This window comes from Notamacropus eugenii, chromosome 4 (assembly GCF_028372415.1).
Source record: "Notamacropus eugenii isolate mMacEug1 chromosome 4, mMacEug1.pri_v2, whole genome shotgun sequence".
NCBI classification, from domain to species: Eukaryota; Metazoa; Chordata; class Mammalia; order Diprotodontia; family Macropodidae; genus Notamacropus; species Notamacropus eugenii.
Window position 1 is genome coordinate 318,614,842 of NC_092875.1, and position 65,752 is coordinate 318,680,593.

At 37.9% G+C, this 65,752-nt stretch overlaps 1 protein-coding gene and 1 pseudogene across 1 annotated transcript; both read right to left on the reverse strand.

The window, feature by feature from the left end:
* Positions 1–4,195: 4,195 nt before the first annotated feature.
* LOC140502541 (serpin B6-like) lies at positions 4,196–14,883 on the reverse strand (annotated as a pseudogene).
* A 3,806-nt stretch (positions 14,884–18,689) lies between these two features.
* Positions 18,690–53,333, reverse strand: LOC140501434 (serpin B10-like). The gene is made up of 8 exons (XM_072605026.1): positions 53,183–53,333; positions 49,675–49,851; positions 47,649–47,717; positions 47,015–47,152; positions 45,309–45,426; positions 40,733–40,875; positions 37,302–37,457; positions 18,690–20,360 (listed from the first exon to the last, which is right to left on the reverse strand). Exons 2-8 carry the CDS (start codon positions 49,840–49,842, stop codon positions 19,956–19,958), a joined length of 1,197 nt encoding a protein of 398 aa, XP_072461127.1. The 5' UTR covers positions 49,843–49,851; positions 53,183–53,333; the 3' UTR covers positions 18,690–19,955.
* Between the last annotated feature and the right edge of the window lie 12,419 nt (positions 53,334–65,752).

The window sequence follows — 65,752 nt, forward strand, 5'->3', positions numbered from 1 at the left end:
ATTCTAGAACCAGAGGGCAAAATAAGTATTCAAGGAATCCACAGATCACCGCCTGAAAGAGATCCAAAAAGAGAAACTCCTAGGAACATTGTGGCCAAATTCCAGAGTTCCCAGGTCAAGGAGAAACTATTGCAAGCAGCTAGAAAGAAACAATTCAAGTATTGTGGAAATACAATCAGGATAACACAAGATCTAGCAGCTTCTACATTATGGGATCGAAAGGCGTGGAATAGGATATTCCAGAAGTCAAAGGAACTAGGACTAAAACCAAGAATCACTTACCCAGCAAAACTGAGTATAATACTTCAGGGGAAAAATTGGTCTTTCAATGAAATAGAGGACTTTCAAGCATTCTTGATGAAAAGACCAGAGCTGAAAAGAAAATTTGACTTTCAAACACAAGAATAAAGAAAAGCATGAAAAGGTAAGCAGCAAAGAGAAGTCATAAGGGACTTACTAAAGTTGAACTGTTTACGTTCCTACATGGAAAGACAATATTTGTAACTCTTGAAACTATTCAGTATCTGGGTACTGGGTGGGATTACACACACACATGCACACGCACATGCACACACACATAGAGACAGAGTGCACAGAGTGAATTGAAGAGGATGGGATCATATCTTTAAAAAATTAAATCAAGCAGTGAGAGAGAAATATATTGGGAGGAGAAAGGGAGAAATGGAATGGGGCAAATTATCTCTCATAAAAGAGGCAAGCAAAAGACTTATTAGTGGAGGGAAAAAGAGGGGAGGTGAGAGAAAAACATGAACTTTACTCTCATCACATTCGACTAAAGGAAGGAATAAAATGCACACTCATTTTGGTATGAAAACCTATCTTACAATACAGGAAAGTGGGGGATAAGGGGATAAGAAGGGTGGGGGGGATGATGGAAGGGAGGGCATGGGGAGGAGGGAGCAATTTGAGGTCAACACTCATGGGGAGGGACAGGATCAAAAGAGAGAATAGAAGTAATGGGGGACAGGATAGGATGGAGGGAAATATAGTTAGTCTCATACAACATGACTATTATGGAAGTCATTTGCAAAACTACACAGATTTGGCCTATATTGAATTGCTTGCCTTCCAAAGGGAATGGGTGGGGAGGGAGGGATGAAGAGAAGTTGGAACTCAAAGTTTTAGGAACAACTGTCGAGTACTGTTCTTGCCACTAGGAAATAAGAAATACAGGTAAAGGGGTATAGAAAGTTATTTGGCCCTACAGGACAAAAGAGAAGATGGAGACAAGGGCAGAGAGGGATGATAGAAGAGAGAGCAGATTGGTGATAAGGGTAATTAGAATGCTCGGTGTTTTCGGTTGGGGGGAGGGAACAAAAGGGGAGAAAATTTGGAAACCAAAATTTTGTGAAAATGAATGTTAAAAGTTAAATAAATAAATAATAAATAAATAAACAAACAAAAAAAAGAACAAGCTGTCCCCAATGCCTGGAATCCTTTGCTTCCTCATTTCAATCTCTCATCAGTGAGTCAATCAATAAACATTTATTAAGTGCCTTCTATTTGCCAGGCACTGAGCTAAGTATTTGCAACCTCTCCTTCCCTTCAAGGTCCAGCTGAAGTGTCACCTCCTACAAGAGATCTTTCCTGATTTCCCCCATTGATTAGTGCACCCTCTTTGAATTTATTTTGCATGTATCTTATTATTTATCTGTGTACATGTCTCTTTTGAAAGCATGTTACCTCCTTGGAGAGAAGGATTGTCACATTTTGTCTTTTTTTCCCCCAGTGTCTAGCACAATGTCTTTTAAATATCCAAGAAATGCTGGTTGAGTTGAACTAGTGATGTTTAACAGCAGAGTATGCAAATGTTGTGAAGCTTCTAAAATCCTCCTACACCATCCACCCTACCTCAACATGTACAGTATTGTATGTGACTCAATGACACACAAGGAGCCATTTTTACACATATGGTGAGAGTGAAAATGAAGGAAACCACTCAACACACCAGTTAGTACTTATTTAGTTGGTGTCCTTGGATGTCAAAGTTCTTTTTTACTTTCTAGTGATCAGTGTGAAAATAATCATGAACTTTACCAATCAGTTTCACAAAATCACTCACTGTATCCTTACGGACAAGATAGATACATATGGATTGGGTGAGAATGCAGTTATGGAGATTTATAATCAGTTGATTAATGCCATTCTGAAGAGATGGATTGTGACTTCTATATTAGACTTTGTTCTGTTCAACATTTCTAGCAGTGACCTACATGAAGGTATAAGCAGTAAGATTATGAAATTTATAGAGTATATGGATCTGGTAGTGATAGTTAATATTTTGGAAGAAAGAATTAGAACACCAAAAATTTCCAACTGGTCAGAACAATGAGTTGAACCTAGCAAGCTGTGATGGAATAGGAGTGTATGTGCCATTACATATATGTACACTAGGGACTAACCCATTTTATTGGTATAGGAAACTTCCAGATAAGGAAATCCCCTCCTCTAATGCTTATTGTTGCCTTCTCTACAACTTAAGAGTTTGAGAGAGTTGCCTGGGTAGTAAGTGGTTGAATGACATTACTATCATTGCCAGTATATGTCAGAGGGAGGACTTGAATTCAGGTCCTCCTGGCTACAAGGATAGCTTCTAGTCCTTAGCCTACACTTCTCTAGGATAGAGATAAATCTAGGAATTTTTATCTTAGAGACAGTAATTGAATTAATGGGTGAAACCACTGAGAGAAGTATATAGAGAGGAGGGATTAAGCTTTAGAGAAATTCCTTTGTTTAGTGAGTGTTGATGATGATCCAGCAAAGAAGACTAAGAGCAACTGGAGAAGGGGAGAATAAGAACATAGTGATGGAAGGCAAGTATACAGAGTGACTGGAAGAAAGGGGAGAATTGAAGGTTGAAAATTATGGAAAAGTTAAGTTAGAAGACTTAAGACTGCAGACTGAGAGAAAGACATTGGACTAAGAAGTTAAAAGATCATTGGCAACCTTTGAGAGCAGACTTTTCATTTTTTAACATTCACTTAAAAATTTTTTGACTTCCAAATTCTCTCTCTCTCTCTTGCCCCTATCCTATCCCATCGAGAAGGCAAACTATATGATATCAATTATATGTGTAAGGTCATGCAAAATATATTTTCATATTAATGCTAGAAAAAAATCAAGAAAAGCAAGAATAGAAAAGATATGCTTCAATCTGTACTTTTGCCCTGTTTTCCCCTCTGTCCCCTTTGCTTTATCTTATTGCATTCCCATCTGTCTCTGTCTGTCTATCTGTCTGTCTTTCTCCCTGCCCTTCCCTCTCTCTCTAGTGTAGGATGAAAAAGAGAAAGATCATGGGATGGAGGTCTGGAGGGGGGAGGAAGGGGGGAGGGAGAGAGGGAGGGAGGAAGAGAGGGAGAGAGAGAGAGAGAGAGAGAGAGAGAGAGAGAGAGAGAGAGAGAGAGAGAGAGAGAGAGAGAGAGAGAGAAAGAGAGAGGTGGGGGCAATAAGATTAAATGGAGGGGAGAAAAGGGGAAACAGGGGCAGCTAGGTAGAACAGTGATTAGACCACTGGCCAGGGAGTTGCAAGGACCTGAGTTCAAATGTGACTTCTGACACTTACTAGCAATTTTACCTTGGTCAAGTCACAAAATCTCAATTGATGCCTGGAAAGAGAGGGAGTGAGTTAGAGAATGAGAGAGAGGATGGGAGGGAGAGGGAGGGAGACGGAAAGAGAGAAGCTCAATTATGAGACACTGAGTAGCAGGAGATGTGAAAAAAGGTGAGGATGTGGCATCAGAGGCAAGTTGAGGTGGAATATTGGAGCTAAGCACTAAACGGTGAAAAATGAATTGATAGATAATACTTTTTGAAACTAGGGTATGGGCTGAAGAATGAGGCATAATTATAGTGACAGGCAGAGGACTCCATTCACTAATGCTTTCATTAACAAAAACTGACCACGAAATACACTAGGGAACATTGATTTCTAGCCCTCTGAACCTTTGCTCTCCATGTCCTCAAACAGGCACACACTTTGAAAATTACAGCTTTCAAAGGGACCAAGATGCACAGAAACATACACAGGCAATCCCAGGTAGAGAATTTCCCAATCAAGAATTTTATTTTTGGATTATTATCACCATGTTAATGAGGATCAAAACACATCAGAGTCCAAATAAAACAGATGTGAATAGCATGAGAGTAAAGACTCCATCAAGAGCGAATGATCTCTTTATGGAGAGATTACTTTGCCAAAAAACAAAAATTTTTTTGAAGTGTTGTCTTGGAGAGTAAAAAGGAAAGGATGGTCAGCCATGAACTGTGGAACAATTCTTGCACCTTGCCTTTCCACTGCTGCTGCAGTGGCACAAGCTGTGCCTTCTTCATTAATTTCTACATAAGCTTTGTGTATAACCTTGGATAGATACAGGTCATTCATGGCTGACATCCCAGAAAAGTCAGACACGGATCGATTAAAGGCATCTGACATCCCCAATTTCTGAAGAATGAATTCCATGTCTAAATCCTTCTCCAGTTTAAATCTGGGAAGGAAAACTTCCACCTCAGTTTTCTTTATCGTCTCTGGATTTAACCAATGTACCAGTTTCTCAGAAGTAAGTCCTTTTTCCAACTAGAAATAAAAAGAGTTGCAAAAAAAAGTCCCAAAGGATTTAACAAATATTTCTTCATTACTTACTATATGCAAAGTTACTTGTGCTGGGCGTGAAGGATCTAAAGGGAGAAAAAAAAGTTTATGACCCCAAGGAGCTTCTGTTCTGCTTGAAAAGGCGATATAAGGATATAGAAGCAGTGATAAAAGCACAACCAAGCTAAACATATATTCTCTCCCTATCCCCACTCTTTCACACACACACACACACACACACACACACACACACACACACACACACACCAATGTAACATTCAGCTAGAGACTGATACCTCTCTTTTCTGTACTTGCCTTCAGAGGATCTTAGATTTAGAGCCGAAAGGGACCTTACAAACCATTTAGTACAACCCTCCATTTTTCAGATAAGAAAACTGAGGTTGTTTCAGTTCCCACAGGTGGTGAGAGGCTGAGCCAGAAGTCCAACCAAGGTCTTGAACCCCAACTCCAAATTCAGCCTTCCTTTCCCCTGCGTTTCTCACCCCAAAATCTTCTCACTTAAAAGAATCCATACCATTTTAATTTAGATCAGAAAACGGGTTTCATTCTCTTACTGCTCTCTTTCATTACTACCTTCTGATCTTAAACTTCTCTAGCATTTTGTAGCCTTCAAAACACTTTCACACATTATCTCATTCATTCTTCACAACAGCCCTTTGAAATATTTCAGGCAGAGATTATTCCCATTTTACAAATGGGGAAATTGGCTCAAAGAAGTTCCATGATTTCCTGGCAAAATGCTAACTTTTCAATTGGCAGGGCTCCATTCAACATAACTTCAGACTGGACTTTACCTTAAAAAAACAAAAACTGGGATGGCTCATAGTCATGAAAGGAGCACATCTTGACCAGACAGAATCAGTCATTGGACTCACTGGGATTCTAACATGGGAGTTTTCCTCCAATGAAACAATCAAAGGCAACCTGTTCTGTGTTTGCTGCTGACCTATTTATTTACCCAGACTTCCTTCCTCAAACATGTCTCTAGGTCATAGTGATTCCCAATCACATTTCCAGCTCTGCTTATCTGGTTCTCATTCTGCTCCATCTGCCCACATCAGCAGGATGCTGGAATCCAGCAGGGTCTGGAATCAAGACCCTGAAATGCTAATGGAGGCCCTCTGCTTACCTCTAACTCCAGATGGATCCTGCTGCTATAAGCTTCCATTGTCAGTCTCTATTCCTAGTGAATGGATCCCTTCAATACTAAGAATTCATCCCCTCTCCCACATCACTATCACACTCCATCTCCTTGTGATATAAAACATACAAAGAAATTGGTGTAACCACCAATCATTGATCTAGACATCTAGGACAAGATGATTAATTTTCAAGGACATGATGATTATAGCCAAAATTCAGATATAGTGCTATGGCAGCAAGCAGAGTGGGACTTGTTTGTTTGGAGTTGTCTTCCAGGTTCAGGCTAGATTGTGAGCACCTGAGGGTTCAGTCCCCTTTGAGCCCTGATGGTTCCAAAACCATCCAAAACCATCCAAAACCAAAACCAACAGCTGTGGGTTTTGTGCCTGCTGACTCTGAGCCAATCAGAAGCCAAGTCTTCATTATATATACTGGGAGGTTAGGATTTTACTTTGGGGACTCATTTATGAGAAGGATCTTGTGATTACCTGGTCGAGACTCTAAGTGGCTGTATGTTCAGACCCCCTGACTGCTCAGATGTAAAGGCTCTCTCGATTCAGGGATGTATGTAAATTATATGGCAATATTGCTTTGATTCAGGCAGTAAGAGCCCTGTCTGTTGGTTTTTATCTCTCTGCTTGTATTTTTCTATATGTTGAACTAATTAAAGGAGATTGTTAACCTCTCAAAAGTTGCCTTTCCTTTTATAAATGAAGATTTTGGAACTTGTGATAGCAGGCCCCCTGTGTATGTATGTCGGGGTGCTTGCTAATAGTCATCAGGATCTGCATAAATTAAAAGGAAAGTATGGGACTTTGTGGGACTGGAATAATTGTCTGTTGTTTCCCAGTTGTGGTGGCTATAATTCTGTGGAACCCCAGGATTTCTGTACATTGAACTAATTAAAGGAGATTATTAACCTCTCAAAAGTTGCCTTTCCTTTTATAAATGCAGATTTAGGAACCTGTGATAGCAGGCACCGTGTATGTCAGGGTGCTTACTGACACAAGTGTCTACAGCTTTGAATCAATTTTTAAAAAATTCTGGAAGTAGGTATCAACAATAATAGTTCTCTCACCATTTTTAGATCTGTGTTCTCATCTGGAAGCAAAATGACCATGTCCTCCAACATAAGGCAGAACTAGGATCTTGGTAAGCACTTCTCCTATGTAGGTCATGTGAAATGTAGACTTCTGCAACATCATTTGTACTGGTTTCTGTTTCTTCTAAAAGGAGATAAATGAACATGAAACTGAGTCCAAGGCAACTAAAGGGGGCAGATAAAATCAATACAATTTACTAAAAAAACAAAAAGGCATAGTTGTATACCTCTAACTTGTATAGACTGTAAACCCTCTGAGAGTATGAATCAAGTGTTTACAGAGTGATAACAATCCCCTTGGGCTTGTTTCTTCATTAGGAAATGTGATACATTTATCCAGAGAAAAAATATACCTCTTACCCCTTCATGTGAAATAGAGGTGCTATTGGCAGGCATATATGAATAAAAATATCTCTAATACCAAATAAGTTATTTCCAAGGGTCCCTAAGTTTCCTTTTTCTTTCTTTGGGACTTCTCTTAACTAAGGCACTTAGTGCTCTCCTATCTTCTTCATCACCTTTCTATAAGAACAAGGAAGGCTTAAAACTCAGCTAATTCCACAAATAAATATTCAGTTAACCATGAGTGTGAAGGAGTTTCATTTAAATTGAATTTATAGTTTAAGTCTTGTCTGATGGTCTAATGAAAATCTTTACTCTCCAGTTAAAGGAATTTCACGAGTCACCAAGTTTTGTGAACCACAATTAAAAAAACCAACGAACAAACTCCCAAACCTTTTAACCTACTCAAAATATATTATTCTTATTCATAAGACTTACCTAGCCAGTGCATCTTTTTAAGGTGATAACTATTAGGGAAAGTGGAGAGAACAGAAAAGTCTTTACCTTTTCTGTCCCCAAAACCTCATGTATGTACTCTATATATTCTGTTAGTGGGTATTTTTTATTATAGAATATGTCTTTTTTTCCTTCTAAACAGTATTTTATTTCTCCAATTTTATGTAAAGACAATTTTTAACATTTTTTTAAAATAAAATTTCGAGTTCCTAATTTTCTCCCTCTTTCCTTTCTCTCTCTTCTCTCTAAGAGAGTAATCAATTTGGTATAGGTTCTGCGGAAGTACCCCAGAGATTAATATGTCTGTCTGCTGTGAGTTAATCAGTGACCAGTGCACCTGCCTAGTAAGGTAAGTAATAGAAAACGGACATATTAATCTCATGGGTACTTCCATATTTCTAATATCTCATCTTCAACTGATGTCCTAAAACCCACTAACTCCTAAGATCACTTTTCACCATTAACAATGAAGTTTCTGACATAAGAGTGCATTGATAGAAAAGATTTTCTTTGTTCATAGAACTTTGTTTATTCCTTGCAACATGAGGTATTTAACAGGTGCTTGATAGTTAACAGCATAGCATTCAGATGAATAGTACCTTCTCTGTGTTTCTGTATATGTATGTATACATAGGGATATATGTGTGCATGTATATATACATTGTATACATACATAGATATATATGTATATAATCACTCACCTTCACATAAAACTCTCTAGCAGTGATATCTGTTCATTAAATGTTACCAGGAAAAATATACATTCTGAAGTCTTTTTTTGTTTCAGTGTAGTAGCAAAAATGCCTCTAAGTACCACAATCAGCTTGGAAGAAAGAGCCATTTCCAACTATACAGTATCTCTCTTTTCACTGAGGATCTTAAAGAAAACTTCTCTTTACAGTTCCAAAATGTGTTAACATCTAGAGTCTCATATAGACTCACAAAAACCCTATAAGATTTTTTGGTATATTATGATAATGCCCCATGCATAAGTAGAGAAACTGAGGCTTAGAAAAGTGAAGAGACTTGAATGAGGATATGGTACTACTGTTGGGATGGATGATAAACTGTAGGCAGCATCATAAAATGAGAAGCCTCAGACTCCTATGATAGGAATGTTTATTTGAGCTACTCAACCAAAGGAAAAATACATTGTGGTTGGAAATGATTCATTCTACAGGCTGATTACTACATTCAAAAGCATTATTGATACTGTGGACACTGAAAATCAGGAAAGACAAAGAAAATTTAACACCATTTGATGGACAGATTTTTGCATCCTCAGAAAATAGATCCTTTTTTATACTTTGCAAAAGAGCTATCAGTCATTAGTCATGATCTCACAAATAGCTAAAAAGAAATTCCATGATTTCTTACCTTCTGTCTTTTCTTCTACCCACTTATTTATATGCTTTCTTGCTTCCTCAGGAGCATTTGCAAAGCCAAGTTCTTCCATATTTGCATGGTAGAATCTCTGACAGGGTTCCTTAAAAGACTAAACAGTAAGATAAACACTATAACCAAGTGTCACGAGTCCAAAACTAAACGTCACCAAAGCACAGCCATCTAATTGTGGACCCCTTCTTCCTAATGGGCATAAACTTGTTACAGATCACCACATATTGACCCCACTCTTTGTTTCTGACTTGGATGAATTTAAGTCTTTAACCTAACAGAAGTTAGTGACTTAAAAATTAGACATCAGGACTTGTTACATCCCTTTGTTTTATTAGCACAAAAAGATAACTTAAAAGGTAATGGCTATGGTCCAAAAATCCAAGAGAAAATTAATATGGCAACTTCCTCTAATCAACAGTCAAAATGAGATCTCATTTTCTATAGCATTACAGGATCACAGATTTAGAACTAGGAGGACCTGGCATCTAGTCTAACCCTTCCAGTTTTATGGAGGAGAAAACTAAGGTCCAGTGAAATGACTTGTTCAGATAGCAAATAGCAGAGGTGAGATCTGAACTCTAGTAATGCTGTGTCCACTGAACCATAAGATTAGTCCTTAAACATTATGGGAAATGATATTGTATTGTGGGGGGTAAGCAACTTTTTCAAATAGTTCAAACTGGATTTTTAACAACATGAAAGCAGATGAGATTCGCCTGCCATACAAGGCCTTCTCTCTTTAATTTGGAATTTTCATTGATTTCCTTAAGTTGATACAAGGAGAAATAATAGACAAGACTTACCGAGATAAAATCAAAAGTCTTTTCTCCAAAGAGCCAGCTGGCAATTCTTAACAGGCCTTGACTACCAGATTTATTAGCTTCTGTAAGAAAAGACTGGAAACTTTGGTGGACATCTGTACCTTTGTTTAAAGAAAGAACCTGTTTAGGAAAAAAAAGTACAGCTTTAGTACTATCTTCATCTTTTTAAAAACAAAAAACAAAATCAAATCCTCCAAGGAAAAATCAACTGAAAATTCTATAAAGACTGAGGGCATTTAAAAATAAGAATTGAGGATGTCATTCACCTATTCACCTATTCTATAAGCTCCAACAGCCCCCTATTGCCTTGAGGAACAAATATAAATCTTCTGTATTCAGAATTTAAAGCCCTTCACAATGTGGTTCCAACCTACCTTTCTAGCCTTAGTATACGTAACAGGATTTTCCACCTCCCCTCTTCTTCCCCACTCCCTTGCTCTGCCTCACACACCCCTCCCTCCCACCTAAATGGATCTTCTTGTCGTTACTCATAGCAAGGAAGAAGGTATGATTATTCTGCATTAGTCACCTCAGGGACATTTCTACCCAGAATGCCCACTGTGCATAGCACAGGGCAGCCAGCCTATCCACAGGCTCTACTACATTTCCCCTTACTCTCTATTGCTGCACTATTGACAAAACTCTCCTTTTGTCATCAGCTCCACTTGAAGAGTGGTTTTAGGAAGGTATAGAAAGTTTTAAATGGTTTGTTTATTTTTCATTGTGTTTTACTTGTTTTCTCTTAGTACCAACAGGTATCTGTTGTATCTGTGCAGCAAGTATTTCCCTTGGCCCCATCTAAGACCATAGTCAGGGTACAGTAGAGGCTCAGGGGAGAATAAAACACATTCCGTGAGGCATTTTCTTCAGTAATTCTTCTAAAAACATTCAAGGTAAAGATGTTAGTTGCTTCAGAGAAAGCAGCCATCATTGTATGCCTAAAATAAGAAGACAAAGTGATATACCACATGAATGTGAGACAATTCTGTGTCCATTCATCTACTCTATTTTGAATCCATATTATCTCTAATGGTACCTCTTCTATTACAATTATAAATTGTATTTACATAGTGCTTATGATGTTGTTTTAGAGGTGCAAGGACCTGAGAACTATCAAGGGTGGAGGTATCTGTAAAGAATTCAAGGACTCAAGCAATCTTTAAGTGAAGTAACAAAAGTTTATTATAAATCTGATAAAGCAGGCAAAGCTTTTTAGGGAAACGTACTGGGGGTGATGTTAAACTTATGTAGAAAAAGTTCAGTGAGTGGTGTGCCAAGTATGCTAATTAGGCGTGTGTAGGGGGGATCAAGGAATGGTCAGCTCCTAAAGGAATGTACTGTTCCTGTATCTTGGGTGCAGACACCACTCACGACTGGAAACCTGAGGGGAGGGGTTGGGGTGGTGTCCCTTCCCTCATCTTTCTCTGAAGGGGTATGTTTTTGGTCTGCTATGACTATAACAAGATAGCCTCAGGAGTTGACTTCTATAGTTTGACCTCTGGATTGTATATGATAATGGTAGGAATCAGTATTAATTGTTCGGCTGGTATAAGATAGTCCTATTCATACAAGGGAAATTCTACAGAGGTCAGTTCTGGCAGAGTGATAGCCTGCCTCACTGGGGTCCACTCGTGAATTACTTCCAGAGATATGGTTTTGGGCTAGGGAGAGATATGGTTCTAGTGCTGGGGTCCAAGCACCCCATTACTTTCATGTATATAAAGCACTTCACATGTTAACTCATTTGATTCTCAAAACAGCCCGGCAAGGTTGGTGCTATTATTGTGTTCATTTTACAAAAGAGGAACTAAGGCAAACAGAGGTGAACTGACTTTCCTAAGGTCACGTAGCTTGTAAGGCTCTAAGGCTGGATTTGAACTCAGGTCTTCCAGACTCCAAGTCTAGCACTCTATCCACTGTACCACATAGCTGCCTCCCTAAATGAAAAAAATAATAAAAAAAATAAAAACTATAGCACAGGAGAAAAGCAAGTAAACTCAGCTTTGTTAATTATCATTATCATTATAAGTCATATTTAGAAAGTGCTTCAATGTTTACAACATACTTTCCTATCAATTTCTTGCTCCCCAAATGGAAATATAACTAATTAATAAGATTTCTTTCTGGTCTCCTAAATAAAGCTGTCTGCTTTCTTATGTCAATGCATATGTTCTGGATGTTTGGACCTGCTGCTTAGAATGTTCTTCATATTCATATCAACTTATCTTTCTTTCAAAGCTCATTTCAAATACCATCTCCATCACAAAGCTTACCCAGGCACCTTAGTCAATAATGATCTCTACATGAGCTCCTACAACAATTACCTGAAACAATTTCCTGGATCAGTCATCTGGCTCTTATCCCAGAATTCTTTGTTTAGTCCTTACTTGGGTATATATGGCTTATCTAAGATCTCTTCTTGAAAGATAAAGGCTATTTTTCATCTGGTAAGGGAGGCAATGGAATTATTTAATCAAGAGGGCTAAGGATCAAGAGTCCCATGGGAATTGGGCAGATATTTTAGCTTGGGTCAAAAAATGGGAGAGTAGCTAAAGGAACGACAATAGAAAGGATTCTGCTGATCTGGCAGAAAGAAAGCAAGCTCAGAAATTCGTAAGGAAGAGCAATCATGAAACACAAATCTAAGTAGGTATAGGGTGGAGACCAGGCAAAGCAGAGAGAAACAATAGACAGGGTCCAGATTACAAAACAATCTATATCTAGGAGTTTCACTAATCAAAAAAATTAGTAAATTCTGACCCTAGCAAAGAGGCTACTTGTTCCCTGTACTATTATATATTGAATGCTGGGCATGTGTGGCCCTGGGGTATATTATGTCTAGATAAGGAAGTCTAAGCCAAGAGGCATTCTGTCCCTCTTCAGAATCAGTGTAATTCCCAGGATAAGTCACACCTTCTACAACATCTATGTTAGCACTAAGCCAAGGTTCCCAATCAAAGAATCACAGCAAATAAAAGCTGAAAGAGACTTCAAAAACTGTCCGGTCACCTATTCCAATTTTAGATAGTTCCAATTGTTAGGAAGCTTTGGTTACATCATGCCTAAATCTACTTCTCTGTAAACTTTACCTTTTGCTCTGAAGCTAACAAGGTCTAATCATTCATTCACTCATTCACTCACTCATTCATTCATTCATTCATTTTTAGTTTTCAATATTCATTTCCATAAGATTTTGAGTTCCAAATTTCCTCCCCTTCTCTCCTCTCTGTTTACTCCAAGACAGCGTGCATTCTGATTACCCCTTCCCCCAATCTGCCCTCCCTTCTATCACAACTCTCCCTTCCCTTATTCTCATAGCCTCTATTTTCTTGCAGGGCAAGATAGAGAGAACTCTATACCCCATTGGCTGTATTTCTTATTTCCCAGTTGCATGTAAAAACAATTTTTAACGTTTGTTTCTAAAACTTTGAGCTCCAATTTCTCTCCCTTCCTCCCTTCCCACCCATCCCCACTGAGAAGGCAAGCAATTCAATATATGTTATACATGTGTAGTTATGCAAAAAAAAAGACTTCCATAAAAGTCATGTTGCGAAAGACTGGCTGTATTTCCTTCCATCCTATGCTGTCCCCCATTTATTCTGTTCTCGCTTTTGACCCTTTCCCTCCTCAAAAGTGTTTACTTCCAATTATCCCCTCCTCCCATTTGCCCTACTTTCTATCATCCCCTCTGCCCTTCTTCACTTCTCCGCTACTTTCCTGAAGTATAAGATAAGTTTTCATAGCAAATTGAGTGTGCATGTTATTCCCTCCTGAAGCCAAATGTGATGAGAATAAGGTTTCCTTCTTCCCTCTTACCTTACCCTCCTTCCCTTCCATTGAAAAAGTTTTTTTTCTTGCCTCTTTTATGTGAGAGATAATTTGCCCCATTCTATTTCATCCTTTCTCCTCCCAATATATTCCTCTCTTACTCCTTAATTTTATTTTTTTAGGTGTCATCTCTTCCTATTCAACTTATATCCTGTGCCCTCTGTCTAAATGTATATAATCCCTCCAACTACCTAAATACTGAGAAAAGTTTCATGAATTACAAATATTATCTTTTCATGTAGGAATGTAAACAGTTCAGTTTTAGTAAGTCCCTTATGATTTCTCTTTCCTGTTTACCTTTTCATGCTTCTCTTGATTCTTGTGTTTGAAAGTAAAATTTTCTATTCAGTTCTGGTCTTTTCATCAAGAATGCTTGAAAGTCCTCTATATCACTGAATGACCATATTTTCTCCTGAAGTATTATACTCAGTTTTTCTGGGTAGGTGATTCTTGGTTTTAATCTCAGTTTCTTTGACTTCTAAGCCCTTTGATCCCTTAATGTAGAAGCTGCAAGATGCTGTGTTATTCTGATTGTATTTCCACGATACTCAAATTGTTTCTTTCTAGCTGCTTGCAATATTTTCTCCTTCAACAGGGAACTCTGGAAATTGGCCACAATATTCCTAGGAGTTTCTCTTTTTGGATCTCTTTCAGGAGGTGATCTATGGATTCTTTCAATATTTATTTTGCCCTGTGGTTCTAGAATATCAGGGCTATCCTCTGCCTACTGACTTCTCTCTTCCAAACTAAATATCCCCAGCTCCTTCAACTATTTCTTATGGAGTACCTTCTTAGCTCTTTTTCCCATCCCGTTCACCTTCCTCTGGACATTATTGATATAGTTGACCTAGATGTTAGCAGTTTTTGTTAAAGTAACAACTCTTACTGTTTTTGTGGAGAAGATGGAGAGATATGGACTAGACAATAAGGCAATGACATGGATTCAGCAGTGGTTGGATGGCCTAAATCCAAGGATAATGTTTGATAATGGTTTAATGTCAATATGGCAGAAATAGAGTACATACAACAGCGCCCTAGGTATGGCTGTGATACTTCGCATTTTTGTCAATGACTTGGATAAATGTAGAAACGGTACACTCACCAAATCTACAGGTGAGGAGAGGGACAGAGATTGCTGTTGTTGTTGTTTGTTTCTCGTTCATCGTCCTGGAGGTGATGCCATGACATGCAGGTGAATTGGATTTAAGTGAGGGAGGATGTGTAAAGTCATTGGCCTCACTTTCTCCTCTGAAGTCATCTGGGTCCAGTGGCAAGATGTAGATCAAGGCAACTGGAGATGGCTCCTGATGTAGTGGGAGACCTTAGCCTTTTTAAGCTAAAGTTCACTTGAGGCTAATCAAGATAAAGACTAGGTAGGAAATGAGGAAGTCAGTCGCATAGATCTGCCTACAATAGGTCCCAGGCCAAGCCCCACTTGGTCATTGCTTGGACCTGATTGACTCAGAGCGAAGGTAAACAGCAATTGTTTCTATTTTGGCCAGGAACCTTGAGGGTCTTTTCCCTCCCAGATTGACTTTGTTGTTGTTGTTGACTAAGTAAAGAGGACATTCTCTGCTTCATTTCCTGTCTAGCCTAAATCACAGAATAGGCACTGCCTCCTTCAAATTGAGGTTTGATAAAGATCTTCACTCAAGAAGGCTAAGGTTTCCCACTGCATTAGGGGCTATCTCTAGTTGTCCTGGTCTAAATCTTGCTACTGGACCCAGATGGCTCTAGAGAAAGTGAAACCAGTTATTTTGCACAGCTTTCCCTCACTTAAATCCAAATCACTTGCATGTCATGACCTCACCTCCCTGATGTCATGGGCCTCTTCAAGAATGACTCACAACTACAGTCCTTATAACAATATTCAGTTAAGCAAAACCACAATATTCCATAACCATGGTCCCTAGCCTTTCCAGTGAAAGGAGGGAAATACATTTCATCACTTCTTCCCAAGGGCCAAACCTGATCGACAAATATCTCTCTGTCTCTCTGTCTCTTTCTCTCTTTCTCTCTCTCTGTCTCTCTGTCTCTCTGTCTCTGCTTCTCTCTCTCTCTCTCTCTCTCTCTCTCTCTCTCTCTCTCTCTCTTTCTCTCTCTCTCTCTCTTATCCTGTCTCTCCTCTAATATCGAATTTGCTTCTGATCACTTCCTTCCTTCATTTCCCTTCCCTTTTAGGGACCCCTCATTTTCTTTTATCCCTTTCCCCTCCTAAGTCCTGGTTGGGTAAGATATTTCCATACCTAATTGAGTATGTATATGTGAGTGTATTTAGGGTTTTGCGCGTGTGTATACACACACACACACACACACACTCTTTCTGAACCAATTTAGAAGAGAATGAGGTCCAAGTGTTGCCCATCTCCTCTCTTAACCACTTCACTGGTTTTGTTTTGTTTTTTTGGTTATATTTCACAGTTTTATAACAAATGACAAATTTTTAAAGTAGTCAGTAGAAGGACCTTGAAATATGAAGACAAGCCTGTTTGAACAGTCCAGAATTGCTTCATAGTCAGGAGAAAGTAAAGTGGAGAATAGAATATTATGTTCTAAAAAGAAAAAGGGCTTAAGCTCCAAAGCCAAATAGCATATCCTACAATGTTAAACCTAATCAAAAAAGAGAAAGGATGGACCATCAATAAAAGAGAAGCATTTGGGGGCACAAATAAAATATTTGACTTGCAAATACACCATACTATAGAAACACAAGAAAGTCCAAATAATTATTATTGGTTATTATTATCTAATTATTGAGAAAAGATTAAGTACTCAATTCAATTCTCTCATATTTCTAAGTTCTTTTTTTTTTTTTTTTTAACAAAAGCTGGTTAAGGAGTAAAAGAAAAGAAAAAGAAGGATCAATGGTCCAAAAGGACCTAAGAGACTAAAAATGTAAGAGTAATTTAAACAGTAGGAAAAAAGGAAGAAAGAAGAGCTAAATGAATATTTAATAAACTAAATCTTATGATTTCCCTTCGTGAGGAGACTAACAAAGTCAGAAATTATGGATAAAAAGAGAAGAGATATGAGCCCCCATCATTCCATAAAAAGGTAGGGGCTGTGAGAGTGTAGGAGAAAAAACATGGATGGGGAGGGACTTGGTCTGGGAAAGTTGAAGGGAGATTAGTTTTTCAAAAGGAAAAGGAAAGTGTGTCTGTAAGTTGATTGGTTGGTTCTCTGTCTTCGAAGAGGATCAAAATGACAACACCATTATAAAGTGAAATTTCAGTGTATCTGACTGTGGCTGATCAGACCAATATGAGCTCAGAATGCTTTACTACAGGTTGGGCACAGATAGTCTGTGTGAATATTTGGGGTGGCTATCCCAAATTTGCACATCCTGAGTTTACTTTGTACTGTCTCAATTCTGCTTTGCTCAAAGAGCATAGCTCTCTTTCTGATATGGGCATGCCATGTTGAGTGGTCCTGTGCCAGTGTCTCCCATGTTGCACCATCAAATCCAAAGTTCTTAAGAGAGACCTTGAGAATGTCCTTGTATTGCTTCCTCTGGCCACCATGTGATTGCCTGCCCCATGCGAGCTCTCCATAAAATACTCTTTTTGGCAAGTATACATTTTGCATTCGAACAAAGTGGCCAGCCACTTCTGCGCTATTAAAGCTCTTCCTTGAATGTCTCTTTTATGTGAGATATATTTGCCCATTCTTTCTCTCCTTTTCTTGTTCTCCCAGCGCATCCCTCTTTCTTGTCCATCCATTTTTTAATGTCATCCCAACATAATAAATTCACTCATATGGCCTCTCTCTAGGTAGAATTCTTCTAACTGTCCTAATAATAATTATAACGTTCTTAGAAGTTACATGTATCATCTTCCATTGGAGAAATGTAAACAGTTTGTATTGTCTCTTATGATATCTCTTTAATATTATTCATTTTATGCTTCTCTTAAATCTTATATTTGGAAGTGAAAATTTCTATTCAACTCATTTCTTCATCAGGAATACTTGAAAGGGGGTTTTGCTGGGTAGGTCCTATTCTTTTTAAGAATTAGCAATTTCATTTTGATGAATACATTTTGTGATGCTTTATAAAATATTTTCAGTATTCACAGATTTACAATTCAAAAAGACCTTACAGATAATTTAATTTAACCTTTCTTGATGATGGAACAGTAGACTAGTAAAGTGAAGTGATTTCCAAAAGATTTCCTCCCAGGTTATCTGACTTCAACTTCAAATCTTTCCAGAATGCAACAGTGATTCAATGTTTAAGAGACAGTGGGTTATGGTGGAGAAGATATTAACATAAATATCTAGAATTTTTTTAGCACTTAGAGTTTTGCAAAGTTCTTTATATGTGTTATCTCATTTGATCCTCACAACAACCCTGTGGAGCAGGTGCTATTATTACTACCATTTTACAGTTGAGGGAACTGAAGATGAAAGAAGTTAAGTAACTTGTCTAGTGTCACACAGTTAGGTAAATATCTGAAATGGGACTTTAACTTGGGTCTTCTAAGTTTCAAGTCCATCAGTAGTTTGGGATTTGAAATTCAGAGAATTAGATTCAAATCTCTGCTCTGTTAATTTCTAGTTGCATAATCCTGGACAGATCACTTGACATTTCTCAACCTGTTTCCTCAACTGTAAAATGGGGGTGATAATACTTTTCCACTCCCTTCCTCAAAAGATTGGGATAAAAAAAGTGCTTTGTGAACCTTAGAGCTATATAAATATGAGTCATTTCCCAAGATAAGATATAATTTCTAGGTTACAATTTCATTTCTGATAAAATACAATTGGATTCCTTTTCCTCTTTTGGAAATAGACTTGGTCCTTTTGAAATTGAGTCTGTTGAAATCAGTTTTCCCTAGGTGTTCTCTTTACTTTCGCCTGGCTGTTTTTTCTTTCAGTTGTTGCGTTACCTGTCTCTACTCCCATACCAAAATGATATAAAATCCATAAATGAATAAATTCATCCAAACACTGCCATAAAAGATAGAATCATTATCCCTTTTATTTGACTACCATTAATATAAGACACTGGGTATACAAATAAAGCTTGTTTAAAAGTTCATAAAATTGTAGCTGTGATGATCAAACAAGAAAATTTCATTTTAAAATACAGCACCAAGTCTTCTTCAGGAGTCATTTTCCTGTTGCAGCTTCCCACATATTTAAAAGAAAGAGTAGACATTTGACTAATATTTATATTTTACAAACAAGAAAGATTTAATCATTTCAATATTTCTAAAATTAATAGGAAAAAAGTCCATTTAGCGGACCCTGGTAGATCTTCAGAAATAGATTACCTGAAAAACACTAATAAATATTCTGAATTAGGGATTTTTCACAAAACCAATTAACAGTCAAGAGGAATTTTAATAATACTACTCAAGAATGTGAACAATAATACTCATACATCAGTATTTCAAGTGGTAAGTGATTTTGTCTGTCTTGTGAATGACAACAATTACAGAGCTTATACTACCTTCACACTTTAGGTAATATGGTTCAGGAAGTCCTTTGGCCAAAAGATTCATCATCTGAAGCCAATATCTGGCATATAATAGGTACTCAACAAATGCTTGCTTGATTATTTGATGTTAATTACATGTCAGAACATACATTTTGTTCACCACACTTTCTTTAAAAGTTCACTTGTCTAAAAAGGAAGGAATTTGTCCATGATATTCTTGAACATCGATGCTTTATCATCAGGCATCAGTCCTGAGAAATTACTTAATAAATTGATATACCTGAGTTTGTGTCACAAGACAAAGACTTTGATGATTCTTTTTTTTTAATTCTTTGGCCAAATGACAGATAGATAATTTTTTAACAGGCAGAACAGAGATAAATGATCCAGCAAATAGGGGCCACAATGGTCACACAGATAGATTAAGAATGTCTGAGTCATCCAGATGGCGTAACACCCAAATAGCATAACACAAAAATGCTAAAAGAAGATAATGGCAGACAATATAATTTGCTATAATAAAGCAAATTAACTGGGTTCAAAGGTGGCAGCTTTTACAACATGCCACATTTGAAAATTATTTATATCATATTTATATTTGATATATGATATTTATATCATATATGATATATCATATATGACATATGATATTTATATCATAATTTTCTTATTAACCAGGATACACGAAGGAGAGCCAAGTAGTCAAGGATTTTTCCAGGTTGAATGAATATTCCCATCTTTTGGTCCATTTTTAGACCTGGAAGTTGATATTGCTACATGAGTGAGAGGCAACATCTAGGGGGAGCAGAATCTTCCATAGAAGAGAATACTGTTAGTTTTATTGTGCTTAATGAAAAATAGGAATGGGTGATCCACATTGAATGTTATGGAAGGGAGTCTTATACGAACTGAAAAATCATCTGCGGTGCTTGCTGTTGCCTCAGTACCTTCCTCATTGACCTCTATAAAAGATTTATGGAAAACTTCTGACAAGAATAGATTTTTTCTGTCAGTCATGCCTGAAAAGTCAGCATGGCTTGTACTAAAAGCATCACTCATCCCCATGGTGATCAAGGTAGATTTGAGGTCATAGTTCTTCTCCAACTTGAATTTAGGGAGGTACAGCTGCACATCATACATCTCCATCATGTCTTCATGAGTCCAATCACTCAATTTCCCATAAGTGATTGTCTTTTCCAGCTAGAGTTATGGAACAAAAAATAGAGAGTCACTAAAAAAATTTAAAAGGAAAAGAAAAAAATTGTTCAGTAACACTAAAAAGAGAAATGATGAAGAGGACAGTTTTAGAGACACCTGGGAAGACTTGTATGGACTGATGCAAAGAGAAAGGAGCAGAACCAGGAGACCAATTTATACTATAATAATAATAATACTGTAAAAATTAACAACTTTCTTTCAACTTTAGGACTCTGATAGACACATTGATTTACTATGATTCCAGAGGACTGATGATAAAGGATGGTATCCACCTCATGACAAAGAAGTTATGGACTTAATTTGTAAAATGAGATACATTTTTAAACACGGCCAATATAGACTTGTACTTTTTTCATGACTATACAAATTTGTTACAAGATTTTTATTTTTCTTTTTGTGGGGGGGGGGAGATTAGGAGTGGAAGAAGAAGGGAGAGAAAAATAGTAAATACTTGTCAATTTAAAAAAAAGAAAAGAATGCATCCAACCATTCTGGAGAGCAATTTGGAACTATGCCCAAAGGGCTACAAAAATGTGCATACCCTTTGACCCAGCAATATCGCTACTAGGACTATATCCCCAAGAGATCATAAAAATGGGAAAGGGTCCCACATGTACAAAAATATTTATAGCAGCACTCTATGTAGTTGCCAAAAACTGGAAGTCAAGGGGATGTCCATCAATTGAGGAATGGCTGAATAAATTATGGTATATGAATGTAATGGAGTACTATTGTGCCATAAGAAATGATGAACAAGAAGACTTCAGAGAGGCCTGGAAGGACTTATATGACCTGATGCTGAGTGAAAGGAGCAGAACCAGGAGAACTTTGTGCACAGCAACGACCACAGTGTGTGAGAGTTTTTTCTGGTAGACTTGGAATTTTGTAATAACGCAAGAACTTCTTATAAAAAAAAAAAAATCCCAATGGTGGTTCTCAAGGCAAAATGCCTTCCACACTCAGAGAAAGAAATATGGAAGCCATTCACAAAATGTAGAAGATCATGTTTGTGTATGTGTATGTGTTTGTGTATCATGTTTTGATTTGTTATATGATTTCTTTCATTTATTCTAGTCTGACTACATAGCATGACTATAGTGAAAATATACTCAATAGGAAAGTATATGTAGAATCTATACAGAATTGTATGCAGTCGTGGGGAGGGAGGGGGGTAATGGGGGGTAGGTGGGGGGGGATAAAATCTCAATTGTATGGCAGTGATTGTTAAACATTAAAAAAGAAAAAAGAAAAAAAAAGAAAAGAATGTATTCAATTTGTGAACTATCAAAATCATAGTGGCACAGAGATAGTAGAATATAATTATTTATAAATTCCAAATTGATGAAGACAGGATTAATAGTGAATTTAAGTGATACAACATTTGCATAAATATCACAGATAAAAGTGTACTATCCAAGATATTATAAGAATTGACATGAATATATAATACTTAGCACCATTCCCCTAATAGATAACTGAGTATGAACAATTTCAAATTGAAAGTAGAGAGTGATTATTTGAAAACAATTACTGATGGAGAATTCAAAATACAAAACTCTGAGGTTTCACCTCACACCATGCAAATTGACAAAGATAACCAAAAATAAGAACAGCTAATAATGGAGAAACTGTGGAAATTAACATATCTTGATTCATTGTTGATAGAACTCTACACTGGTTCAACAGTTCTGGAGATCAATTTGGAATTGTGCAAGGAAAGTAACCATTTTGTCCTTACTCTTTGACCCAGTGATTCTTCTACTGTGCATATACCTCAGCAAAGCAAAAGAACAGAAACAAAGGCCCCATAAGGGCCAAAATATCCTTAGTAGCAGTATTTGTGGTAGCAAAGAAGAAGAAACAAAATGGGTTTGCATCAACTAAGGAATGTCTGAAAATCTTTGGTGTATGAATATTTTTGTGAAGAAAAAGAAAATAAAGAATTCAGAGAAACATGGAGAAATGGTCAAACTGAGGCAGAATGAAATAAGCAGAACCAAAAGTATGTAGGACTCCATCTTCATAAATCAAAAAAAATCGCTCATGGAGTTCAACTCTGAGTAATTGAAAAACGAGTGATGATCCAGAGAACATATAATGAAACATAGCTTCCTCCCACTGGTACTCCCACTTTCCTCATGGCAAAGAAGACCAGGATTTTAGGGAGTGTTAGGACATAATAGTACATGAAGAATGTCTGTTGTAGTTCCTGGAAGGGGTGCTTTATCTATATATATCTTCGTTTACAAAGAAGAGTTCAATCTGGGGGCAGGGGAAGAATTCTTTTCCCCAGAAATTAGTATGATATAAAAAAGGAAAAGTAGGAACAAAACATAGCTTTTTTTTTTTTTTAAATATTCAGGGGTTTTTTGAACACCAAGATGAATTTTTTCCCCTTGTTGGGACATACAATGACAACAATATAATATTGAGTCATAAATGCAAGTCTAAAATACACTTTTGGATCCTCTGATTCCATTTGCCCTTGGAATTCATCTTGAATTATGGATGACATTGAAAATTCAGCCTGAGAGTTTGCCTGATGGGGAATTGTGAAAAAGAGGTGTGCAGAGTGCTTCTGTGACTCTTAATCTTCTGCAGTGGTGTTTAGACATAACTTACGTAGCTACACACACCAGTATGCTGCATGAACCTGGCAATCTCACTTGACCTCTTTCTTCCCTTACAGAATCAGTGGGCTAGGCTAGGCTGGGTGATCTGAGATCCCTTCCAAAATTAACATTCTATGAGTTTACGGAAATATATGCTTAGACAATGTCTATGCAGTAATAGTAGCTATTAGTATTCAAGATATTATAAGAATTGACATTCATATGTAATACTTGGCACTATTCCCTTAATAGATACATGGATGACTGATATGAACAATTTCCAAAATTGGAAATAAGTGACTATTTGAAAACAATCACAGATGGAAAATTCACATTAAAACAGAGACAAGCAACGAAAGAATGCATTAGGAATGGCCTCTGGTTTCTTTTTATGAGAACCGGTTCCACCCTGTGGAATAGCATTTTGATCTTAGGTTTTATTTTAAAGCTGATAGTGTCCAGGACTAAGATCGGCCCTAGTCAGATCACATATAGAGGATGATACTGAATTCTAGTTGCCACAATGATAAGATGAAGAGTATCTATAGAAAGGTGAGCATTTATAAAGTGTCTCTATAGAAAGGTATCTATGGTATGGTGAAAGGTCTCAAAATAGTAGCATGTGAGAATCTATTGAGGGAAATGAGAATTCTAGACTAGAGAAGACAAAACTTAAAAATGACAGAATATCTGAATGGCTATCATATGGAAGTCTGGGATTGGATTTGTTCTATTTGGTTCCAGAGGGCAGAGCTAGGACTACAGGACAGATGTTACAGAGACCAGTATAGATTTGATGCGAAGAAAAACTATTTAATAATTAGAACTACTTCAAAGTTGCCCTATGAGGTAATGGTTTCTCTCTCCTGAGAAGTCTTCACAGACTACATGTGGAGAGCATATACTGTAGAGAGCCTTCTTTGTTAGGTATGTGTCAGCTTTATGAGGTCCCTTCTAGCTCTGACATTCAGGGATTACCTTTTGCCATGTAGAAGGCTGTTTCCAGAAGAAAGCAAATTGTGATTGGATAAAAACAAAAGTTCAGAATCAGTTGCCTGCATCTCTAGAAATACCCCTCTCCCACCCCACCAGGCAAGGATAATAAAGGTATATGTTTTAATACATAGCATGAACTCCCACACCTCTATAGTTTGATGAGTTTCCATTGAGTCTTAATATCAATGTTTGTTTCCCATAGATACAATTCTTTTTCAGGCTCACAGTAGAAGTTTAAAACCTTTGATACCACTGTTACATACAGGTAGGATCTACATACACACACACACACACACACACACACACACACACACACACACACACATATATATATATATATATATATATGTGTATATATATACATATATATATATATACATACTCACATATACGCATATATCTATATAATGTGTGGCTACTAACCTAGGTGGAAAATAAGCAGAAATAAGCATTATTCCTACTTTTTGACAAATTCATACATTGTCCTAGTGTGAAAATGTATTTCTCATTCAGCATATATTTTCAGACTAGGATTATGTGTACGTTTGCTTTTCTTTATTTTATTTACTTTTATAAGACAAAGTTTTTAATTTAGAAGGGGAAGCTAAAGAAGTGAAGCCAAGATGACAGAATAGTGGCAGGGACTCACATGAGCTCTCCCAAATTCCTCTCTAAACAACTTTAAAATAACATCTCAAATTGAATTCTGGAGCAGCAGAAGCCAGAAAACGCCAGGGTGAAACAATTTTCTAGCCCAAGACTACTTAGAATGTGAACAGGAAAGGTCAGTCTCGGCAGAATTAGACGTAGAATCAAGTACATACCCAAAGCACAACAGTGCCAGCAGCAGGCTGGAGGTAGTTCAATAGTAATAGTAATAGCAGTAGCTCCAAGAGCTCTTGATCCACAGATGGTAAGAGGGTTGGACAACTAGACAGAAAGAGATAGCAGGGAACCCTTTGCTGACACTGGGTGCAGGACTCTGTCACATTGTCTATACACAGTTCTCAGTCACAGTCTCACAGCTAAGTGGAGCACTAACTCGCTAGTGCATGTCGCTGTAGAGGTGCAGGAGCCCAGTTCCCTGTTCCAAGACTGAGTAGAGTGCTTGGAGTCATTCACAAACTAGCATAGACCAGATGATCATTGACCACATCTCTCCTGAAATCACACCACCTTGGAAGAACTGAAAATCTACAGACTCCTGCAGCTAGCTCCAAAAACAACAGCAAGAAAGGCCTGAAGCCTGAGTTAGTGCTTCCTCCACCTTGAGAATACAACCCAACTTTAGCATAGATCAAGAAATAGGCTAGAAAAATGAACAAACAACAAAAGAAGAACCTGACCATAGAAAGTTACCATGATAACAGGGAAGATTAAGACACAAACTCAGAAGACAAGAGAGTCAAAACAGCTACATGCAAAGTATCAAAGAAAAATATGAATTGCTCATGGGCCTAAAAAGAATTCCTGGAAGAGCTCAAAAAGGATTTTAAAAATTAAAAAAAAAACAGAGGTAGAAGAAAAATTGGGAAAAGAAAATAGGAATGATGCAAGAAAACCACAAAAAGAGAATCAAAAGCTTGGGTCACAGAAAATATAGAAGAAAAGAATGCCTTAAAAAAAGAATTGGCCACAGTAAATGATAAGTGGCAAAAGAGACACAAAAACGCACTGAAGAGAAGACTTCCTTAAAAAGCAGAATTGACAAAGTGGAAAAAGAGGTATAAAAATTCATTGAAGAAACGACTCCTTAAAAAGTAGAATTGGCCAAATGGAAAAGAAGGTACTCGCTGAAGGTAATTATTCCTTAAAAATTGGAATTCGGCAAGTGGAAGTTAATGACATCAGCAAACAACAAAAACAAAGTCAAAAGAATGAAAAAAATTGAAGAAAATGTGAATGATCTTATTAGAAAAGCAACTAACCTGAAAAAATAGATTGAGAGATAATTTAAGAATAAAAGTGATGATAAATAAAAAATTTTAAAGTGATGATTAATAAAAGAGCATAAACATCATATTTCAAAAAATTATCAAAGAAAACTGCCATGATATCCTTGAAAAAGAAAGTAAAATTGAAATTAAAAGAACCTACTGATTACTTCCTAAGAGAAATTCCAAAATGAAAACTCCCAGCAATATTTTATTATGTTATAGTCAAATTCCAAAGCTCTCAGGTCAAGGAGAAAATATTGCAAGAAGCCAGAAAAAAACAATTCAAATATCATGGAGCCCTCAGACAGGATAAAATAAGATTCAGAAGCTTCTACATTAAAGGATTGGGGGGTTGTGCTGTGATATTTCAGAGGGAATAGGATTTAGGATTATAATCAAGAATAACCTAACCAGCAAAACTGAGCATAATCCTTCAGGAGAAAACAATAGGTATTCAATGGATTAGAAGATTTTCAAACATTCCTGTTGAAAGAACCAGAGCTGAATAGAAAATTTAACTTTCAAATTCAAGACTCAAGAGAAGCATAACAAAGGTAAACCTGAACAAGAAATCATAAGGGATTCAATCAGGTTAGAATATTTCCATTCCTACATGGGAAGATGATACGTGTAACCCCTAAAAATTTCATTATTATTAGGACAGTAAGAAGGAACATATATAGACAGAGAGCACAGATGTGAGTTGACTATAATAGAATGATTTAAAAAAGAAAATTAAGAGGTGAGAAAGAAAAATGAACTGGGAGAAAGGGGAAGGAAGAGGTAGAATGGGTTAAATTATCTCATATAAACAAGATGCCTTTATTGTGGAGGCCATGATGGGGGAGGGACAATGTTTGAATCTTACTTTCATTAGAATTGTCTCAAAGAAAGTTTAACAAACACACTCAGTTGGCTAAAGAAATCTGTCTGGGCATATTGGAAGGTAGGAGAAGAGGGGAACAAAAGGAGGAGAGGGGCTGATAGAAGGGAGGATAAATTGGGGGAGTCAATGGTCAGAAGCCTAACAGACTTTTGCAGAGGAATAGGGTAAAAAGAGAGAGTAAAAGAGAGAATAAATGGGGGAGAGGCATGCATAGGATATGCACAGGATGAACTCACCCATAAAACAGAAATACATATCAGAGTGGATTAAAAGCCAGAATCTAACAATATATTATTTATAAGAAACACACTTGAAACAAAGATACATGCAGAATAAAACTAAAGGATTGGAGCAGAGTATATTATGCTTCATCCAAAGAAAAGGAGCAAGGATAGCAATCATGATCTCAGACAAAGGAAAAGCAAAAGTATATCTAATTGAAAGAGATAATGAGGGAAACTATATCTTCTAAAAGGCACCATAGACCATGAGGTAATATCAGTACTAAACATATATGTGCCAAATAATATAGAATCCAAATTCTTAAAGGAAAAGTTAAATGAATTTCTGGAGGAAATATACATTAAAACTATATCTGTGGGGGACCTCAACTTTCCCTCTCAGAACTAGATAAATCTAACCAAAAACTAAACAAGAAGTTAGATGAATAGAATTTTAGAAAAGTTAGATATGATTTACTTCAGGACAAAACTGAATGGGAATAGAAAGGAGTATACCTTTTTCTCCACTGTACATGGCACCTTCACAAAAATTGACCATGTATTAGGACATGAAAACCTCACAAGCAGAAATATTAAATGCATCTTTTTCAGATCATAATGCAATAAAAATTACATTCAACAAAAGACCATGGAAATATAGATTAAAAGTAATTGGAAACTAAATAATCTAATCCTAAAGAATAAATAGGTTAAAGAATAAACATAGAAACAATCAATAATTTCATTAAAGGGAATGATAACAATGAGGTAACATACCAAAATTTGTGAAATACAACCAAAGCAGTACTTAAGGGAAAATTTATATCTCTAAATGTTTATACCAGTAAAATAGAGGAAGTGCAGATTATTGTGTTGGGCAGGCAACTTAAAAAACAACTACAAAAAGCACAAATTAAAAATCTTTAATTAAATACCATTGGAAATCCTGAAAATCAAATGAGAGATTAATAAAAATGAAAGAAAGGTAAACATTGAACTAATTTATAAAAAAAACTAGGAGATCATTTGTGAAAAAAATAATAAAAATATAAATTTTTGCATAATTTAACTAAACAAAAAGAGGAAAATCAAGTTACTAATATCAAAACTGAAAAAGATGAATGCCCCACCAATGAAGATGAAATTAATGCTCTTAGGTACTATTTTGCCCAATTATATGCCAAAAGAATTGGCAATCTAAGTAAAATAAATAAACATGTCCAAAAATATAAATTACCCAGATTAACAAAAGAGGAAGTACAATACTTAAATAATCTTATCTTAGAGAAATAAATTGAACAAGCCATAAATGAGCTCTTAGAGAAAAGAATCACCAGTACTAGATGGATTCATAAGTAAATTCCACCAGACATTGAGTAATTACTCCCTGTGCTTAGGGTCTTCCCCTCCCAATTTGATTTTTTGGTTATTTTTTTCTTTTATTAAAAGGGGCCATCCCTTGAGTAACTACTTGAAGAGGCCTGTCCATTGAATGGGTGTATCTCACTCAGAGTGAGAATCTGATAAGACCTGAGCCTAAAAGGGTCAAAGTCCCACATTGCATTCTGGGCCATCTTCAGTCATCCTTATGAATATGAGGCCACTGGAGTCAGATGACTCTGAAGGAGAAAGTAAGGCTGATGACATTACACAGCCCTTCCTCACATCAAAGTCAAGTGCAAGTCATGTCATCATTTTGATGTGATGGTCCTCTTTGAGAATGAAGGACAAACACAACAACAACAACAACAACAACAACAACAACCAGACATTTAAAGAAAAATTATTTCCAACACTACGTGAACTCTTTGGAAAAAAACAGGCAACAGTGGAGTCCTGCCAACCTCCTTGTATGACATAAATATGGTGCTGATACATAAACCAGGAAAAAGCAAAACCAGAAAAATAAAAGTACAGACCAATTTTCCTAGTGAATATTGATCCCAAAATTTTTCAATATAATACTAGCAAGGAGGGGTGGAGCCAAGATGGTGGAGTAGAAAGACACACATATGCAGGGTCTCCCCACACAGCCCATAAAATACCTGTAGAGAGGGACTCTCAACAAATTTTGGAGCAACAGAAGTGGAAAACAACAGAGTGGAGGAGATTTCCAGCCCAGGGTGACCTGAAAGGCCCACAGAAAACATGTGTTGCACTGGTGCAGAGCAGAGCCCAGCCCAACCTTGGCCACGTGGCCCAGCTTGTGAACAGCCCTCGGGGCAGAATCTCCAGTCTTGGAATCCTCAGTCCCAGCAGCAGCAGGATCTCAGATCCCTCAACCCACAGGTGCCAAAGGTCAGTGACGGGGTTTTTTCAGCTGGCCAGGAAGGGAGAAGGGCCTTCCATAGCTCTGGCCTTAGGCAGCTGCTGCAGAGGCCACGTTGGCAGGCCCAGCAGCCAGCATACATTATTGGAGCATAAAAACCCCTGGGGGCATTGAGGAGCTGAGTCTTGCCTCAGCCCTGTGTGGAGGCCCTAGGGAAGCTGGTCTGTATCTCACACTGAATGGCAGCCCTGCCCATCCATCTTATCTGAAAATCAGCCCCCAGTGCTGACTTGGCAGAACTGGAGACCAGGTGGCTGTGGAGAGGTAACTGCTAAGATTCTGGGCACAAAAATCTCTCTTCGCTCCCAGACCAGTGTATGAGCTTGATTGTGTCACTTTGGAGGAACTGAGATCTTACAGATTTCCAGAGTATACCCTACTCTTGACAAAGGACCCAAAAGTCAAGTAACTGGAAAAATGCCCAAAAAGGGAAAAAAAAATTAGACTATAGAAGGCTACTTTCTTGGTGAACAGATATCTTCTCCCACCCTTTCAGATGAGGAAGAACAATGCTTACCATCAGGGAAAGACATAAAAATCAAGCTTCTGTATCCCAAATATCCAAAATAAATATTCAATGGGCTCAGGCCATGGAAGGGCTAAAAAGGATTTTCAAAATCAGGTAAGAGAGGTGGAGGAAAAATTGGGAAGAGAAATGGGAGAGATGCAAGAAAAGCATGAAAAGCAGGTCAACACCTTGCTAAAGGAGACCCAAAAAAATGCTGAAGAAAATAACACCTTGAAAAATAGGCTAACTCAATTGGCAAAAGAGGTTCAAAAAGCCAATGAAGAGAAGAATGCTTTAAAAAGCAGAATTAGCCAAATGGAAAAGGAGGTTCAAAAGCTCACTGAAGAAAACAGTTCTTTCAAAATTAGAATAGAACAAATGGAGGCTAATGACTTTATGAGAAACCAAGAAATCACAAAACAAAACCAAAAGAATGAAAAAAATGGAAGATAATGTGAAATATCTCATTGGAAAAACAACTGACCTGAAAAATAGATCCAGGAGAGACAATTTAAAAATTATGGGACTAGGGGCGGAGCCAAGATGGCGGAGTAGAAAGACGCACATACACATAGCTCTGAACCCACAACCCATAGAATGGCTACAGGGAAGTAACTCACGGCGAATTCCGCACCCAGAGGCCACGGAACATTGGAGCGAGGGAGATTTCTGTTCCAGAGAGACCTGCAAACCTCTCGCGGGGGGGTCCTTCGCGCTGCGGACTGGGCGCCGGGACTGGGAGCCAGGACTGGGAGCTGAGTGCAGCCCTGCCGCGGCCGCAGCACCGAGAGGAAAAGATCCGAGCAGGCTTCACAGACAGGATCTCCAGCGGCCACGCGGGTCCCTCCACCCACAGAGGGATCTGCAAACCTCTCGCAAAAGGTCCGTCGCGCTGCAGACACAAAGCCCAGCCCAGACCTGCTGCGGCCACGGCTGCGGCACCGAGAGAAACAGATCCGAGCAGGCTTCAGGGACGGGATCTCCAGCGGCCGCACAAGTCCCTCCACCCACAGGTGACAGGGGTGGGTGAGAGAGTCTCTTTGGCGGGTCGAGAGGGGAGTGGGGTGCCCCCATAATTCAGGCCCCCCCCGGGAGGTAGAAGCTGAGAGGCGGCTGCAGACAGGGGCTCCCCAAGCGGGCGGGAGCCTGAATCCATTGCGGAAGGTCTGTGCATAAACCCCCTGAGGGAACTGAGCCTGAGAGGCGGCCCTGCCCCGACCTCAGCAGTAGAACATAATCTCATACTGAATAGCAGCCCTGCCCCCGCCAAAAGCCCTGAGGCTGGAAGCAGCATTTGAATCTCAGACCACAAACGCTGACTGGGAGGACCAGGAGGCGAGGTGGGTGTGAGGAAAATATTCAGAGGTCAAGTCACTGGCTGGGAAAATGTCCAGAAAAGGGAAAAGAAATAAGACTATAGAAGGTTACTTTCTTGGCGAACAGGCATTTCCTCCCTTCCTTTCTGATGAGGAAGAACAATGCTTACCATCAGGCAAAGACACAGAAATCAAGGCTTCTGTGTCCCAGCCCACCCAATGGGCTCAGGCCATGGAAGAGCTCAAAAAGAATTTTGAAAATCAAGTTAGAGAGGTGGAGGAAAAGCTGGGAAGAGAAATGAGAGACATGAAGTCAAAGCATGAACAGCAGATCAGCTCCCTGCTAAGGGAGACCCAAAAAAATGTTGAAGAAATTAACACCTTGAAAACTAGCCTAACTCAATTGGCAAAAGAGGTTCAAAAAGCCAATGAGGAGAAGAATGCTTTCAAAAGCAGAATTAGCCAAATGGAAAAGGAGATTCAAAAGCTCACTGAAGAAAATAGTTCTTTCAAAATTAGAATGGCACAGATGGAGGCTAATGACTTTATGCAAAACCAAGAAATCACAGAACAAAGAGAGAAGAATGGAAAAATGGAAGATAATGTGAAATATCTCATTGGAAAAACAACAGACCTGGAAAATAGATCCAGGAGAGACAATTTAAAAATTATGGGACTACCTGAAAGCCATGATCAAAAGAAGAGCCTAGACATCATCTTTCATGAAATTATCAAGGAAAACTGCCCTGAGATTCTAGAACCAGAGGGCAAAATAAATATTCAAGGAATCCACAGAACACCGCCTGAAAGAGATCCAAAAAGAGAAACTCCTAGGAACATTGTGGTCAAATTCCAGAGTTCCCAGGTCAAGGAGAAAATACTGCAGGCAGCTAGAAAGAAACAATTCAAGTATTGTGGAAATACAATCAGGATAACACAAGCTCTAGCAGCCTCTACATTAAGGGATCGAAGGGCATGGAACAGTATATTCCAGAAGTCAAAGGAACTAGGACTAAAACCAAGAATCACCTACCCAGCAAAACTGACTATAATACTTCAGGGGAAAAAATGGTCTTTCAATGAAATAGAGGATTTTCAAGTATTCTTGATGAAAAGACCAGAGCTGAAAAGAAAATTTGACTTTCAAACACAAGAATGAAGAGAACCATGAAAAGGTGAACAGCAAAGTGAAGTCATAAGGGACTTACTAAAGCTGAACTGTTTACATTCCTACATGGAAAGACAATATTTGTAACTCTTGAAACATTTCAGTATCTGGGTACTGGGTGGGATTACACATGCACACACGCTCACATACATAGAGACAGAGTGCACAGAGTGAATTGAATAGGATGGGATCATATCTTTAAAACAAAATGAAATCAAGCAGTGAGAGAGAAATATATTGGGAAGAGAAAGGGAGAAATTGAATGGGGCAAATTATCTCTCATAAAAGAGGCAATCAAAAGACTCATTAGTGGAGGGATAAAGAGGGGAGGTGAGAGAAAAACATGAAGTCTACTCTCATCACATTCCACTAAAGAAAAGAATAAAGTGCACACTCATTTTGGTAGGAAAACCTATCTCACAATACAGGAAAGTGGGGGATAAGGGGACAAGCAGGGTGGGGGGGATGATAGAAGGGAGGGCATGAGGAGGAGAGTTCAATTCGAGGTCGACACTCATGGGGAGGGATAGGATCAAAAGAGAATAGAAGTAATGGGGGACAGGATAGGATGGAGGGAAATATAGTTAGTCCTATACAACACAACTATTATGGAAGTCATTTGCAAAACTACACAGATATGGCCTATATTGAATTGCTTGCCTTCCAAAGGGAAGGGGTGGGGAGGGAGGGAGGAAGAGAAGTTGGAACTCAAAGTGTTAGGATCAACTGTCGAGTAATGTTCTTGCCACTAGGAAATAAGAAAAACAGGTAAAGGGGTATAGAAAGCTATCTGCCCCTACAGGACAAAAGAGAAGATGGAGACAAGGGCAGAGAGGGATGATAGAAGAGAGAGCAGATTGGTCATAGGGGCAATTAGAATGCTTGGTGTTTGGGGGGGAGGGGAGAAAAGGGGAGAAAATTTGTAACCCAAAATTTTGTGAAAATGAATGTTAAAAGTTAAATAAATAAATTTAATAATAAAAATCAAAAAAAAAAAATTATGGGACTACCTGAAAGCCACGACCAAAAAAGAGCCTGGAAATCATCTTTCATGAAATTATCAAGGAAAATTGCCCTGATATTCTAGAACCTGGGGGCAAAATAAATATTGAAAGAATCCACTGATCACCTCCTGAAAGAGATCCAAAAAGAGAAACTCCTAGGAATATTGTGGCCAAATTCCAGAGTTCCCAGGTCAAGGAGAAACTATTGCAAGCAGCTAGAAAGAAACAATTCAAGTATTGTGGAAATACAATCAGGATAACACAAGATCTAGCAGCTTCTACATTAAGGGATCAAAGGGCATGGAATATGATATTCCAGAAGTCAAAAGAAACTAGGACTAAAACCAAGAATCACCTACCCAGCAAAACTGAGTATAATATTTCAAGGGAAAAAATGGTCTTTCAATGAAATAAAGGACTTTCAAGCATTCTTGATGAAAAGACCAGAGCTAAAAAGAAAATTTGACTTTCAAACATAAGAATCAAGAGGAGCATGAAAAGGTAAACAGCAAAGAGAAGTCATAAGGGACTTAGTAAAGTTGAACTATTTATATTCCTACAGGGAAAGACAATTATTTGTAACTCTTGAAACTTTTTTCAGTATCTGGGCAGTTGGTGGGATTACACACACACACACACACACACACACACACACACTGCACAGGGTGAATTGAATAGGATGGGATCATATCTTAAAATAATGAAATTAAGCAGTGAGAGAGAAATATATTGGGAGGAGAAAGGGAGAGATGGAATGGGGCAAATTATCTCTCATAAAAGAGGCAAGTAAAAGACTTTTCAGAGGAGGGAAAAAGGGGGGAGGTGAGAGAAAAATCATGAAGCTTACTCTCATCACATTCAACTAAAGGAAGGAATAAAATGCACACTCATTTTGGTATGAAAACCTATCTTACAATACAGGAAAGTGGGGGAGAAGGGGATAAGCAGGGTGGGGGGGACAATGGAAGGGAGGGCAGTGGGAGGAGGGAGCAATTTGAAGTCAACACTCATGGGGAGGGACAGGATCAAAAGAGAGAATGGAAGTAACGGGGGGCAGGATAGGATGGAGGGAAATATAGTTAGTCTTACATTACATGAGTATTATGGAAGGCATTTGCAAAACTACACAGATTTGGCCTATATTGAATTGCTTGCCTTCCCAAAGGTAATGGGTGGGGAGGGAGGGAGGAAGAGAAGTTAGAACTCAAAATTTTAGGAACAACTGTTGAGTATTGTTCTTGCATCTTAGGAAATAAGAAATACAGGTAATGGGGTATAGAAATTTATCTTGCCCTTCAGGACAAAAAAGAAGATGGGGATAAGGGAAGTAAGGGATGTTAGAAGGGAAGATAGATTGGTGATAGGGGTAATTAGAATGCTTGGAGTTTTGAGGTGGGGGGAGGGGAGAAATGGGGAGAAAATTTGCAACCGAAAAGTTTGTGGAAATGAATGTTGAAAACTTAAATAGATAAATTTAAATACAAAAAAATATAGTACTAGCAAGGAGATTGCAGCAATATATAGTGAAGGTCATAAACTATGACCATGTAGAATTGATTTATACCAGGAATGTGAGGCTAGTTCAATATTAGGAAAAATATCAACATAATTGACTGTATCAATAATAAAAATAACATGAGTAATATAAATATATCAATAGATACCGAAGCTTTTAAGAAAATACGACACTAATTCCTATTAAAAAAAACATTGGAAAGCGTAGGAATAAATGAAGCTTTCCTTAAAATGATAAGTAGTATCTATCTAAATCCATCAGCAAACATTATCCTCAATGGAGATGAGCTACAAGCCTTCCCAATAAGATCAGGGGTTATCACCACTACTATTCCGTGTTGTACTAAAAATACTAGCTATAGTAATAAGACAAGGAAAATAAATTGGAAGAATAAAAGTAGGCAATGACTATCACTTTGCAGATAATATGATAGTATATTTAAAGAACAATAAGAATCATTTAAAAAACTAGTTGAAATAACAATTTCAGCAGATCTGCAGGATATAAAATAAATCTATATAAATCTCAGCATTTCTATACATTAACAACAAAGTACGGCAGGAAGAGATTAAAAGAGAAATTTCATTTAAAATATGAAGACAATATAAAATACTTAGGTTCTACCTGCCACTAACCCAATAACTATATGAACAGAATTACAAGATACTTTTCACATAGAAATAAATCTAAATAACTGGAAAAATATTAATTACCCATGGTAGGCCTAGCTGATAAGTTGAAAACATACACACACACACACATAGAGTTCTACCTAAATTCTGTAGGATTCATGATTAAATATGCTAGCCACCTCTAGAGAAAGAAGTGATTATATCAGGATGCAGGTCAAAGCATACTTTAAATTTTTCTCTTTATTTTCCTTGGGTTTCTTTTTGTCTTTGTTTTCTTTTACAGCATGACTAATATGGAAATATGTTTTGCATGACTGTACATGTATAATCTGTATCAAATTGCTTGCCTTTTCAAGGAGAAGAAGGGAAAGAATTTGGAACTCAAAACTTTAAAAAACAAATGTTAAAAATAGTTTTTACATGTAATTGGAAAAATATTAGATAAAACTAAAAATGAATTGGGTGAATAGTGATAGTAATGAAAAGAAAATGTGTCAATGAAATATTTAAAATATACAGAAAAAAGCAGAAGAAAGTTCAGAAAAAAAGACAAGAAGGTACAGTTGGGGGCTATATTGATTTAAATTTAATATATACCTTAAAAAGCAAATACGTGATTTTAGTTCACAGTTCATGGGGAAAAAAATTAGACAGCAACTCAAAGGAATAGTCATTTTGGTAGCCTATTTGGTGCCTCAGTTTCCTCATGTGTAAAGTGGAGATAATAATAGCAACTACCTCATAAAACTGTTGTGAGTATTGAATAAGAAAATATTGTAAGTCACTTTGTAAAGCATTAAGTTTATAACTAGTGCAGTTTTAAACTATTGGGCCCTAAGGTATTAAGCTCAAATAGCTTAAAATTGTATTAAGATTTTGGCGATTTCCTATATGAATACTAGCTATTAAAATTTTGTTTGCTATCTTGGATATATAATTTGACCATGTAAACCAGACCTGCACAACATGTGAACTTCTTCAGGTGCAGATAAGTTAGACTAGGAACAGACTGACCAGGGCTGGTTGCCACAGGTCATGTGACAAACAAGTAGCAACCCCATAATTTTCGTAGGGTGCCTGAAATCCTTTGGCGGGTCATATGTTGTACAGGCTTGATGTAAATGATAATGAACCTATTTCCAGGGTGTCAAAGAAATTAGGTCTTAGATAACATCAAGTGTTAGAGATGGCTGGGAACTGAGATATTATTTTGTCCATTTTCGGTTTTTTGGTGAGGAAATAGGATGACACCGAAGACAGTACTAATTGCATTCTCCTTCTTTAAGATTCACAAATAATTTGTGGAAAAACCATTAAAGGTTTTCACGATCAATTGAAGTTTTTAAAAAAATCAGTTTCTGAGGCTATTTTAATGCACACATACATATGTAGACATTGAAGTGGACAGACAGATGGATGGATGGATGGATAGACGTAGATATGAATTGTTTATCTCACACTTAGTTTGGATCTACATGACACATTGAAGAATTGGACTTTGAACTGACAAAGTTGTATGGGGTCTCTACAGCCCTGTGAATGGTATTAAGGACCAAATCTCTACTGCTTATACTAATTCCTTCATGAGTCACAAGGCAGCTGGGAGCCTGCTGTCATGTGCATGGATCCAGCTTCAATGTTTCTTATAACATTCCAGAGATGCTACTTAGCACTGAAGTTGGGATTCCGGACTGGTGGAATTAATGAACAGAGATGTCTTAGTCCCTATGCTACTTCTGTTCAGATGAAATATTGAATTCTGCCTTATTATGTTATTGTGAATAATACATGACTTTACCTCTTTCAGGCCATTGACGTCATCTGGTAGAACTATAAACATACTTATTTCACCATTGCCGTAATAAAGTTGAATGCCTTTGGCGTCTGGCTTTTCAATGTGAAATATTTGAAGATTGCATTTCATTGACATCATTTTCACTGGTTTTGTTGTTGTCTATTTAAAAAAACACATAAAATTTTTACTTCTATCGAAAAGAGATGCTAAGATCATTGAAATGATTGTCCCCAAATTCTTTAGTTCTTTATCACTTTTGTTTCACAAATGCCACTGTGCCGCCTGCTACACAGAAGTGAACTAGACATAACTTTTTCCCTGAGCTGATGCTCTAAAAGGGGAAAAGCATAGAAAATAAATGTGGATATGCTAGTCTCTGTGTGGCAGCTTCAACAAGGTACTGTGATCTGAAAACAAGATTTTATAAGATCAAGAGCTCTTAGTCCTAAATACAAACTATAAAGTTCTGTTGTTCAGTCATTTCAGTGATGTCTGATTCTTCATGATCCCTTTTAGAGTTTTCTTGGCAAAGATACTGGAGTAGTTTGTCATTTTATGGATGAGGAAACTGAGGCAAATAGGGTTAAATGACTTGCTCAGCGTCACACAGCTAGTAAGTATCTGAGGCTGGGTTCTGACTCTAAGACTGGGACTCTATCCTTTGTGCCACCTAGTTGCCCCTACAATGAACAGAATGAAGTAATTTCTATGTTGCAGAAGATAGATAGTGTAGTGAAGCAACAGCTATCCTCAGAGCCACGAAAATCTCCATCTAAATTCTGTCATTAATATTGGCTTATGAACCTGAGCAAGTCAGTGTTCTGTGACCTCTCAATGGGACACATTCTAAGACTTTAAGTGGCAGAGCAGGCTCCAATCTGTATTGTTAGAGGGAATTTTCTTATCCAGGAGTCCTCTATATCTGTGAAAATTATTGATTTGTTCATTATCCCAATTAGTGGAAACAGTTTTAATATTCATGAATATTGAAACTCAAAATAAGTGGGAGGCAGCTACTTATTTGTAGCTAACTACGAGTTAACTAGGGAAAGCTTCACAAAGATGGGGGATTTCCAGCACCCTGTGCCTGATAGAAAGAGAACTCCAAAGCTTCACTAAAAGGGAGTGTTTCAGACATTCTCTGACCTGTGGAAAAAAGGCATAGAACTGTGACTTGAATAGATTTAGGAAGATCTGAGTTCAAATGTCTCCTCAGACCCCTATTATCTACTCATTTAACCGATCTCTGCCTTAGTTTCCTCTTCTGTAAAATGAGGATAATAATAGCACCAACCTCACAAAATTATTGTATCAAATGAGATAACACATATAAAACACTTTGCAAACAAAGCTGTTATTATGAAACTTGGCACAAACTGAGAAAAGAACTAAAGATGCTTTTAATTTTTTTAAATTTCAAACAAATTTTGAATAATTTTTTAAATTTTAATTTCATGCTCATAGTATTAGTTCCAAAGTCAAAATTCTTTTATTAAATCAAATGAAGTTTCCATTTCAGCAAGAGTGCTTTCCATTTCACACAACTGTTTATTTTTTATCATAATTGCTTTTGAAAGAAATTACAAATTTTGGTGCAATTTGATACGTTAAATATAAAATGTAAGTAAATTAACATAGTATGGTAAAATATAGTATGTTTTCTTCTTTCTGCAAATTCTACATATTTCTCCAATTTTGGCCTTTTTGAGCCAAACAAAACAAATCTAACCTGTCCTCATTATAACTCTCCAAATACTAGAAGACAGCTAGAGGCTAAATATTCCCAGTACTTTTATTCAATCCTCATACGGCATAATTTTGAGACTCTTCTTGTTAATTTTTTTCTTGTTAATTTTTTATATATGGTCCCCAATTTAATAACGACCCTCTTAAAATGTATTACTATGAACAAGACATAATTCTACAGATGTGTTCTTACCACAGGTCCTGCCTTCTTAATCCTGGATACTATTCCTCCCAATGCAACCTAAGACTATATTAGATATTTCACTGTGCTACCACACTGCTAACTTATAGTAAGCTTGAAGTCTACTGAAATCTTTTTCAGATAAATTGTTCTCTAATCATGTCAGAGTTTGATCTATGTGACCTTGGTAAGGTTGCATGACATAGCCTATTGGGCATTAGATTTGGGGTCAGAGAGACCTTTGGTAAGTCACCCCACCTAACGGGAATAACTTCTATAAAATGGGGAAGTTGGACTGGATGATCCCTTAAGATGTAGACCCATTAAATTTTAAACTAAATAAGGACAGGGACTCTCTTTTGCATCTTTTTGTATTCCCAGTGCATAGGATGGTACCTGGCACATAGGGAGTACTTAATAGATGTTTATTGATGGATTGATTGGTTAATAGGTAGGTGACTCAGTAGGTAGTGCAGTGGACCTGGAGTCAGCAAGACCTGGTTCAAAAATCCAGCCTCAGGCACGTACTAGCTATATGATCCTGGGTAAGCCACTTAACCACTTCATCAACTTTATAATAATAGGACCTACCTCCCTGGGATCTTCTGAGAATTAAATATTTGTCAAGTACTTAGCACTGTGCCTGGCATATAGTAATACTGAGCAAATGCTTGTTTCTTATATTGTTTTTCCCTCCTTCCCTTCTTCCTTCTTTCCTGCCTGCTCTAAATACAATGAAACCACAGTATTCATATCCCTGAGTCTATTTCTTCATCTGCAAAATGAAGGGATTAGAATAAATGTACCTCTAGGTCTTCCATGATTCCTTGATTCTAAAGGAAGTGAGGAAATATACATTTATTTAGGTAAATATTTTATTTAAAAATACATAATATATTTATCATATAACATGAAATTTATATATTTATGCAAATATATATCATTTCTTATCTTATAAAGATACATGTAATGTATATACTCATCTGTGTGTTCATGTGTATATGCATGTATATTTCTACATATACATACACACATATATGTACACACACACACACACACACATGCCCTCATTGAGTGCCTCTTCCCTCCCTGAGCTCTATACCAGGCTAGCTCTGGTCTCCTCTCAAAGAGATCTGTGATCTTACTCATTTGAGAGTTCTGTCTTCCATCTCCTATCCCTAGATACTATATGCTATACCATGCTTGGAGGGGCCAGATGTTCCCAGGGTATTTGATGGGGGTACAGTTCTGGAGATCAGTCTGTCTATGTCCTTGGACTGCCAAGGCCAGTGTTAGTCTGGGAGAGAGTGTGGTCAGGGTTATGGAACAAGGAAGTTTTGTATTTTACAGAATCATTGGATGGTAGTGTAAAGAATGTCTAATTTTATGCATCTGCTAAGTGAGAAACATAAGTAGGAAGTGTGGAAGGGGTTTCAATATAGAATCATATTCACCATGCCCTCTAAGGATGGTTATTGATCATTAATATCCAAATTGAGAGACCCACCTGGTTTACTCTGAAAGGTTTTTCGGTTGTATCTTCAGGTTTGAATTGCTCTTTCCATTTTCCTTTAAAATAAATGACATTCACTAGAACCAATCTGGTCATGGAATCAATAGAATCATCTGGGAGAAGCTTCACAATTTTGCCTGAAAGAGCAAGGAAGTTGGTTTTTGACTGTGATATATTCATGGGCCTATCTGCATTTAATCAAGGCCTTTTTTTTGGCTAAGATTATTCTGATTCTTTGCCTTTCAATCCTTAAGAAATTCCAGAGAGAAGAAATTGTTGAAAAAAGTCATAGATTCAGATCTTGGCTGTCATTGTAAACAGTAAAATGTTTTTGTTTTCTGTTGATTACAAAGTAAACAGATAGGTGGAAAATTTAGAGATGACTTGATTAGTTGTTTTTTTTTTTTTTAAGTGTGGTTTCTTATTTTCACTTCTGGTGTGTTACTTTTATTTTTCTTTTAAAAAATACCACACTACTTTTACACTTAAGAAGTTTTCTTAATCTTAAAGGGTAGGATGAGGGTAGAAGGGGAAGGAGGGAGGGAAATGAGTAATTGGAGAACAGCTGCGAGGGTACCACCGCTCATACAGAAGGCCCAGGGCTGATTTTGTTGGGATTGCTGATATGGGGCTTCCTCGTGGACCCCAAGCTAGATAACAGGTGATCATGCCATGAGCAGCCTGGAAAGTTTCCATGTGTTCTGGGGATTCTAATACAACTATCATGAATGGGTGACTCGACTTCCCAAAGAAGATACTTGCCAACCAATGACCTCCCATCCCCCAAAAGCTCCTGTCAGGCAGTGAATTTCTATGAATGACTTTGACTTAGGGGAAGTGACGCTGGACCACAGAGCCTAAATACACATGAAATCACAGGACGATGCTCCAAGGCAGCAGAAAATGAGAGAGTTCTTCATGTTTTGAAACAGTACAGTATGGGGAGAGATGTCACACATCTCTTCCCACTGCAGTTCATCCTTTACTCAGTTGTCAAAGTGATCTTTCTTAAACATAAGTTTCACCATTTCACCTCCATACTCAATAAACTCTGGCAATTCCCTATCACCTCTAGGATCCAATATAAAATCCCATTTTTGTGATTCAAAGCTGTTACTAACCTAGCCCTCTCCCAACATTTCTTGTCTTCTTATACCCTCCTCTCTCATGCTGTTCCCTCCTATCCAATGACACTTATCTCCTTGTTATTCCTGGAACAAGATGCTCCATTTCTCCCTCCTCATCTCAGTCTGCTGGGCTTCCCTGGATTCTTTCAAGTCCTCAATAAAATATTACCTTTTATTGGAAGCCTTTTCTAATCCTTTGCAATCCTAGTTCCTTCCTTCTGTTCATTATTTCCTATTTATTTGTCTAGAACTTGTTTGTGCACTGTTGTTTACATATTGTCTTGAACATTAGCTTCTCAAAGCTGAGGAGCATCTTTTACCTTTCTTTGTATCCTGGTACTTAATGCAATGTCTGAAATGTTCTTGTTGTTCAGTCATGTCTAACTCTACATGACTTTTGTCCATAGGATTTTCTTGGCAAAGATACTGGAGTGATTTGCCATTTCCTTCTCCAGTATGTCCCCGTTTTAAAGATGAGGAATTGAGGTGATAGGGGTTAAGTGGCTTGCCCAGGGTTATACAGCTAACAAGTAGCTGAGGCCAGATTTGAAACCAGGTCTTCCTGGCTCCAGGCCTGGTGCTCTATGCACTGTTCTACCTAGATGTCCCACCTGGAATGCAGTAGGTGCTTAAAAAATATTACCAACTAAGTTTATTAATATTAATGATATTGTAAGTGGTATTATAATATTTGTGAATGTGCCACCTGTCTCCTGTGAAATTGTAAAGGACTTACGTGGAATTTATTTGTCTCTATAGTACCTAATAGGCACACAGTAGAGCACTGGGCCTGAGTTCAAACCTGGCCTCAGCACTTCATAGCAGTGTGACCCTGGGCAAGTCACTTAACCCCTGTAGGCTCAGTTCCTCATCTTTAAAAAGGGGACACATTGAAGAAGGAAATGGCAAACTACTCTGGTACCTTTGTTCAAATCTGGACTCAGACACTTACAAACTGTAAGACCCTGGTCAAGTTGTCAAGTCACTGAACCCTGTTTGTCTCAGTTTCCTCAGTTTTCTCTTCATTCAACTGGACAAGAAAAAGGCAAACCACTCCAGTATCTTTGCCAAGAAAATCCCGAATGGTATCACAAAGAGTTGGACATGACTAAAACGAAACAACCAAACAATAACAACACAGTACCTAGCACCATGGATGTAGTTGGCAATCAAGAAATGTATATGTTTACAGGTAAATTAAAATTGAGTAAGGCATGTGCACTTGTGCCCCAGACTTTTGTCATGCTCTACTTTAGAAGAGTGGTTAAAAGTTAAAGAGGCACAATCCATGTTCTCCACTAGTCTCAGCAGGTGTGTGGAAGGAAGGGTATGGAGCAATGTTTCCCTGAGGCTGTGGGTGATCCAAATTCTCTGGATATAGGAAGACTCCTCACTTGAGTTGGCTTGTGATAAACTTGTGGGAAAAGAGGAGGAGATGGCTTACTATTGGGTCTATAGAGAATTTCTCCTTCAACTAGGGTACTTTGTGATGCTGCCAAATGACCTCTCAAATGATCTAAGAGTTTGTCTAGAGTTCACCTTTTCCCTTCACACTAACTTCAACAAGTTCTTCGACCCACCCTGGCAACATCTCTCAGACACAAGGGTCTCCTGTCACACATTTCAAACAGTACAGCAGCAGCTGGGGGCAAGCACATCTGAAATAACCACGGTCCTAATAGTGACACGTATGACCATTCTCTGGTGAGCATTTCTGCCACGAGAATTCTTTGTAGGTTGTACATGAGCACAAAGTTAGCTTTCTCTGAGTTCCCAGAGGCCCCTTGCTAACAGAGTACACCTGGAAAATTCCCAGAATTTCAAATAACTCCGATAATGAAGGGTGACAGTTCTCAACCCTCCCCTCAGTAAGGCTCCCAGATGAAAGCCACATTGCCCTCAGACCTGGTTCTTACTTCAATTCCATTCTTCTAACCCAACAGATGCATCATCGGTATCATTTCTATTTTAAAATGAGGCTTCAGTTAACTAGCTTAGTAATACAGGATCTCTGTATGCAGCTGGTGAGGGATACTGGCTTATGCAAGGAGTAGCACTCTGAACCCAGAACATTAATTAGTGAATTTAAGATTTGAAACAAAGACCACAACTTAAGTGTCATTAACAGTTATACTTGCTATATTTCTTTATGCCCTTAAGTGGAAACTTGCAGGTTGAAATACAGATATTTCTGCAAATAGGAAACTATTTCTTATCCTCACTCCCAATTTCCTTTTGCCTTTCCCCCTTTCTTTGGTATTTTCTAAAACAGACTAGGTTTGATGTAGCTGCTGTGAAAGACAGTATAGTGGAGTTGATAGCTAATCTGTTACCGCTGGAGTAAGGAAAGTTGTTCTTTGTCGTTTAGTTGTTTTCAGTAGTGTCTGACTCTTCCTGACCCCATTCAGGGTTTTCTTGCAAAGATACTGGAGTGGTTGGACATTCCTTTCTCTAGCTCATTTTATCGATGAGGAAACTGAGGCAAATGAGGTTAAGTGATTTGCTCAGGGTCACACAGCTATCTAGTGCTGAGGCCAGATTTGAATTTAGGCCCAGTACTCTATCTACTGTGTACCCACTAGGTACTGTAGAGACAGATAAATCCCATATCATTCATTTAAAGTCTAGCAGGAGACAGGTGGCACATTCACAAATGTTATAATACTTCAAGTCTGATGCCAGATTTTAACTCAGGAAGGTAAGTATTTCTGACTCCAAGACAAGCACGGTGTCCACTGCACCACCTAACTACCCTGGGGCACGGAAGACTTCGTTCAAATACTATTGCCGGCATTTGCCACCAGGGGTCACCAAGAGCAAGTCACTTGGAGCCTCAGACAATTCTTATGGCATGTGGCAAGTGTAAAATTAATGCTTATTCTTTCAGAATTTATAGGTGAGTTATATGTTTAAGATCTAATTTTAATAAAAGAAAACTAGATCAAATACTTTTCTGTGGAATTGAAGTTAATTTAAATTACAATTTTTAATGAATTAAAGCTGTAAATTAATAAAGACTTCTGATTTTTACAATTTACACACAGGCAGAGTGAGAAAGATTATGAACTTCTATCATGTCACCACAGTACAAATTAAGTAAACCATCATGGTACTAATAAAGGAAACACAGGAACCTACAAATGAGATATACTTCATCTTCAATGAGCTTTGACTTTTTCTGAGTACATATTTCCTATGTATAACCTAGCACAACATCTCTATACTTTAGGAAACTATGTTCCTGAGTTGCCATGACTCAAATATATGTATCAATTGGTGCTCAACTTTCTGGTTATGACCCTCTCTGACCTTAGCTAACTTGAGCCTTGGATAAAAGACCAAATAACACAAATATTAAACCCAATTTTGTCATTTTATTTCAAATTATAGATAAATGAAAGTCCAACCAATGAAAGGTGGGGGAAACAAATCTTTCAACTTACCTTCAGTCTCATTTTCTACCCAGGAATTGATTTGTGTCCTGATTTGCTCTGCATCTTCCAAAAAATTAACAGATTGTGGCTCTGCACCAAAGTATTTTTTCATGTTTTCCAGATATTCCTAGAAAATATAGATGAAGCTAGCTTTCAGCATCTGAAGTTGTCCATTCATCAGCCAACACTTATTATTAAGAAACTGCTTATGTCAAGCAATACATTACATTCAAGCTATCAAAAATTAGACGAACATTCTGCCTCCTGACCCCAAGGGGGTTCTATTTTCCTCTTCAGTTCTGGAAAGTCATTTAACCAGCTAAGCACTCTCATCAGTGTAGAAGGAAGACAATCTACCCAGTTTCTCTCCTTTATCCCACTGTCATTTTCTCTTTTATTTAGGACAATCCATATGTGTAGATTTGAATGGGGAAACTGTAGTACTTTCTTGGGGTGATCCCCATGCAACAGAATGAAGCAAGAGATTTTACTTGGGTTCCTATAGCTACCATAGAAACCAAAGTGAGCTCTGTGGTTCTCTGGAATTTCCTTTATAACAGTAGTATTAGCAAGCACCCAGCGACTTTTCATTTTTTATTTATTCTATTTATTTGGGCAGCTAGATGGTACAGTGGATAGAGCACCAGTGCAGGAGTCAGGAGGACCTGAGTTCAAATCTCACCTCAGACACTTGACACTCACTAGCTGTGTGACCTTGGGCAACTTTAACCCCAACTGCCTCATCCTGGGTGATCTCCAGTCATCCTGATAAATACCTGGTCACTGGATTCAGATGGCTCTGGAGGAGAAGTGAGGCTGGTGACCTGCACAGCCCTCCCTCACTCAGAACAAAGTCAAGTGCAAGTCATGTCATTATTTCTCTGATGGCGTGGTCTTCTTCGGCCACGAAGGATGAACATACACATTTTATTTATTCATTTACTTTTTTATTTATTGGGGCCTTTTGATATAGTTTGAAATATGGGGTTCTCACATGTGTTCCCTACATAGAGACAGTGCTTCTAGAATATTACCAGTGGGAAGGGGACATGCTTTTGTTAAGATCCTACTATCTGCCAGGTACTGTGATAAGCTCTTTACAAATATCATCTCATTTCACCCTCACAAGAACCCTGACACGTAAGTGCTGTCATTATTCTGATTTTACAGTTGAAGAAAGTGGAGCGGAGGTTAAGTGACTTGTCCAGTGTCACGCAGGTAGCTTATATCTTAGGCCAAATTTCAGCTCAGATCATCAGGCCAAATACTTTATTCTTTGCCCATCTTAGCTACCATTGGGAGTTATCATTACCCAGGAACTCTCAGCAGTGTGACATAGCAGAAGAAAGGTAGGAGATAGTCTCTGAAAACAAAACATTTGGCCTCACTTAGTGACCACACCTTCATCTGGAATTCATCTCAGAGGCAGCCATCACTGGGAGATTGACCTTAATGCCGATGTTTGCTGATGATTCCTGTTACTGAGCTGTTTCACTTCAGTTCAGTATAAGAACATTGTACAGTGTATAGGTAACACCCATAGGACACTCGATCTGAAGTCAGGAAGACCTGGGTTGTTTCTGACGTTTACTAGCTATGAGATCAAGACACAACCTCTCTCATATGATTCTCAGGTGAATCTCTAGGAGAGTTCTCTGTGGGTTTTGAGTCTCCATGGAACTTAAATCATAGGCCCAATGTAGTGATAAACTTACACAATGAAAGGGGTAAGTTTTTTCCCCATATAACCTGTTGGCAGTCTTCAGCACGTAGGAATTGTTGGGTTTGTTGATTTCTGAAATGTGTGCCTGGAAGTCAGAAAATATGCCTTCTGCCTTGTTTGGGTTGAGTTCCTTTAAAAGACAAGGAGTGTGTTAAAACTCTTAAATGAAAACAATTAGACCATTGAATTTTTATATACATCTGCAAGGCTTAAAATATCTTCGCTAAATGATGTTTTCTGATGTGCTGCTCACAGAGTAGATAGTGTTATCAGAAGACAAGATGCTGAAAATATTTGAACTGGAAGAAGAAGGATTTCCTTCTGACCTCCAGTTAGCTTAGTGCAGAATATTAGAAGTCATTGCTGGTTATTTACAAATGTCCTGAAGTATAGACTCCAAAGGCAGAGTGACAATGAGTTTGAGGGCAGGAGAAACTGATGAAGAGGAGAGAAAAGATAAAAGGCAAAGAAGCAGGACTGAGGAAACCAGACTTGAAGATCCTGAAACAAATACTTCTACCAGTTTGTCATTTTGGGGGGCGTTCTATTTTGCGTGCCTGCTTTAGGGAACCTACTAAAATCTACGTAATAATAGTGACTACTTCAGTGGGGAGAATAGGAAATACCATTTTCCTTTTCTTCTCAAAGCGAGGACTGGTTGTTTCACCTGCTGTGACTTTGTGAAGTTGAAGCACCTGTAATTATATTGCAGAAATAAAATGAGTGGAAGTTTTTAAAAAATTATTCTTTTAAAAATCTTTTAAAAGAATTATATAATACATTCATACAATCTGATATTCTATAGTCATTACAATTACCTGCCACTCATTAGCTAAAATGATTGATACAATATCAAATAGCATGAGCTGTCAGTCAGGAATTCTTTACTATAGTCATAAAAGTATAAAAGGCATATTTAGTTATATCAAATCAGTGTTTAGTTGGATATATTGTTTTCCTGATTCTGATTGCTTCTAGAGCTTCTTTTCAGGCAGAAGGAGATGATGACTGCATTTTCAATTACCTTTTCAGTCAACTATCCTGTTTATTGATTGATAGAATTAAGTAGCCTTATGGATGAAGTTATTTTATTCTTCATCATTCACTTTCATTTATGCCTATTTTTAAAGTGAACCTAAGTCTTGGATGTAAGTTCCATCTACATATACAAAGCAGACATCTCTGTCTTGTGTACATTGTTATGATAAAGTGCTACTTTTTTTCTTCTTTGTTCTCATGATTGGCTTAGTTTGGCATCTCCATGTGGCTTAGTTGATATTGCCCTGGTGTCTTCTGTCCCTATCTTGGTGTTTCCTTTGCAAGACAGCAGGAAGGATGTGGATGAGATGAGAGTCCCCAAACCTCACGTAAGTGAGCTAAAAGGAAATGATACAAAAGGAACTGATGTCCCTTCTGAGAACAAAGTTAATTTAATTCTTTCATCCCTGGGCCAAGAACAATAGAAAGAACTTACACTGATGTGCATTCCTAAAACATAAAGGCCAAAAAGATGGAGAGAAGATTTATATCAGATGTAATAGTTCTGGTGAGAAAACACAATTTTCAAGCTGAGTCTTTTAGGATGAGCAACTCAAACTCTTAATAGAACATCAGTGCAACCTTCTCCTGTCTCCTTATGTCAAGCAGGTCAGAAGCACAATCCCAGCTAAACCTATATCTATTACATCTGTTATCATTTTTGACTTCAGAAAGCAGTGGCAGGGGCAGCTAGGTGGTGCAGTGGATAAAGCACCAGTGCAGGAGTCAGGAGGACCTGAATTCAAATCTCACCTCAGATACTTGACACTCACTAACTGTGTGACCTTGGGCAAGTCACTTAACCCCAATTGCCTCATCCTGGGTCATCTCCAGTCATCCTGATGAATATCTGGTCACTGGATTCAGATGGCTCTGGAGGAGAAGTGAGGCTGGTGACCTGCACAGCCCTCCCTCACTCAGAACAAAGTTAAGTGCAAGTCATGTCATTATTTCTCTGATGGCATTTCTCTGATGGCATGGTCTTCTTCAGCAATAAAGGACAAACACACATTAAGCAGTGGCTAACTATCTTTCCTTAGTATCCTCATTTATTGATAATGGGTTAGTGACAATCAAATTCATTATAAAGATAAAGTTTAAATGTCATATAAGATAAACTTGAGTGATACCCCTGCGAATAAGTTACTAGCATGTAAATGCTAATGTTGGAAGCATGGTCTAGATTTCCAGTAGGGTTGTCCACTTTTCTGGCGACAGGTTCTGCTCTCCCAAGTCGTAAAGCTCTTCTTCCATCCACCACTGCTGATACAGGGGGTAACTAAAGAAATTTTTACAAATCTACCCTTTGTTGTGGGGGGGTGATATGACTTTGGGTAAGTTACTCTCTAATCTTGGTAACTAATTAATTAGCAATAGTCTATCTTTTATTTATGAGCTGTTATTGAAATTTTTGTCAGTTATTTTTCTTAGAAGTTAATGTTATAGGTGCTTGCTATGTGCACAACACTGTGCATGGCACTAGGGATGCAACGACAAAAAACAAAACAGTTCTTGCCCTCACAAAGCTTATATTTTATGAGAAGTTAATTGCATGTCCAAAGCAAATTACTTTTTTGATTTTTTTAAAACCCATCAGTGAATGTTGCAACTTACTTGTTCTATTTGGGTTGCAGTGTTACCTCTGGCACCCAAAAGGGTCATGGACAAAGCAGTAGAAATATCTAAGGGGGAAAATAAGATGTTTCCATCTCCCTCTGACTCAGATAGCATTTTGCTAAACTCCATAGCAAACTGATTGTTTGATGCTGTTAGAGAATCCATTGGGAAAACCTGAGAAAAATCACACATAAAAGAAACAGTCTGTAAATATTCCTTTCCACATATTTAGCCAATTTTCCTTTTGTAAAAACACTTCTCATTTATTCCATGTCAGAACCATAACTTTCATTCCTGGGGCAAAGATATAGTTGTGCCAGGAGAGGATGGTTTGTTGCCTAGAAAATCTGGTCCCAGTCCCTGGTAGTCATATCTCATCTGTGAACCCTTAGGGGAAAGTGGCAGGTGGGGGACATGGAATTGGAGGAAGGCAGGCCCCAAGACAGGGACAGGAAGACCCTTGAAGGTGTCAGTGTGAAAGCCAATGAAGGATCACAAGGTGTGGATATGACAGTCTAGAGGATCACTGGTGGAGAATTCATGTCTCCAGAAAGTTGATGCCTGGGATAAATTGCTAATTATCCTACCAAGTTTTTTATCTTATAACCAATTTTTAAGACCAATAAGACCATTTTTTTTCATCTTAAAATTGCTAGGTAAACTTAAAAAAAAACTTCATCCTACATACGAAGATTAAAATGTTCTCGCTAGTAAGACTCAAAACTACATATGCTCATAGAATTAAACTGGCCTATATAGGAACCAGCCAGGCCAATGGAATCATTTGGAAGTTAAAAATCCATAGCTCAGACATATTAAGTTACATGACTAGCAAACTGCAGAGCCAGATCTAGAACCAAGGTCTCAACTTTCGGTGCTTTCCTATTCCAACTATATTTCATTAGCTTGATACCATATATGAAAAACAGATGATATGATCTCTGAACCTTAAATCTTTCTTTTGTTCAGAGCCACCAACATTCAGAATTCTGATCTGTAAAATATTCTTTCCTGTCCCTAGGCCTTTGCTTATGATTTCTCCTCTGCCTAAGATGACCTCTTCTTCTTTCTGTTTGCATCCTATACTTCAAAGCCCAGCTCAAATTCCATCTGTTTTTTTGATTTCTACGACTACTCTAGTGGTCTTCCCACTTTTGAGTTCTTATAGTCCTCTAATGTCTTAGTGTCTCATGTCTCCCTGACTTGAGGCTCAGTGCTTTATCCACTGTGTCACTCACTGTCTAATTGCCACTAGGACTTCTTTCCAGGAATGTGGAAAGCTCCTGAACACCCATTCAATTTTTTGAAAGTTACTTATTTATTTAGTATCTAGTACTACACAGGACAGTCACACCAAAAGACAGTTCCTGAATTCTAGGAGCTTGCATTCCCAATTTTTAAACTGATAGGATAACAGTCTAATGTAATCAAACCATTTGAGTAAAAGGACTCTCCAGAAGGAAGGGACTTCAGTGTGCAAAAGTTCCTCAGCAAAGCATTCTGGGCCCTTTCAAATAAGGATCCTCTGGACTCGAGACCAGGCTTGTTTTTTTGTTTTTTTTTTTGTTTTGTTTTGTTTTTTTATCAAGCCCCATGGTAATGCTCATATGTACTAAAATACAGTCACTACTTTTGGAAGCTACCAGCTGGCTAAACATAGAAGGTGATACATGGGTCCAAGTCGGAGCAGGAAACTTTACCTAAGAAGCAACTATCCATAATATTCTGGTCCATGAAGAAAAAATAAGTGGGTAGTGGAGAGAGAAGAGATAAGCATCTTCTTGTCTGACTTGAGGTCAAATTATATAAAAGAGTATTTCTCAGTTCCATTTTCCTTTGTACCTATTACAAAAGTGTACTAGGAGAGAAATCATGCCTTTTGTGCCAAATCTCTCATTGAAATGCCATGGGGGAATGTTGGAGGCCAGGAGGTTGAGTGATGCTCTTGTAGCCTCCTTTATTCCATAAGGGATCCCACAGGAATGGAGGAAAGAGAGAATGCCTTCTTATGACTTGTCATTGCAAAGGATAATTCCACACAAGTTCCTGCTGCGCACTAAGTCAAGAGCAAAAGGAAGATTTTTAAAAAAAAGGAATAAAATATTATTTAACTATGGGACTAAATTAGGTCTTTGGAGAAAAGGAAATTAGATGTAGTGGAAAACATCATAGATGACACCTAAGATTCAGTCTATAAGTGGAAAACAATTCTTTACTAAAACAACCCTAAATGCTTAATTAATTAAATGGGTAATTGATTAAAATGGAGTCAATTCAATTAAAACAGTTTAAGTGGTTTCTTTTTGCAGATATAGGCTGAAAGAACAAAATCAGAAAGTGGACCTACTTTTTCATTCTCAGTTGATTCATGGACATGAATTGGAATTGATATTCCTGGAGCCCCATTAAAGCTCCTGGGATTTCTCGGAAGGGAAGGGTTAAGTCAGTAACTATATCCCTGGGGTAGTAGAAAGAGTAATAATGGATTAAGACTGATACTCCCACATTCTCCTGCCTGTTCTGTGATTCATAGCATGTGACTTCAAATGGAATGATTGAGGTTAACAGAATGAAGCCATAGGCCCTAAATGGGGACCGACTATGATTTATTAAGACCACATTCTTACCAATTAACCTAAGAATTCAAATTGCACATATGGCCTTTACCTAACTGAAGAGTCTGGAGAGATTTTCTTTTTGTATGAATTAGCATCTTGGAATGATGGATAAAAGACTGGCCTTAAGACAGAGAGACTTGAGTTAACCGATCCCACAGAGTCACTGTGTGACCCTGGACAGGTCAGGACCATAAGTGACAAGGAAGATACTGGTATACATTGGTGGAGGAAAGTCTGTGTTTTAAACCAACCTCAGACCTACTGTGAGACCCTGGACAAATCAGTAACTTCTACATGCCTCCATTTCTTCATATGTAAAATGCGGGTAACAAGCACCTGTTTCCTAGGGTTGTTGTGAGGATCGCATGAGATGATGTATTTAAAGCATTTTGTAGTAAAAATGTTACAATTTTTTTTCTTTCCTTACCCGCAGCTTACTATTCCAATATAATACAGACCTGAGCCCCACTCCATTTCAGTCACAAACAAGAATAATCCTCATAATTGTCCCAGCTCCCTCTTTTACCCTGCCTGTGCTGACTGACTCAGGAAAAGCAAAACAGAAGCAGACTCAAAGCCCATACCCCAACAGGGCTTTCCTCCTGTCCCTTTAGTAAGTCATTAAACCTTCAGAAAGGAAAAACTACCTCTCTTAACCCTTCTTCAAAGCAACCATTTTTCCTTCTGCCTTCTAATCCATTCAACTTGAGGAAAGTCAGAAAAAGTTACATTAACTAAGGTAGTTATTTTTATGATACTTAAAGATCCTGACTGCAAAGAAACCACATCCAGCAAGAAATCTTTCCACTGGTAGTTTTCTAGAATTGGATGATCTAATAAAAAAGAACATTTTAAACTTTAAAATATTTAGGAAATAGTAACATTACCTTATTTTTTCTTTGAAGGAGCAGAATTGGCAATTTCGTGCTTTAGTAAGAGCCTGTGGCTGCAGTGTTAGGTAACCCGCAACTGCCAAAAAAGCACCAGCTTGTACGTCTTCTTCCTCCTTAGCTACGCCCTCTGCACACTCTCACTCCTCTTTTCAGAATCATCCTTGTGAGAAGGGTAGATAAAAAGACACAGTGAGGTGGAGACCTGAGGGTTTTGCTTGACTTGGGAATGATCAAGACTTTCCATTTCATGGTGCTTGTGCAGACCTGAGCTCTGGCTGATTGTAGCCCCTGGTTTTCTGGCTTACTCAGGTTCTTCATTTGCCAAGGAAGAGTATTTGTCATCTTTTATTTCTGAATAGACTTGTAAAAGTGCTATTATGGAAGGTCTTCAAGTTGCTCAATTTAGGCATCTCTGATTTCAATACATGGGAGTGGCAGTGGAAACTGATCCCTGGAAGCCAAGACTATAGCGATGTCTTTTTTTTTCCACTGCTTTCAGGCATGAAAAAATAAAATCAGTCTGCTTCAATTTGAAGCAGATTCCCTATATTTTTGATATGTAAGCTATATTTTCATTCCCCTCAAACCTGGATGGGTTGCTCTAGGGTTCAAAGAACTAATAGCTGATACTTAGATTGTGTTCTCAAGTGTTCAAAGTAATTTATGTTATCTCATTTGTGTTTTGTACAAACAGATGCTATGAATGAAACACCTTCTGACAACAGAAGCCTTGACTGCAAGAAATGGAGAGCCAATTCTTCTCCATGCCCTCATTCATAGAATTGGACTAGAGGATTTATAGCAGAATTCATAGATACAGCTATTGCTGAATGCAGTGTCCCCAGTCCATTCCATCCAAGATGAGACATCTTCAATTTTTTTGTTCTATATAAAAAAATAAGAAAGAAAATGAGAATAAAAATAGAAAAGGAAAATAGGAAAAAAAAAGAGAAAGCAACCTGCTCAGGTAAAAAAAATCTTCTATAGGTTTCTCCATAATTCTACAATATGAGTTTCTGAAAAGTAGGGACTGTCTTACTTTTCAGCACAGTGTTTTTCACATAATAAAAGTTTAATAAATGCTTCATTCATTCATTCACTCATTCATTGTCTCTTACTTTCCTCTTGGCAGATACCTGTAATTCCTTCTGGGAAACCACCCCCAGAAGATGGATTCTGATTTTTGTTAGCAAATATTTTTAACTCATAGATTCTCCTGAATCTATTGTCAGTCACAAGAATTATGTAGAGGCAGTAGAGAGAAAGGTAATTCATTCTCACTAAGAGTAGTATATAAGAAGGTAACTCACTTGGGTTACTGTTTCTAAACTCAGAAAGTTTAGTAGATAGTTGAGGCGGTTATCTAATAAAATGAGTTTGTTTTCATTACTAGCCTTTGGCTTGGGTGAGTGGGATGAATTATACAAGTAACTGTCTACACTTGTACATTTTCCTTTTTGTCTCATCTTCATATTCATATATTCTTTGCTGTCTTCTCCATTTTGTAAACTCTTGCTCTTTTCTGTCCCTGGAACCTTTTTGGTAGAATCCCAGGATGCAACTGTCAGGCCTTTGTTGGTTAGAGTCCATGGATCAAAACTTTAACCAGGATTTTTGCACCTAAGGCAAATAGAATAAACTATGTCTAGTATAAGTGGGTGGAAAATGAGGGGAAGGCAGTCACTGAGACATCAGTTCAAGGCTGCTAGTGGGGAGAGAGGAAAGGAGGAATGATTCACAGAAAACCTTGGTGTGGTTACTTTCTATTTTAAAAAATTAACTGTCTTAACAAGATGATGGTATGTTTCTATAGTGTTGAAGGATTGTAAGTGCTTTTGGTTAGCACCTTCTTAAATTGATGGCCAACTAAATTTAGCAAATTTCAGCAAAGTCCCTGTAACTATACCTTGGTCACAGCTCTGTCTTAGATAAAAATTACTTCAACATTTTACAAATTGTAAATTGTTGACCTGACTATTAAAAAATATGTGCCAACACAATGATGTGTACAGATATTTCTCCTTTCTATGATATAGATAGATATCTATGTAGATAAATAATTATCTATCTATATTTTTCACTTTCCAGTTCCAAATATTTTCAATGGCTCCCCAAAGGAGAAGTGGGAAAAAATATAATTTTTTTCCAAAATTTGTGGTTTTATCAGTGCAGAGAGATTCCTGGTATGCTAACATTCAGTACCTTGGATAGATCAGCAATTTATCTGCAACTTATGGTTTTAGGTGCCTGGAGTCACAAAAAGTTAAATGGTTTGTATTGGGTCCATAACAATAATGGTGAGGATAGTAACTGTGACAGTTAGCATTTAAATAATTTTTAAAATTATTAATACATCTGAGATTCATTTTTACTCCATTCTCTCTGTAATGCATGATTTGGTGTTTTTTATTTTATTCTTATTTTCAATTCCAAATTCCTTCCATCTCTCTAGTCCCTTCCCCACCCATTGATAAGATAGGAAATATGATATCTATTATATATATGAAGTCATACAAAACATATTTTCAAATTAACTATGTTTAAGAAAAAAAAAAAGGAAAATAGTGAAAGTGAGGGAGAGCCAAGATGGCAGAGAAAAGCCAGGAAGTTGCCTGAGGTACTGCTCAAAACTGCTTTAAACATTTTCCCTTGAATTAAGCCTCTAAATGAAACCAAGAGCAATAGAAACCACAAAAAGCCTGGATTAAACAATTTTCCAGCCTGTGATAACTTTGAAGGACTACAGGAAAGGTCTGTCTCACTTGGGTAAAAGGAGAATGCAATCCAGTTCAGGCAGTGTCCAGGCAAGTCACTGAGAGGCCCTTAGCCACAGTACAGGTCAACAACAGCAGTTCTGACTCAGCAGACCATTGGCATAGCAGGTCATCTGTGAGACCTCCAGTCCCTACACATCAGACAAACCGCAGCCCCAGAACCTTTAACAACATGCTGGGTTGGGTTGGGCCACCATAGTACAGTGTACAAGCCTCCAGCCTCAGAAGCCCTGGCATAGAAAAGACAGTGACCAGACCCCTGGCTCCCTGCCCAAGAAGCTTGAGAGAGTCAGTGCCACTGTACCCCAGGAGCAGACATCAATTTTAAATGTCATGAGATAGGCTGAAAAATGAGCACAAAACAACAATAAAAGATCTGATTATAGAAGCTACCATGGCAATGAGGAAGATCAAAACACAAACTGAGAAGACGACAACAGTATCAAAACATCTACATACAAAATCTCAAAGAGAAATATAAATTGGTCTCAAGTTCAAAAGTCCTCCTGGAAGAGCTCAAAAAGGGTCTTAAAAATCAGTAAGATAAGAGAGGTAGAAGAAAATTGGGAAAAGAAATGAAAGTGATGCAAGAGAATCATGAAAAAAAGAGTCAACAACTTGGAAAAAGAAAACAATTTCTTAACAAATAGAAATGGTCAAATGGAAAAGGAAATTAAAAATCCACTGATGAAAACAACTTCTTAAAAAGCAAAATCAGCCAAATGGAAAAGGAGGTAAAAAAGCTAACTGAAGAAAATACTTCCTTAGAAATTAGAATCGGCCATGTGAAAACTAAAATTCCTATGAGACAACAAGAATCAATCAAACAAAATCAAAAGAATGAAAAAATAGGAGAAAATGTAAAATACTCATTGGAAAAACAACTGACCTGGAAAATCAATCCAGGAGAGATCATTTAAGGATTAGTAGACTACCTGAAAGCCATGATGAAAAAAAGTCTGGACAGCAACTTTCAAGAAATTACCAAGGAAAATTGCCCTGATATGCTAGAATCAGAGGGTAAAAAAGTAATTGATAGACTACACCAATCACTTCCTGAAAGAGATCCCAAAATGAAAACTCCAGGGAATATTATACCCAAATTTCAGAATTATCAGGTCAAGGAGAAAATACTGCAAGCAGCAAAAGAAATAATTCAAATGTCAAGGAGCCACAGTCAGGATTACACAGGACTTAGTAGCTTGTACAATAAAGGATTGGAGGGCTTGTAATACGATATTCTAGAAGACAAAGAAGCTTGGATTACAACCAAAAATCAACTAACCAGCAAAACTGAGCATACTTTCTCAGGCGGAAAAATGGACTTCAATGAAATATGGAATTTAAAAACTTTCCTGATGAAAAGACCAGAGCTGAATGGAAAATTTGATTTTCAAATACAAGACTTAAGAGAAGCATAAAAAGGTCAGCAAGAAAGAAAAAAACAAACAAGTTATTCAATAAGATTAAACTGTTTACATCCCTACATGGGAAAATATTTGTAACTCTTAAAAACTGTATTAGTTAGAACATTTAGAAGGACAATAGATTCTTCTGGGAGGCAGAGCCAAGATGGCAGAGTAAAAGGAGGGATTTGTTTGAGTAAAGAATGACTCTAAACAAATTCTAGAGCTACAGAATTCACAAAATAACAAAGTGAAACAAATCTCCAACCCAAGACAACCTGAAAAGTTGGCAGGAAAGGTCTATCACACCTGGCTTGAAGGAGGAGTATAGTCCAGCATGTTCTGCACCAGCACAGATGGGGCTGGGGCAGGCCACAGGGCAACCTGGAGGCTTTCAGACTTCTCAACCCACAAACACCAAAGACAATCACTGACCTTCTAGGGTCCCACATGTACAAAAATATTTATAGCACCTCTCTTTGTGGTGGCCAAGAACTGGAAACTGAGGGGATGCTCATCAATTGGAGAATGACTGAATGTAATGGAATACTATTGTGCTATAAGGAAACTTCAGAGAGGCCTGGAAGAACTTACATGAACTGATACTGAGTGAAAGGAACAGAACCAGAGAAAGTAACAATCACAGTGCTTGAGGAATTTTTCTGGTAGACTTAGCCCTTCATAGCAATGCAGGGACCTAAAACATTCCCAATAGACTTTTGAGGCGAAATTCCTTCCACACTCAGAGAAAGAACTATGGAACTGGATAGCAGAATGAAGCAGAATATTTTCTCTTGTGTTATATTTTATGTTGGTTTGGTTTTTCTCATGGTTTCTCCCATTCATTTTAATTCTTCTATGCAACATGACCAATGTAAAAATGTATTTAGTAAGAATGTATGTGTAGAACCCATATAAGATTGCACACAGACTTGGGGAGAGGGAGGGGGTTTGAGGAAAGGAGAAAATCTAAGACTTATAGTGATTGTCAAATACTGAAAATTAATAATAATGATAAAAATAAGACAAAAAAAGAGAAATTATCAAGGAAAACTGTCCTGAAATTCTAGAATGAGAGGATAAACTAGAAGTTGAAAGAGTCCACCAAATGCCTCTTTAAGAGATATCAAATGGAAAACTCCTAGGAATATTGTAGCCAAATTCCAGAGTTCTCAAGTTAAGGAAAAAATATTGCAAACAGTCAGAAAGAAACAATTCTAGTATTGTGGAAGCACAATCAGGATAATGGAAGATCTAGCAGCTTCTACATTAAGGCTTGGAATGTTCTGAGGTCAAAGGAGCTAGGAATAGAACCAAGAATCACCTACCCAGCAAAACTAAGTATAATTCTTCAGGTAAAAAATAGACATTCAATGAAATAAGGAACTTTCAAGCATTTTTGAAGAAAAGACCAGAGCTGAATAGAAAATTTGACTTTCAAATACAAGAATCAAGAGAAGCATGAAAAGGTAAACAGGAAGAAGAAATCATAAGGGACTTATTAAAGTTGAACTGTTTACATTCCTACATGGACAGATGATATTTGTAACTCATGAGACCTTTCTCAGTATTAGTGAAGTTGGAGGGAATATACATATATACATATATGTGTGTGTATACATATACATATATGAATATATATATATATATATATATATATATATATATATATATATATATATATATATATATACACATGCACACATATGTATAAAATAAAGAGGGGGCACAGGGTGAGTTGAATATGAAGGGATGATATCTAAAAAATAAAATTAAGGGTTGAGAGAGGAACATACTAGGAGAAGGAGAAAGGGAGAGATAGAATGGGGTAAATCATCTCACGTAAAAAGAGGCAAGAAAAAGCTTTTACAATGGAGGAGAAGAGAGAAGAGGTGAAAAGGAATGAGTGATCCTTACTCTCAACAGATGTGGCTTAAGGAGGGAATAACATGCACACTCAATTGGGTATCTTCCCTATAGGAAAGTAGGGGGGAAAGGGATGAGGGGAGGCAGAATGATAGAAGAGAGGGCAGATTAGGGGAGGGGTAGTCAGAAGTAAACACTTTTGAAAAGGGACAGGGTCAAAGAAAAAATAGAATAAATGGGGGATGGGATAGGATGGAGGGAAATACAATATGACTATTATGGAAGAGTTTTGCAAAACTACACATGTGTAACTTAAATTGAATTGCTTGCCTTCTCAATGAGAGTAGGTGTGGAGAGAAGAATGGGGAGAATTTGAAACTTAAGAGTTTTAAAAACAAATGTTAAAAATTGTTTTTACATGCAACTGGGAAATAAGATATACAGGCAATAGGGTGTAGAAATGTATCTTGCCCTACAAGTAAGGAGGAAGGGGATAAAGTGGGGGGGGATAGAAGAGAAGGCAGAGTTGGAGAATGGGTAATCAGAATGCATGCCATCTTGGGACTGGGGGAGGGGAGAGATGGGAGAAAATTTGGAACTCGAAATCTTATGGAAACGAATGTTGAAAACTAAAAATAAAAAATTAATTTTTAGAAAGAAATTGAATTGAAAGCAGAAAAAAAGGACTACACATAGAATGTGGGTCTAAGTTTTCTTTGATGTGATGATATAAAAATATTAAGAGATGAAAAAGAGGATTGTACTGGTAAGAGAGAGAAGGAGGAGGCAAAATGGGGTAAATTATATCACATGAAGAGGCACAAAAGACCTATTATAGTAAAGGGGGAAAAGGAAAGGGTTGAATATTGTTTGAACATTACGCTAATTGGATTTGGCTCAAAGAGGGAATAACATACACATTCACCACTTAGTGGTGTATAGAAATGTGTCTTATCCTATTGTTGTTGTGTTTGTCCTTCATTCTCAAAGAGGACTATGATATCAGGGAGATGATGACATGACTTGCAGCTGATTTTGATTTCGGTGAGGGAGGGCTGTGCAAGGTCACTAGCCTCCCTTTCTCCTCCAGAGCCATCTGGATCCATTGACCAGATATTCATCAGGATGACTGGAAATGGCCCAGAATGAAATGGGAGATCCTGGCCCTTTTTGCCTAAGATCTTTTCAGATTATCACTTTGAGGTAAGTGGAAGGGGAAAAGAAAAGGGAAGGGTCTAACAGAAGGGAGGGCAGATTGGGGAGGCAGTAGTCAGAAGCAAAACACTGATGAGGAAAGACAGGGCAAAAGGAAAGGGAGAGGGAGGGAGGGAGGGAGGGAGGGAGAGAGAGAGAGAGAGAGAGAGAGAGAGAGAAAGAGAAGTATAAATGGGGGAAAATAGTATAAAAGGAATTATACAGTTAGTAATCATAACTGTGAAAGTTAATTAGATGAACTCTCCCAAAAAACAGAAGTATATAGCAGAGCAGATTAAAAACCAGGATTCTACAATAAGTTGTTTACAATAAGTACATTTGAAACAGAGGGACACGCAGAAAAAAAGTAAAATACCCGCAGAATATATTATGTGTCAGCTGAAGTAAAAAAGCAGGAATAGCAATCATGATCTCAGACAAAGTAAAAGCAAAAGTGGATCTAATTAGAAGAGACAAGGAAGGAAACTACATCATACTGAAAGGTATCATAGACAATGAAGCAATAGCAATACTAAACATATACAAACCAAATGGTATAGTATCCAAATTTCTAAAGGGGAACTTAAATGAGTGGGAGGAGGAAATAGTAAAGCTACAATAGTGGAGAAATTCAACTTTCTCCTCTCAAAATTAGATCAATCTAATCCCAAAATAAATAAGAAAGAAATTAAGGAATTGGATAGAATTTTAGTAATGTTAGATATGGTGGACCTTTGGAGAAAACTGAATGAGGATAGAAAGGAATGTACATGACATCTACACAAAAATTGACTATGTATTAGGGCATGAAAAAGCTCACAATCAAATGTAAAGGAGCAGAAATATTAAATGCATCCTTTTCAGACAATAACACAATAAAAATTATATCCCAAAAGAGCCATGGAAGCATATATTAAAAATTACTTTTAAACTAATCTAATCTTAAAAAATGGGTGAGTCCAAGAACAAATCACAGAAACAATAATTTCATCAAAGAGAATGGCAATAATGAGACAACATGGAAAAATTTATGGTATGTAGCCAAAGCAGTACTTAGGAGGAATTTATATTTCTAAATGTTTACATCAATAAAATAGAGAAAGAGTGGAGCAATGAATTGGGCATGCAACTAAAAAAGGTAGAAAAGCAACAAATTAAAAATCCCCAGTTGAACATCAAATTGGAAATACTGAAAGTCAAAGGATAGATTAATAAAATTGAATAAGAAAATTATTGAACTAATAAATAAAACTAAGAGCTAGTTTTGTGGAAAAAATAAGATAGATAAACCTTTGATTAATTTGACTTAAAAACAAAAGAAGAAAACGAAATTACCAGTATTAAAAATGAAAAGAGTGAATTCACTACCAGTGAAGGGGAAATTAAAGCAATAATTAGGAGCTATATTTCCCAACTGTATGCCCACAAATCTGGAAATTTAATGAGATGGATGAATACTTACAAAATATAAATTGCCCAGATTAACAGAAGGAGAAATAAAATGTTTAAATTACCCCATTTTAGAAAAAGAAATTGAACAAGCCATCAGTGAACTGCCTAAGAAAAATTTCTGGAGTCGAATAAATTTTTGTGAGGTTGCTGACCTTGCACGGTCCTCTATCACTCAAAACAAAGTCAAGAGCAAGTCATATCATCATTTTTCTGACGTCACGGTCTTCAAAAATGAAGGACGAACACAACCTGTGAGTAGACTGAGCTGCCTGAGTGGGGACCTAGCTAACTAGGGAACCCAGTTTATACTCTCCCTTCTGTCTCCCCCTCTCCTTCCTTGGGGGTTTACTGGCTATATGTCCTTCGTTCCTTCCTTTCTTCCTTGTTGTTTCCAAAATCTTAAACCCAGTGCACTCTGAAGCCCATAGACTGGACAGCAATAGGTCCTTGCCTAAGCTCCACTTAATGGTTGACTTAGAGTGATTATCAATAGTAAGTTTCTGTTTCCCTCCCAACTTGATTTAGTTATTTTTTTCTTTTGTTCATTAAAAGGACCATTCTCTGACTACTTCTTAAAGAGGCCTATTCACTCTTCAATCCCCAAAAATTCACCTTTGTGTTTGTCTTTTTCAAAATTGGGAAAAATTTAGTTTTCCTAAAGAACTGTAAAAGAAAAGAAAAAGCTAATGTTCTTTTGCACCACTGTTTGGTTTCAGTATTGCCTAGAGATTCATGAAGCATGACCTGTTTTGGGGACTTTAAAAATGTATATCTTACAGTTAGAATTTTTCTGTGAGCCTAGAAGAAAAATGGATATAAGTTTCCTACATAGCGGGCTTTGTCAAGCTCTCTCTCAGAAACCTGTTCTCAGGAAAGATTATGAGATGCTTGTAGCTAGAACTGCCCCTCAAAAGAGTAATGGAGGTCAACCAGATATTTTTGATGATCCCCTTCTTATGACCCTCAGGGCTTTGACCCTTTCCCCCTCCTCCACGACCTCAAAGCCCTGAGATGTGATCCTCTGCAGCCCCTCTCCCTGAGTCGACACCTGCTTAGACCTCAGGCCCCACTCCCACAACAGTCTCTGGGTATCTCTCCCCCACCCCCCCACCCCCCCCACCCCCCCGACCCCTACCTCTCTTCAGATGTCAGCTGATCTTTCACCTTGCCAGTCTGATCCCCTGGCCTTGCAGACTAATCCAGTTCAGGCAGCATTCACCAGCCTTTCCCTCACAAGAAGTGGGATTTCCTATATCTCTAACCAAGCCCCCATCCCCACAGGGTCATCAGGGCTTTTTCCCTTGAGGGAATTGCTTGCTTCTAGTGGGACAATTAGAGTGCATTTTCTGTTCTCCATCTCAGACCTCATTCAGGTTAGAGAGATCCTGGGGAGATACTCGGAAAACCCCACTACCAAGAGTTTTAGGGACATAACCCCCAGTGCATCCTGGGTCATCCCCAGTCATTCTGATGAATATTTGGTCACTGGATTCAGATGGCTCTGGAGGAGAAGTGAGGCTGGTGACCTGCACAACCCTCCCTCACTCAAAACAAAGTCAAGTGCAAGTCATGTAATCATTTCTCTGATGGCATGGTCTTCAAAAACAAAGGACAAATACAACAGTTACCTCCTTCTAAGTGAGTACCTGAAAAGGCCAGCCTAAAAAGGCCAAGGTCTCCCATTGCATCCTGGGCCATCTCCAGTCATCATGATGAATATCTGGGTCACTGGACCCAGATGGCTCAGGAGGAGAAAGTGAGGCTGGTGACTTACACAGCCCTCCCTCAATCAAAACAAAGTCAAGTACAAGTCATGTCATCATTTCTCTGATATCATGATCTTCTTCAGCAGTGAAGGACAAATACAACAACAACAACCAAATGTTTAAAGTACAGTTCCAATACTGTATAGATTATTTGGGAAAATAGGTGGAGGTCTACGAAATTCATTTAATAACACAAATATGGTGCTGATACCTAAACCATGAAGAACCAAACAGAGAAAGAAAATCATAAGCCAATTTTCCTAATGACTATTGATGCAAAAATTTCAAATATAATATTAGCAGGGAGATTATAGCAATATATGACCAGGATAATACACTATTACCAGGTGGGATTTATGTCAGGAATGCAAGACTAGTTCAATATTAGGAAGATTGTCAATAACAAAACCAACAGAAATTACATGATTATCTCAATAGATGCAGAAAAAGCTTTTGGCAAAATACAATGCCCATTCCAGTCAAAAATACTAATCATTTTAAGAAAAGCTCCATTTATGACTATCCTCTCTAGTAAACCATCAGCAAGAATTAACTGTAATGGTTGTTGTGTTTTTCCTTCATTTTTCAAGAGGACCATAACATCAGAGAAATGAGGGCATGACTTGCACTTGACTTTGTTTTGAGTGATGGAGGATTGTACAAGGTCACTAGCCTCACTTTCTTCTCCAGAGCCATCTGAGTCCAGTGGCTAGACATTCATCAGGAGGACTGGAGATGACCCACAATGCAAGGGGAGACCCTAGCCCTTTTAGGCTAAGAAGAGCCTCAGGGTTGCTGATCAAAAGAGAAACTCAACATTTACTCTGAGCCAGGAGGGTCCAACATATAGCCATTAAGTAGTGGTGGGCAGGGACCCCTCCCAGTTTGATTTTTTTTAATTAAAGAGGACATCCCTTGATTCACTTCTAAAAGAGGCCTATTCACTGAATGGGCATTACCTCATTCAGAGTGAGAACCTGAAAAAAACCTTAGCCTAAAAGGGCCAGGGTCTCCCACTGCATCCTTGGTCATCTTCTGTCATCCTGATGAATATCTGGCTACTGGACCCAAATGGCTCAAGAGGAGAAAGTAAGGAAGATGACCTTGAAAAGCTCTCCCTCACTAAAATCAAAGTCAACTGTGAGTCATGTCATCATTTCCCTGATGTCATGATCCTCTTCAAAAACAAAGGACAAACACAACCTGTGAGTAGTCTGAGCTGCCTGAATGGGGGTCCAGCCAGTTGGATAATGCAGCTTGCCATCTCCCCCCTCCCTCTCATCCTCTCCAAAGGAAGGTAAATTTTGATAGCCAGAAGCTCCCCAGTTAACTTGGGTTTTACTGGCTATATTCCTTCCTTCCTTTCTTTTTTCTTTTCTTTTCTTTTCTTTCCTTTCTTTCCTTTCCTTTTCTTTTCCTTCTTTCTTTCTTTCTTCCTCCTTTCCTTCTTTCTTTCTTCCTTTCTTTCTTTCTTTCCTTCTTTCTTTCCTTCTTTCTTTCCTTCTTTCTTTCTTTCTTCCTCTTAAAGACCAAACCTTTAACCCATCCCCCCCCACCAGAGCCTCTGGGTTGAGAAATGTTTGTCGAGTTTTTAGGCAGAGTTGGGCACCCCCCTTGCCTAGCAGCCACTTTCTGTTGTGCCCCCTTGCCTAGCAGCAACTTGGGCCCCTATCAAAACTGTCTGTGAGATATGTTTGCTATTGAAACCGCAAGGCTGTACTGGGAAGTGCTGAAATGCTTAAAAAACACACATACCTTAGTTCAGGGCTGCCTCCTCTGGGTTTTTCCATGAGATAGCCACTGACCTGGCTAATAAAGGTGCTCACAAAATTCCCAATTGACTCTTGCCTGTGCTTTTTCTCGGTCCGTCCATTCCAAGGACTGTGCAAGGTCACCAGCCTCACTTTCTCCTCCTTGAGCCATCTGGATCCAATGACCAGATATTCATCAGGATGGCTGGAGACTGTCCAAGATGCAAGGACTTTGGCCTTTTAGGCTAAGGCCTTTTCAGGTACTCACTTAAAGTGAGGTAATGCCCACTCAGTGACTAGGCCTCTTTAAACAGTAATCAGGGGGATGGTCCCTTTAATAGAAAAGAAAATGAAT

Excerpts from the sequence above, each read along its gene's own strand:
- LOC140501434 (XM_072605026.1), bottom strand. The coding sequence starts at position 49,842 with ATGGATTCTCTAACAGCATCAAACAATCAGTTTGCTATGGAGTTTAGC. Across the intron at positions 47,718-49,674 it reads CTGCAACCCAAATAGAACAA|GTGCTTCAACTTCACAAAGT; the intron begins GTAAGTTGCAAC and ends ATATAATTACAG. Across the intron at positions 20,361-37,301 it reads ACGTCAATGGCCTGAAAGAG|CTGGAAAAGACAATCACTTA; the intron begins GTAAAGTCATGT and ends CCATAACTCTAG.